Below are 53707 nucleotides of genomic sequence, written 5' to 3'. Positions count from 1 at the left end.
GCTCAATCATTTCTTTCTCCATGTTGTTGTTTGTTGTTTCTCTGCTTCCAGTGTTGGAGCATTAGTTTCCTCCAGCCTCTCTCTTTTGATTTTGCCAAAACCCAACACAGGGTCATTTCTTGATTTGCACTCTGAGTCAATTTCACTCTTTGTCAAAATGATCTCTGGTTTTCTTGGGTTGGTTGGACAGTTGCATGTTACTGACCTACCTCAGCACAACACACCCTGCCAGGTGAGGAGCTAAAGTGGATGGGAACCTGGGAGGCCGTGACTATGAGATGGTCGAGTTCAGGATCCTGGCACAAGGAAGAAAGGAAAGCAGCAGAATATGGACCCTGGACTTCAGAAAAGCAGACTTTGACTCCCTCAGGGAACTGATGGGCAAGATCCCCTGGGAGAATAACATGAGGGGGAAAGGAGTCCAGGAGAGCTGGCTGTATATTAAAGAATCCTTATTGAGGTTACAGGGACAAACCATCCTGATGTGTAGAAAGAATAGTAAATATGGCAGGCGACCAGCTTGGCTTAACAGTGAAATCCTTGCTGATCTTAAATACAAAAAAGAAGCTTACAAGAAGTGGAAGATTGGACAAATGACCAGGGATGAGTATAAAAATATTGCTCGGGCATGCAGGAGCGATTTCAGGAAGGCCAAATCACACCTGGAGTTGCAGCTAGCAAGAGATGTTAAGAGTAACAAGAAGGGTTTCTTCAGGTATGTTAGCAACAAGAAGAAAGTCAAGGAAAGTGTGGGCCCCTTACTGAATGAGGGAGGCAACCTAGTGACAGAGGATGTGGAAAAAGCTAATGTACTGAATGCTTTTTTTGCCTCTGTCTTCACGAACAAGGTCAGCTCCCAGACTACTGCACTGGGCAGCACAGCATGTGGAGGAGGTGACCAGCCCTCTGTGGAGAAAGAAGTGGTTCGGGACTATTTAGAAAAGCTGGATGTGCACAAGTCCATGGGGCCGGATGCATTGCATCCGAGAGTGCTAAAGGAGTTGGCAGATGTGATTGCAGAGCCATTGGCCATTATCTTTGAAAACTCATGGCGATCGGGGGAAGTCCCAGACGACTGGAAAAAGGCTAATGTAATGCCCATCTTTAAAAAAGGGAAGGAGGAGGATCCTGGAAACTACAGGCCAGTCAGCCGCACCTCAGTCCCTAGAAAAATCATGGAGCAGGTGCTCAAGGAATCAATTCTGAAGCACTTAGAGGAGAGAAAAGTGATCAGGAACAGTCAGCATGGATTCACCAAGGGCAAGTCATGCCTGACTAGTCTAATTGCCTTCTATGACGAGATAACTGGTTCTGTGGATGAAGGGAAAGCAGTGGACATGTTGTTTCTTGACTTTAGCAAAGCTTTTGACACTGTCTCCCACAGTATTCTTGCCAGCAAGTTAAAGAAGTATGGGCTGGATGAATGGACTATAAGGTGGATAGAAAGCTGGCTAGATTGTCAGGCTCAACGGGTAGTGATCAATGGCTCCATGTCTAGTTGGCAGCCGGTATCGTGGAGTGCCCCAAGGGTCGGTCCTGGGGCCGGTTTTGTTCAATATCTTCATAAATGATCTGGAGGATGGTGTGGATTGCACCCTCAGCAAATTTGCAGATAACACTAAACAGGGAGGAGAGGTAGATACGCTGGAGGGTAGGGATAGGATACAGAGGGACCTAGACAAATTGGAGGATTGGCCAAAAGAAATCTCATGAGGTTCAACAAGAACAAGTGCAGAGTCCTGCACTTAGGATGGAAGAATCCAATGCACCGCTACAGACTAGGGACCGAATGTCTCGGCAGCAGTTCTGCAGAAAAGGACCTAGGGGTTACAGTGGACGAGAAGCTGGATATGAGTCAACAGTGTGCCCTTGTTGCCAAGAAGACCAATGGCATTTTAGGATGTATAAGTAGGGGCACTGCCAGCAGATCAAGGGACGTGATCGTTCCCCTCTATTCGACACTGGTGAGGCCTCATCTGGAGTATTGTGTCCAGTTTTGGGCTCCACACTACAAGAAGGATGTGGAGAAATTGGAAAGAGTCCAGCGGAGGGCAACAAAAATGATTAGGGACTGGAACACATGAGTTATGAGGAGAGGCTGAGGGAACTGGGGATGTTTAGTCTACGGAAGAGAAGAATGAGGGGGGATTTAATAGCTGCTTTCAACTACCTGAAAGGGGGTTCCAAAGAGGATGGCTCTAGACTGTTCTCAGTGGTAGCAGATGACAGAACAAGGAGTAATGGTCTCAAGTTGCAGTGTGGGAGATTTAGGTTGGATATTAGGAAAAACTTTTTCACTAGGAGGGTGGTAAAACACTGGAATGCGTTACCTAGGGAGGTGGTAGAATCTCCTTCCTTAGAAATTTTTAAGGTCAGGCTTGACAAAGCCCTGGCTGGGATGATTTAATTGGGGATCGGTCCTACTTTGAGCAGGGGGTTGGACTAGATGACCTCCTGAGGTCCCTTCCAACCCTGATATTCTATGATTCTATGATTCTATGCAGTGCAACTAAACTCTTTTCAGAACCCCTTTATGCCATTCATGATAATTATTGATTTGCCTGTATTTTCCATATTGAGTTGGGTTGGCAGGGTATACTCCTTTGGGTGCCAAACCAATATTTCTAGGCCTCAGGGTTTATTTATTAATTATTAATATTATTAATTATTTGTTTTATTATAGTAGCATATAGGAGCCTCAGTCATGAAGTAGGTGCTTTACAAACACATAACATAAAGATGGTCCTGGTCCCAAATTGCGTACTTTCTAAGTAGAAACCCTTAATGACAGTACCGACTTGGTGCTCAATCACATCACACTCTTTTCCCCGCACTGCTCCCTTCAGTATGGACTTATACATGTGTTTATTTAGACTGTTAGCTCATTGGGCCAGGTACCTTACTATCTTCTTACTGTTGCTAAAGACCCTGGTACACTTTTAGCCTACTTGTATGAATAAAAAAAAGTGTGTGTGAATATTTTTGTGCCACTCCCAAGTGATGAGCAATATGAACTTTTAACCTTCTAAGCCACAGAAATCACAGTAAATGCAAAGATTCCTCCATCTTCTCAGTGTCAATAGATTCTGAAAAGTGAAAAACGTAGAATTTTTTTTATGTTCAAAAATGAAACCAGCATAGGGTATCAGATTTAAAGATATACACTTCTCAGTTCCCTGAAAAACAATGGCCTTGATTTTCCATTGCCTTTCAAGAAAAAGAGAGAGGCTGCAAGGATTGCCTGTGTATAGTTTGTTACCACCCCTGTTCAAGGAATTAGAATCTGTGTACTTTTTGTAAATAAATAAGTTTCACTGAGAAAATACCCTGACTCTGCTTCACCAATTCCTAATCCATTGGGAAACTGATCTCCAAGGCCTCAAAATCTGTTTCTACTCAACAATGGGGCACCATAAACAAGCGATTTCCATGAAGTTCAGGATGTTAACATTAATATGTTAAAAGAATTATGCTTATTTCAGTTTCTGAGGTGAGGGATATAACAACATGTGGCCTTCCATTTGTTCAAATTAAAAAAAAAGATTGAGCGAATAGTAATAATAATAAAAAAGGATGAAACATCTCTTTATAATGTCAGGGTAATGCAAGCACACAGTGGCAAAGCTCCCAATGAGTTTTATCTCATTTCAGTCATGCTGACACAGGTAATGATTTTAAACAGTTGTACCACTGCTGAACCCAACTCAATTATAGACCTCAAAGTCTCTTTAGATCTGCAGTCCTAAGTGAAAAGCAGAACTCCGAGTTCAGGAAATGTAATTTACTTGAACAGGGAGCTGCCGTAGCTTGACAATAATTATTGCTTATGACATTTGTGTCATTGGGATTAATGCAAACCAATGTTTGTTTGGTGTGAATCACTCTGGCTAGCTTATAACCACCACATGCAATCCATATATAAGTGTAATAATTCATACATAAAAATCTTTGTTAACTTGGAGCTAACGTTGCTCAAAATAAATTCCTGTCCGTGCAATTTTAACCTATTGATTAGTGGGTTTTATGTGTCCAATCCACACACCATCTAAGTCTGGCTGTTTAGCTCAAGCTGTAGAAACTTGTGCTTTTGGCTCTACAGTTCCTATTGAGTCCCTGGTGCATTGGCCAAAATGGCACGAGTTAAGGCAAAATTACACCCCAACACTCACTAACCTCAATTCACATTCCATAGTACCTAGACATCATAATATCCAAACCCACCTGCAAACTTCTCAGCTCCACAACAAACTCCTTTTCACTTCTAATATACATGCACATCCACAACCACACTACACACATCCAGGTCTGTAAAAATCACACTGAAAACACATCCCTATCTTTTCAACGCTGAAAAGTTTAATCATTTGAAGTTTAGTCACTCAGGGAGTCTGTGCTTAGCCTGGCCTGAGCTGGGGGCTGTGCTTCTGAGTTCTGAAGGGGCGGTTCGTTGTCAGGGAACAGTGTAAGGAGCATGGGAGAGCCTGTTGAAGGCAACTGACCCGAGGCTGCTTTAATTTAAACCTAGTGGCATTTATGCATCAGCACTCAATCTATGGTCCTTTCCCCTGGCCATGGTTCAACAGAGGCTGTGTCTACTCTACATGCCGAAAGAAGTGTGCAGTGCAGATGTAGGGTGGTCTAGAGCTGGGTATGTTGGCTCTCTGCCACCCTGTAATTTCCCCCCCATCTGGCTTGTTATACCTGCCTTCTGGCCCCATGGCCCTTCCAGAGTGGGGTAAAATGGCCAGAACAGGGCCAAGGATCTGGCTTAGTATAAGTACACACAATCAGAGTGAACCAGCAAATGTATAGTTCAACTACTTTCTCCAAGTATGGTCAAGTGCTTGACCTGGTGCCCCCTCAGCTGTTACTCTTTTTGTTGCCACATTGACCATCTCTTCCCTTTGAATTTCCTTAGAGTTGGGATGGCGTAAGCAGCATGTCTGGAGAGGCAAACACTGAGGGTTGTGCAAAGCACTTGGCCTCTCACATCAGAAAAAAAGGATCCATGCCTCCCCTTCATGAGATAGGTCTTCAATTCAGGGGAAAATCCCCTGTTCTTAATCCCTAACAGCTGTACATATGACATGAAGAATTAAGTCATGGGATGTTATTGTGAATAGAGTTGTGTGAAAAGTTCACAAATAAAAAGCCATCCAGCTAAATCAGAGGTGAGCAAACAACAGCCCGTGGGCCACATCCGGCCTGTGGGACCCTTCTGCCTGGCCCCTGAGCTGCTGGCCTGGGAGGCCCCTCCTGTGCTCCCGCAGCCTCAGCGTGCTGCCGGTGCAATGCTCTGGGCAGCCGGGCAGCACAGTTGCAGAGCTGCAGCCTGACCCAGTGCTCTGGGCGGCACGACTGTAGCGTCGCCAGCCACTGGTACTCCAGGCAGCACGGTAAGGGGGCAGGGAGAGGAGGGGTTGGATAGAGGGTAGGGGAGTTGAAGGGGGTGGTCAGGGGCAGGGGTGTGGATAAGGGTTGGGGCGGTCAGAGGGCAGGGAACAGGGGGTTGCATGGGGCAGGGGTCCCGGGGGGGGCAGTCAGGAAGGAGGAGGGGGGGTTGGATGGGGCAGCAGAGGGCAGACAGGGGTGGGGTGTCCGGGGGTGGTCAGGGGACAGGGAGCAGGGGTTGGTGGATGGTGTAGCAGTCCCAGGGGGAGTCCGTCAGGGGACAGGGAGGGTTGGATGGGGCAGGAGTCCCAGGGCAGCCGTCAGGGCAAGAAGCAGTAGGGTCGGATAGGAGGTGGGGGCCGGGCCACACCTGGCTGTTTGGGGAGACACAGCCTCCCCTAACTGGCCCTCCATACAATTTTGGAAACCCAGTGTGGCTCTCAGGCCAAAAAGTTAGCCCGCTCCTGAGCTAAATGCAACACGCTTTCAGTCTGTTTCGTTGCCAACTTGAAACACAGGCTACGTTTGTGGAATGTACCTTTCAAGCAAGCAGAGGCCTAGTTTCTAGTGAGTCTGGGAGTTGTTGACTCTCGGGTGTTTGAAGATGGGGAGCACCCCATATTATATGTGAGCATAACATTTCTAACCCAGGAACAAAATTATGTGGTGATTGAAAAGGAGTGCCTGGCAATAAAGTGGGCCATTGAGGCCCTGAAGTATTATTCACTTGGAGCACTCTTCACTCTCATCACCAACCAAGCCCCACTGCAGTGACTGCATGCCATGTGGGAGACTAATCCTGGGCTGATACAATGGTACCTAGCCCTGCAGCTAAATATGTTTACAGTTCACCACGAACCTGGAACCACCCATGGGAATGTGGACTTTTTTTCACAGGATGGGGCGGAGGGGAAGGGCTTTGGTATACGTGATGCCACTCTTGGGGTGGAGGTGTGCAACATAGCAATCTGCCCCTTTAATAGTCCAGTGGTGGGAACAGGGAGCAGCCAACCCAGTTCCAGAGAAGCCTAGCAGACAGGTAATGGGAATCAGCTGACAATGATAGCTGATCAGCACCTCACGGATTGGCTCAGAATCTCAGCTGGACAATATAAAAAAACTCAGCCCCACAAAGGGGTGGAGGGAAGATTCAGCTTGATTTGCTATTCTGGTAACCAGGGCTGTTATGCCTGCCCTTAGGTTGGAGACAGCCCTACCCGGTAACTAATGGAAGTCAGATGGCCCCAGTCTGAACTCCTAACCAGGCTGTTGTTTGTGTTGCTTTTTGCACTCTTTTCTTTCTTTGGTTGTGAAGACAATAAACACAGCCCTGAAGAAAGGGACAGAAACCTAACCTGGGCATCACTATCTGGCTATCTCTAGTTTTCCCCAATATCTAACCTAATCTCCCTTGCCGCAGATTAAGCCCATTACTTCTTGTCCTATCTTCAGTGGACATTGAGAATAGCTGGTCACCATCCTCTTTATAACAACCCTTAACATATTTGAAGACCATTATTGGGTCCCCAATCAAGGTATACCCACAGTTAAAATGCTATAGCAGTACAGCTGCGCCACTGTAGTGCTTCAGTGTAGACACTTTCTGTTTTTGCTGTAGTTAATCCACCTCCCCAAAAGGTGGTAGCTAGGTTGACAGAAAAGTTCTTATATTGATCTAGCTCTGTCTCCACCGGGGGTTAGGTCAGCATAGCTACATTTCTCAGTGGGGTGAATTTTTCACACCCCCGTGAGACCTATGCTGATGTAAGTTTTCAGTGTATACGAGCCCTCGGTGTTCTCTTCTCAAGACTAAATATGCCCAGTTTTTTTAACCTTGTCTCGTAGCTCAGGTTTTCTAAACTTTCTGTCACTCTCCTCTGGACTCTCTCAAATTTGTTCATATCTCTAATGAAGTGTGGTGCATCAGCTGAGGACCTCACCATTGCTGAGTACAGCAGGACAATTACCTCCTCTGTCTTACATACAACACTCCTGTTAACACATCACAAATGATGTTAGCCTTTTTTGCAACTACATGACACTATTGTCTCATGTTCAATTTGTGACCACTATAAATTCCAGATCCTTTTCAGACGTCATTTCCCATTTTGTAGTTCCCATTTTGTACTTGTTGTAGTACTTTGCACTTGGCTTTATTGAATTTCATCTGGTTGATTTCAATTCTCTGATTTGTCAAGGTTATTTTGAATTCTAATTCTGTCTTCCAAAGTGCTTACAACCCCTCCCAGCTTGGTGTCATCCGACAATTCTATAAACTCTCCTGTACTCCTTTATCTTTTAGATTTTCTTCCCATGGGACCTTACCTATCAGTTTTCTGAATTTGTTAAAGTCTGCTTTTTTGAAGTCCATTGTACTTATTCTTCTGCTCTCACTTCTTTCTTTCCCTAGAATCATGAAATTTCATGCAAATTGCCATCCACCTTCAGAGTCAGTCAATTCCTCCCAGCTGGTCAGAATAAAGTCTAAATGGCTGTGACTCTGGTTACTTCCTGCACTTTCTGAAACAAGATTGTCCCCAATACCTTTCAAGAATTTATTGGAAATTTTGTGTTTTGCTATATTACTTTTCCAACAGATGTATGGGGAATTAAAGTTCCCCATGATTACCAGGTCTTGTGTTTTGGATATTTCTGTTATTTGTTTTAGAAATGCCTCATCCACCTCCTCTTCCTGATTTGGTGGTGTATCATAGACCTCTACCATGACATTGCTCCTAATTTTTCTCATTTTATGTTTACCCAAAGACTTTCAACTGGTCTGCCTCTCACCTGCCTCTGGACTCTAGAAAAAGTGTATATATTCTTGATGCATAAGGAAACACCTCCCCCCTTTTCCCCCTTGCCTGTCCTTTGTGAACAAGCTATACCCCTCTATATCAATACTCCAGTCATGATATTTATTCCAAGCCTCTATGACACCAGTTATAGGTAATAATGTTGTTTATGTACTAATACATAATCCATACATTCAGTGAAAATAGAAATATTTCTCTACACTTTATCCTGATGTGAATTGTGATTAGTTTAAATTATTTAAATCACCCATTATTATTATTATTGCTGTATTATTACATTTACATTTCATTGCACACTGCCAGTCTCATAGCGTAATAGTTCTGTGTATGGCACTATAGTTGCCTGTTGTTTTGTTCTGCCCAAGCAGACATACGTCGGCGTGACTGGTGTTGCTCTAGCATGGCAAGTGGTTTTCGGTTTTCTCTCGGGATGTTTGCTCTGCCCTGGCCAGGAGGTTAGTGTCAGTGAGGCCCCGGGAGCAGCTGTGTGTGTGTGTGTGTATGTGGAGGGGCGATTGCTGGAGAGGAAGGGATGTGGTTTGCAGTGTCACAGCTTCACTTGGATTGAATGTTTAATTCCCAGGTGCTTTGTGGTGCAGGGAGGTGGCGCCAGGAGATGCCACCCATTAGCTCAGCGGTGCTCTGCAGCCATTCCTGCTGGAGGCTCCCCCTCTCTTCACCAAGATAGCTGCCGCAGACACACAGCGATCTGATATTTGCCCGATTTAGACCGGCAAGCCCTGTACGGGCCGGTCCCCTTCGCTGCCTTCTGGGAAACGTAGTTTTCATTTTGGCGGCTCCTCCTCCTAACTTATCAGCTCCCCTACGGTACAAAACTACCACGACCAGGGTGCGCCGCGCCACGCAGGTCCCGCCCGGCGCCTGGCCCCACGGGAGCTGCAGTCCTCCGGCCGAGCGGCCTGCCCAGACTGCGGAGGCTGCCGGAGGAAAACAGAACTCCACTTCCCAGGATGCACCCGCCCAGCCCTCACCCTGCCCGCCCGCCCGCCCGCCGCTGAGGGGCGGAGCGGGCGGGGCGGGACAGAAAGCCAGCAGGCGCGCGGCGCGCGATGGAGCGGGTCGGGGCCTGTTCCTGGGCGGGGCGAGGGGCTGTGTCGGCTGCCCTGGCGCCGCTGTGACCGGCCAGCCCGGGGCGGACTCTGCTGGCGCGGGCCCTCGGCTGTTCGTGCGGCGGCTGCCTGGGCCGCGGGCGGGCGGCTGCTCCGGGGCCGGGCCTGGCGGCTCCCATGGATGACAGCAAGGTGGGCCGGGCGCGGCTGACGCGGGGCGGTGTGAGCCTGGGGACCCCCCCCCCACCCCTTCTCCCGGCCCGCAGCCCGCCCCCTCCCGCCAGCCTGGGGCGGCCGCTGGGGCCCGGCAGCGGCCCCGCCTCGTGCTTCGGTGCGCGTGGCCGTTCAGTGGGTTTGGCCAAGCGTCGGTGTGACAGTGAAGTGCCCCCACCCTCCGCAACTAGGCCCTGAATCTGTGACGCCCCCCCCCCCCTTCGGGCCCGAGGAGGAACAAGGCGGGCGGGGTGACGCAGCATCACGCGGGGGGCTGCGGGTGGTGGGATGAAGCTGGTTTGTTGTTTTTACACTGGTCTCTAGCCATTTTCAGCCGGCATTTGTAGCCGTGAATATTGGGAAAAGGGGGCCGATCTCTCCTGCTTGGCGTGCTCACCCTCACTGTAGGTGTGAGGAAGGCCTCCCCCTTTCTCCACCGCTACCCACCATGCGCTGCACTGCACAATTCTTGCTTTCTAATCTACCTGTAAACGCTTTGGATATGGGCCACTAGTACCAGACCAGTGGCCTGATGGGGTATGGTTAATCCTGGGTTCCTGTGATGATCTGTCTTTTCAATGTAAACAATTCAATTATAATAAAGGCAAGGTACTGTAGTAGCAAATTAAAGAAGGTAGAGGTGTCAAAAAGTAGGGAGAATTGTTATTCCCTTCCCTTTCTGTGTGGTACGCTCATAAAAACATGATGATGACTCTGGAGAGTGAGATCTTTCAGTTACACACAGCAAATATCGCTAGGGTGACCAGATGCCCCGATTTTATGGAGACAGTCCTGGTGCTTGGAGCTTTTTCTTATATAGGCTCCTATTACTCTCCTGTCCTGATTTTTCACACTTGATGTCTGGTCACCCTAAATATCGCAGAAACAGTGGCACAAATTTGTCCTTCACTTGCTAGTGCCACTGTGCCTCAGACCTGAGTTAGAGAGCAATTGCTAGGATGAGAGACTAATTTAGTGTCTGTTCCCATTCAGACTTTAGTTTTTCATCTGAGATGGCCAGCAGAATATTGGTGTTTTGATTCGTTTGCGTGCTGGCTGTGATAGTTTTGAGCCATAGACACTTGTTCTCTAACTACTCTAACTTGCTGTTAGGCTACCAAAAAGTTTTGTCCGGCACTTGCTAAACTCTGACCTGGGTTGGGTTAAAGCCAGTAATGTAGAAATGAAAGGCACATATCCCATTATGAATTCTGGGACCATCCAGTTCTTTTCTTTTCTTATTACTACCTGTGCTAATCTGTCTTAATTGCATCAGAAAACAGCATAGCATCACTTCTTTTAAAAACACATATGTATATTATAAGATACAACTGTGATGTTCTGATCAGGACAGCCAGAACTGTAAGCCACTGTGTTACCAGGTGAGAGCTTTGCTGGGGATTAGACTGTGTGTTCACTGCCAGACCATTCTGTCTGCTTCACCACCAAACTCCTGCCAGTCTAAACCTTGACTTGCAGGTAACATACAGTGAACCCAAATTCTCCCAGAGCTGTATCTCTGGAGTGTCTAGTCCCTCTCACTGAACACACAAAAATTACTAAATTTGCTGCCCCCAGAGAGACAGAGCTAGCTGAAGAGTCACACGTTACTTTAATGCCCAGCATGAAGGTGGTTTTTAATAAAATAAGAATAAATTTATTAACAAAGAACAGAGATTGAAGTGATATTAAGCACAAGAAAGAGAGACAAGTATACAGTAGTTATAAACCAAACAAAACGCTTTCTCATTACTTAAATTTAATTGTAGCAGGTTACGATCTTTGCCTCAGCAATTTTCTTTCTTACATCAAGTCACCAATATCTCTAGCCATCTAGGCTGGGGGTCCAGGTTTCACAGATTCAGAGGTTGCTGTACCCAGTGTCCCCTGAGTGATGGATAACTAAAATGTCTTTTTGCTCCTCTTATAGTATCCAAAGACCATTGTGTCTGCCTCAAGATTCCTGGGTGCAAATTCTGGGCACCCTTGTACTTGCTAAGATGCTGCTTGTTGATTTGAATGCTTTGTTCACTTTGTATGTGAATGTGCTTTCGCTGTCCCCTCCTTGTAATGAAGCTGGTTACACAGATGAATCCACATTCCTTTGTCCAGGACAGATTGGATTTATGCACTGCCTCCAGCCTGCGTTTTAAGAACATATTTCCAGCACATACACATAATTGTTTGTTAGGGCTGTCGATTAATTGCAGTTAACACATGCGATTAACTAAGAAAATTAATCGCGATTACTAAAATTATTTGTGACTAATCGCAGTTTTAATTGCACTGTTAAACAATAGAATTCCAGTTGAAATTTATTAAATGTTTTTGGATATTTTTCTATGTTTTCAAATATATTGACTTCAATTACAACACAGAATACGAAGTGTATAGTGTTCGCTTTATATTATTATTTTTATTGCAAATATTTGCACTGTAAAAATGATAAACAAAAGAGGTAGTATTTTTCAATTCACTTCATACAAGTACTGTAGTGCAATCTCTTTATCATGAAAGTGCAACTTACAAATGTAGATTTTGTTGTTGTTGCATAACTGCACTCAAAAACAAAACAGTGTAAAACTTGATAGCCTACAAGTCCACTCAGTCCTACTTCTTTTTCAGCCAATCGCTAAGACAAACAAGTTTGTTTACATTTACGGGAGATAATGCTGCCCGCTTCTTGTTTACAGTGTCACCTGAAAATGTACATGGCACTTCTGAAGCCAGCATTGCAAGGTATTTACATGCCAGATATGCTAAACATTCGTATGCCCCCTTCATGCTTTGGCACCATTCCAGAAGACTTGCTTCCATGCAAATGACGCTCGTTTAAAAAAAAATGCGTTAATTAAATTCATGACTGAACTCCTTGGGTGACAATTGTATGCCTCCTGCTCTGTTTTACCTGCATTCCTCCATATATTTCATGTTACAGCAGTGTCAGATGATGACCCAGTGCATGTTGTTCCATTTTAAGAATACTTTCACAGCAGATCTGACAAAATGCAAAGAAGGTACCAATGTGAGATTTCTAAGGATAGATACAGCACTCAACCCAAGGTGTAAGAATCTGTAGTGCCTTCCAAAATCTGAGAGGGACGAGGTGTGGAGCATGCTTTCAGATGTCTTAAAAGATCAACACTCCAAAGCAGAAACTACAGAACCCGAACCACCAAAAAAGAAAGTCCATCTTCTGCTGGTGTCATCTGACTCAGATGATGAAATAGTTATCGAGCAGAATCCATCATCAGCATGGACTCATGTTCTCTGGAATGGTGATTGAAGCATGAAGAGACATATGAATTTTTGGTGCATCTGGCATGTAAATATTGTGCGATGTTGGCTACGACAGGTGACATTGTAAACAAGAAGCGGACAGCATTATCTCCTGCAAATATAAACAAACTTGATTGTCTGAGCGATTGGCTGAATAAGAAATAGGACTGAGTGGACTTGTAGGCTATCAAGTTTTACACTGTTTTGTTTTTGAATGTAGTTTTTTTTATACATAATTCTACATTTGTAAGTTCAACTTTCATGATAAAGAGGTTGCACTACAGTACTAGTAATGGGGGAATTGGAAAAATACTATTTCTTTTGGGTTTTTTTCAGTGCAAATATGTGTATATCAAAATATAAATATAAAGCGAGCACTGTAAATTTTGTATTGTTTGTAATAAAAATTACAAACATCAAAAAAAAATCAAAAATATTTAAATAAATGGTATTACTGTTTAACTGTGCGCTTAATCATGATTAATTTTTTTAATCACTTGACAATTATACATAACCAGTACATACATCAAGTGATGGTTTTCAGAACCAGTGTGTCACTGGTTTACATATGAATTCCTTACAATGTGCCTTTTAGACTCATATAACAACAGCACGTTAGGGGAAATGAGTGTGTCAGGCCTTGTGAGTTACAGTATGGTAGGCCCTGAGCCAGTGGGCATTCAGGGACTCTAAGTATGTCTACACTACGAAATTACTCCGATTTTACAGAATTCAATTTTTGGGAACAGATTGTATAAAGTCGAGTGCATGCGTCCACACTAAGCACATTAACTTGGTAGTGTGTGTCCACAGTACTGTGGCAAGCGTTGACATTCCAAGTGGTGCACTGTTGGTAGATATCCCACAGTTCCCGCAGTCCCTGCTGCCCACTGGAATTCTGGGCTGAGCTCCCAATGCCTGATGGGGCCAAAAATTTGTCACTGGTGGTTATGGGTAAATGTCATCAGTCAACCTTCCCTCCATGAAAGCAACGTCAGACAATCATTTCAAGCCCTTTTCCCTAGATTCCCCGAGCAGACGCCATAGCACGGCAAGCGTGGAGCCCTTTCAGCTCACCGCAGCAGTTATGATCATTGTGAACACCTCACACATTATGGTGCAGTTTATGCAGAACCAGAACCTGAAAAACCAGGCAAGGAGGCGATGGTAATGCAGTGACTCGAGTGCTGAGGACATGGACACAGATTTCTCTAAAACCGCAGTCCCCGGCAATTTGGAGATCATGGTGTTAATGGGGTAGGCTCATGCCATGGAATGCCAATTGTGGGCCTGGGAAACAACCACAGACTGGTGGGACCGCATACTGTTGCAGGTTTGGGATGGTTCCCAGTGGCTCCGAAATTTTCGCATGCGTAATGGCACTTTCACGGAACCTTGTGACTTGCTTTCCCCTGCCCTGAAGCGCAAGAATACCAAGATGAGAGCGGCCCTCACAGTTGAGAAGCAAGTGGTGATAGCCCTGTGGAAGCTTGCAACACCGGACAGCTACCGGTCAGTCAATAATCAATTTGGAGTGGGCAGATCTGCTGTGGGAGTTGCTGTGTTGCAAGTAGCCAATGCAATCATTGAGCTGCTGCTATCAAAGGTTGTGACTCTAGGAAATGTGCAGGTCATAGTAGATGGCTTTGCTGCAATGGGATTCCCTAACTGTGGTGGGGCTATAGATGGAACGCATATCCCTATCTTGGGACTGGACCCGTTACACCAATAAAATAAAAACCAGCAGGATCTTATTAAAGGCGATAAGACAAAATGTCACATTTATTGTGAATACAAAAAGAATCATAGTAGGCAGTCAGTTATAGCTGTAACATTTCATTCAGTTTCACATTCATTCACAGGTTAGTTCATACACACACAGGTTCTGCAGCTGCTGTATAGTTACCAGTCCTGAATGTAGCTTGAGTTTGTGGCTTGGGTTCGTAGCTTGTGGCGACTAACTGTCCAGGAAAGTGGGGCACAAGGAAGAGCTGGGTTTCTGTTGGGTATGCACTGATGCCTTTCCATGTTGGCAGCAGAATGTTACCCTTCAAAGTCTTCCATCTCACCCATCCTTTTTGTAGGCTTTTTGAATCCAGAGTCTATAGGTCTTGCTGTGTCACGCTGCCTCTGGGTCCAGTGTGATTGATCACCCGTCTATTGCAGACATGACTTTCAGCCTAGGACCTGGCTTTGATGTTTCTTCAATTGTACTTTTGTTCTTTTCTTTTGAGGGTGGACTCCTCTTACTTTGTCAGGGCTGTTGTCTGCATCTTCAGCCATTGGGTGTTTACGCTTTATTTCATCAGGACAGGCTGGGGCTGGAGGTTGATTCCATCATTCATACATACCTCATTCACACATCTAAACTAATAAGATTACAGCAGGGTTTTGCAAAAATGAAGGTTGCAGCAAGCTTTTACAACACGAAGTGGGCATTTTAAAATGGAGTTTGAGTTACAATATGGACAAGTGTAAGGAATAGCAAACAGTGAACAGAAGTTACAATAGAGAAGTATAATGACAAACAGTGAGCAGAAGTTACAATGTTGAAACAGTGTAAGTTTCAGCAATTTAAGCAGCAATTGGATTGAAAGTGAAACTCAATTAGCCAGTTATTTGTGTAACTGGTTTTATGAATGAATGTTGTTTCATTCATAAAACTTTGCTTATGAAGTTATATTAATAAAGTGAACAATTAAAAACAATTTCATTGATCAGTTCTACAGACCACCAGGGCAGCCAGTACATAAACCACAAGGGGTACTTTTCAATGGTGCTGCAAGCACTTGTGGATCACAAGGGACATTCACCAACATAAACATGGAATGGCCGGAAAAGGTGCATGGTGCTCGCGTCTTCAGGAACTCTGGTCTGTTTAAATGGCTTCAGGAAGGGATTTACTTCCCAGACCAGAAAATAACTGTTGTGGATGTTGAAATGCCTATAGTTATCCTTGGGGACCCAGCCTACCCCTTAATACCATGGCTCATGAAGCCGTACACAGGCACCCTGGATAGTAGTAAGGAGCTGTTCAACTGTAGGCTGAGCAAGTACAGAATGGTGGTAGAGTGTGCATTTGGACGTTTAAAGGGTCGCTGGTGTAGTTTACTGACTCGCTCAGACCTCAGCGAAACCAGTATTCCCATTGTTATTGCTGCTTGCTATGTGCTCTACAATCTCTGTGAGAGTAAGGGGGAGATGTTTATGGCGGGGTGGGAGGTTGAGGCAAATCGCCTGGCCACTGAATACGCGCAGCCAGACACCAGGGTGATTAGAAGAGCACAGCAGGAAGCGGTGCGCACCAGAGAAGCTTTGAAAACCAGTTTCATGACTGGCCAGGGTACCATGTGACACTTCTGTCTGTTTCTCCTTGATGAAAACCCACCCCCTTGATTGCCTCTAAATTCCCTGTAAGCCACCCACCCGCCCTCCCCCCTTCGATCACAGCTTACTTGCAAAGGAAATAAAGTCACTATCGTTTAAAAACCAGGTATTCTCTATTAACTGATTATATTAAAAAAAAAAAAAAAAGGGAGATACCCCACCCGGTCTACCTTGTGAGTTGTGGGAGGAGGTAGGAGGGAAGGAAAAGGCCACTTCAAAACGTGTTGAATGACAGCCTTCTGTTGCTTGGGCTGTCCACTGGGGTGGAGTGGTTGGGTGCCTGGAGCCGCCGCCTCCTCCCTCCCCACGTTCTTGGGCATCTGGGCGAGGAGGCTATGGAAATTGGGGAGGAGGGAGGGTGGTTAAACGGGCTGCAGCGGCAGTCTGTGATCCTGCTGCCGTTCCTGAACCTCCACCAGACGCCGGAGCATGTCCATTTGATCCCGCGGTAGCCCCAGCCTTGTATCCTGCTGCCTCTGATCTTCCTGCCGCCACCTCTCATCTCAGTTGTCCCTCCTGTCCTCACGTTCATTGGCCACTTTCCTGTACTGTGCTACTGTGTCCCTCCACACATTCTGCTGAGCTCTGTCAGTGCCGGATGACTGCATGAGGTCAAGAGAACATTTCATCGCATGTGTGGTTTTTTTTTTGTTTTTTTTTTGCCACCTTATCTGAGATAGCCTTTGGGACGGAGGAGGGAGGCTTGAAACATTTGCAGCTGCGGGAGGAAAAAAATGGAGTGAAGTATTTAAAAAGATACATTTTGACAGAACAATGGCTATACTCTTTCACGGTGAACAACACTATTCACATTACATAGCACATGTGGTTTTGGTACAAGGTCGCATTTTGCATCTTGTATTGAGTGCCTGCGTCTTTGATGTCAGAGATCACACACGGAGTGCCGGGCAACAGGATTCGGCTTGCAGGCGGCCATGGTAAGCCATAGTCTTTCGGCTTCTGCAACCTTCATAACAGCAGCCCCCTCCTTTCCTATACCAAGCAAAGCCCATTGAATTGGCCATTTAGTGCTGCGGTTTTCATATTAACGTGCAGCAGCAGAAACCAAACTAACCCCCTCCCCCCATCCAATTCTCTGGGATGATCACTTTTCCCTTCCTCCCACCGCCTGGCTGGTATCAGGGAAGATCCCTGCTAGCCAAACGCAAACAGCTCCGCGCCAGTGGCGCCCTCCTCCCCCCTCCCGCCCCCCACAGCTTGGCTAACTGCAAGGAGGATTTCTTTTCAGCCACAGGCAAACAGCCCAGCAGGAATGGCCACCTCTAACAGGTCCCCTTGATTAAATTCCCATATTTCAACCAGGTTACCGTGAACGATATCACTCTCCTGAGGATAACACAGAGAGATAAAGAATGGATGTTGCTTGAATGCCAGCAAACACCGGGACCATACGCTGCCAGGTTTTGTCATGCAATGATACCAGACTACTTGCTACTAGCATGGCTTGGTAAAGTGTCCTACCATGGAGGACGGAGAAGGGCTGCTCTCCCCAGAAACCTTCTGCAAAGGCTTTTAGAGTACCTCCAGGAGAGCTTCATGGAGATGTCCCTGGAGGATTTCTGCTCCATCCCCAGACACGTTAACAGTCTTTTTCAGTAGCTGTACTGGCCACGAATGCATCCCAAGTCCTCAGGGCAAATTAATAATTAAAAAATGCTTTTAAAACATGTATTATATTTAAAAAGGTACACTCACCAGAGGTCCCTTCTCCGGCTTGGTTGGGTTGGGAGGGTATTTCAGTCAGGGTGATAAAAAGATCCTGGCTGTTGGGGAGAACGGTGTGCTGTGTGCTCTCCTCAAGGTCGTCGTCGTCGTCCTCATCTTCCCCGTTGGCAAAATCCTCAGGCCTGGCGGGGAGTACCCCATCATCGGAGTCCACGGACAAGGGTGGGGTAGTGGTGGCGGCCGCCCCAGAATTGCATGCAGCTCAGCGTAGAAGTGGTATGTCTGGGGCTCTGTCCCAGAGGGTCCGTTTGATTCTTTGGTTTTCTGGTACGCTTGTCTGAGCTCCTGAAGTTTCACACGGCATTGTGTTGCGTCCCTGCTGTAGCCTCGGTCCCTCACGGCTTCGGAGATTTTTTGAAATGTTTTGGCATTTCGTCCTTTGGAATGTAGTTCTGATGGCATGGATTCGTCTCCCCATACAGCGATCAGATCCAGTACCTCCCGTTCGGTCCATGTTGTAGCTCATTTTCGATTCTGGGGCTGCATGGTCACCTGTACTGATGAGCTCGCCTGGCCAAACAGGAAATGAGATTCAAAAGTTCCTGGGGCTTTTCTTGTACACCTGGCCGGTGCATCCAAGTTCAGAGTGCTTCCAGAGTGGTCACAATGGTGCACTGTGGGATAGTATTGGCCACCGGGAGCTATCGAATTGCATCCACGGTAACCCTAATTCGAAACGGCGATGTCGATTTCAATGCTAATCCCCTCATCGAGGAGGAGTACAGAAATCGATTTTAAGAGCCCTTTGTCGAAAAAATGGCTTCGTTGTGTGGACGCGTGCAGGGTTAATTCGACTTAACGCTGCTAAATTCAACATACCCTCGTAGTGTAGACTTAGGGCCACAACTACAGCTAAGTTATTTTAGAAGTTGGTAAATATGTTGTTTCACTAAGGGTTTCATGTTAAGCTTTTAATATTATATACTATTTTGCCCTGTTAGACCTTGATTTTGCAAGCTACTCCGCATGGGTGCACTGTCATTGAAATCAGCAGGGTTCTGTGTGGGTGCAAGGGTCTGCCTGTGTGAAGCTGCTTATGGGATCAGGACTGTAGTTTAGAGGGCCATGAGGGTTTTGGTCCTTGACGCATTTAATGCAAAATGGTGTTGCTGGAATTATTTTTTTTTCCTGGAAAATCTTTTCTTCTGTCCTGCCACAGAATTAACTCACAAAGGCTTGAAGATCTTTGAGATTTGTGGTATATTTAAAATTTTGAGCTTTAAGTGTATTTTGTGAGGTGTCAAGATTGTCACATGATAAACAACATACACATTAATTTGGTTTCTTTGAAAGGGCTACTGGCCATATTCACTAAACAAACTGAATTTTAGTACCCCATAAATAAGAAGATCTTAGCTGAAGTTAAATGTATCCAGAATTTTCCTGGAAGGAATTTCTGCTTGTGGAGGAGGAAAGCAAATATATGGTGACTTCTCTACCACTCCTACCTTCAGATTAAAATACACTTTCCTGGTAATACTTTCTATGTAAACATTCCAGTACTTGCAGTGGGGATGTTTAACAATTCTAAATGGAAGGGGAAGTGCTATCCATAGGAGATTATCTCTAGGATCTAATCCTGGGAAGTGTCAAGCACCAACAATTTCGTCTGAAAGGGATAAAAATTGAATGGGAACAGAGACTGAACAAGTATTTTCAGACATTACTTGTATTACTGAATTTGCGCACCTGACTTAGGTTTTATTGTCAAAACGCTCTTAAAGGGCTTCGACGCCCTTAGCGACAACTCTTCACATTGCAGGTTAGTCAGAACCATTGGTGGCTAAATTCAGTGATTCCCATCTTGTGTTGGGGAGGGTTCTCACTGAATTGTACAGCTGGAGACTGCTGTGTCAATGTGGGACAGTCACTGTAATAGTACCTGATCATATTAGGTGTGCAGTTTGATGTGGTTCAAGGCCAGCATAGTTTGATCTCTGTAATCTGCTAAAAGTTCCACTGACTCATGTTTCCCTACTTGTTGCAGGGGCTGAAGTAGGTGATTTTAGAGGTTCGCTTCCAGCCTTATCTGTGGTATGAACAACTATGCCTGGAAAAGGAATTTCCTTATAAAAGCTGAGATGATAAAGTTGTATTAGCATGGGAGTAGGCATGTTATAGCTGCATCCACAGAGTTCAGTCATTCTGTTTGGTAAATTATGTTTTCAGTGCCCTGACTCTGTGTGTATTAGGGATGTAAAAGGTTAACTGGTAAGCATTAGGCTTACCATTAACCGACCGTAACCGTTAACCCTGGAGGGACGCTGGCCAGAGTAGCCCTAGCAGCACTATGTGCCAGCTGGCCAGAGGGATCCCAGCCCCGGCCGCGCCCTGCCAGCCAGCTCGAGGGATCCCAGCTGGCTAGCCAGGGGAACCCCAGCCCTGGCCTTGCTGCACCAGCCGGGTTGGCAGCACCCCAGCCTTGGCTGCGCTGTCCGTCTGGAGGGACCTCAGTTAACGGTTGACTGGTTAAACAATATAATTTTATATTGTTTAACTGGTTAACTTTCTTAACGGATATTTACATCCCGTGTGTATATATGTGTGTGTGTGTGTGTATATGTGTGTATATATATATATATATATATATAAAATAGAATGTATGTATATAGGCTCAAATTTGGGAGTTAAGCAAAAATACTCCCTAGTTTACAGTTGTGTTTATAAGTGATAAAAGATTAAAACCTAATACCTTAAGATGTCTATAAGGTGCCACAGGACTCTTTGCCACTTTTACAGATTCAGACTAATATGGCTACCCCTCTGATACTTAATACCTTAAGATGTATTTTATGCTTCATGTTTGACAACAAATATGATTTAAAATAGGAAACTCTGGAAGTAATCAAAGGGAGAGGCATAGTGGTCTAAATATCAAGTCTGGAAAATGTGTGCTCCATGGCATCTCCTGTTCAGCTGCAATTCAGTGTCCAGTGTATAATAATGGTATTCAATTACATTTTCTGGTGGGTGGATAAGGCAGTATCCAAATGTTGGTGGGCTAAAGGGCTGTTCAGGTGTTAGCTGTCCAGTGATCCTGCCACCGAAGAGGTTGCAACTTTTCAAAAGTGGTGTGCCAGATTGTATTTATTAAACTCAAAATATTCCATTGAAATCCTGTAAACAAATAGTTATACGAATACACTGTAATGCTTGTATAACAGCATGCTATTAGTATTAATTATATTAAAACTATGAAATTAAAATTAGAAGTTAAACTCATGAGAAAAGAATGGACATCTAATCTTTTTTTATTGCCTGAACTTTTGACATTAGATCTCGTCTCCCTCCCTCCCTCCCCCCACCCGAAAAGATTGTGCAGCATGCAATCAAGTTAACTAATGAAAGCATGTCAATTACTGATTGATTTTGCATAAGAGTCTAATTAAAAGTGTACCACTGTAAGTTGAAGTGTATCAATATATCCTAGCTCCAACATATTTAAATGCAAATGAAAAGTTTCTATATTTAAATACATGGCATGTCAGTAAATAGAGGGAAAGTAAACTGAAGTGTCTCTGTCAGGGTGGATTTGATTTAAATCATGATTTAAATCACTAGTCAGGAAGTCTTGATTTAATCATCGTAAAAAGTGCATTCTTGTTGGTTGTTATACCCTTAATACATATTCTTCATAACTCAGAGATAGATGATAGATTTTCATATATTTTCAAATAGATAGATAGAGAGAGATTTCATTTTTAGAAGGTACACACTATACATTTTCAAACAGTGATTTATTTTGAAAACTTTTCACACTAGTTTTACAGCTATATCAGAAAATGAATGGTGGTTAGGTTATTTCATTTACCAAAGATAATTAAAGCAGATATTTATGAAGTCATTGGAAGGTGAACTATCTCCAATTCAACAGGTTAATCATTAGTATTTGGAGGATTTTCTTGCCATGCTGTATTAGGAGGAGAACATCACCAGACAGACATTTAAATTGCTTTATTTAACTAAAACAACAATGTTAAGTATTCTGTTTTTTTCTTCAGCAGCAAATATATAATATTTTAACAAAACAAGCATATGTCCCTCGCTTCTCACATTTATCTCTAGACTTCTTCTCCTTGTCCAGATCTATTCCGTCCCCAATAATCTTCTATGCATTGAACGTTTTGAAACTTTGCACTTTTAGAGAGAGGCAAGGGATTGACTCTGTGTACACAAATTTGCAGAGGGACAACAGAGTCGAGGTCTGTTATTTCTCACCTCTCTATATTATTGATTTATTTTAAAACATTTTTGCTGTTAACAAGCATGTTACCTCTGGAGACACAAATCCACCGTTTGAGAAATGCAAAACGAATCATCTCCAATGGTATCCTCTAGACTGAGCAGATTAAGTAGATAGAAAGATTAACCTAAATAATCTATAAAACAGCCTGTGGCACCCCATAAGATTGGGTCCCTAATCCATGAACTGTTGGAACTCATTTACAAAACTTTTCTTAAACATTACATGCATATATTGTCTCATACTATAGAATTAGAATTTATAATCCCTATTCCATGATGAGATATCTTTGAGCTATAATGTATCTTGATTAAAACTGTCTTTAGATACGTTTTTTTCCTCAAAAAGAATTTTATCAAAAAAATTCAATTTAAATTAAAAAATCAGATGTGTTTTTTTAAATCATTGATTTTTATCCACTCTGGTCTCTGTCTAGTCCCTTTCAGTTTGCCTCCCATCCGCTGTGGCCCATAGCCTCACTTCTGTGGCTGCTGGAGTTCTACACCCCCCTCTCCCAGGCTGGAGAGTGGGGGGAAGGGGCCTGCAGCGAGGTCCCCCTTCCCCTTCCAGGCTGAGCGGGGGGAGGGGGGAAGCTACAGGGGGAAGCTACAGGGGTTCTTCACCCTCCTTTCCTGGCTGGGTGTGACAGGGAGTGGGAGCAGAGGAGGTATCCCTGCACACAGGAAGGGAGGCGGGGAAGAAGGAATGGAGGAGCCCTGAGCTGAGAGCTCTTTCTGCTCCCTCCTCCTCCTCCCTCCTCTCTCCCCTCCTGTGAACAGGGACTGCTCCTTCTCCCCCCCCCCCCCCCCCCCCATGAGAATAGGCTAGGCTCCTGACAGGAGGGGTAGAGAACTTTCTACTGCAGCTCTGGTTGGCTGCCGATTCCCAGGAGGCATGAAGGAAGAGCTGATGTCTGTTGCCTCCTGATGACCAAACAGAAGACCCTCATGGCTGGAGCTGGCCTGCAAGCTGCCAATTGAACAGTGGTATATAGTTTTTACTGGTGGAACCTTAAAAACCAAATTTTGTTAACTTTGCATAGACATTAGTTCCTGTGATGCTTCTATTTAATTAGGATTTGTTCCAGTATTCAAGTGTAGTACTGCTTGATTGCTGCCCTATACCCCAGAGTTGGCTGTGTTTCTGTATGTAAATCCTGTAGGCCCCAATCCTGCAAAAGGGACCATAGGCGTGGACCTGTGCAGAGTCCCATTAATTTTTGTGACCTTACTTGTTTTTAATCCGGGTACCACACTGCATAAAATAATTGATGACAAAGCTGAGTTCAGTGGGAGTCTGTACAGGAAGAAGGGTCTTAGTAGGTGCTTACTTATATAGTCCCCATCACTGTAGAATCTATGTACCTTCTAAGTATTTACAAACAGGAATTACAATAATATTTGCCTCTCTCTTCTGAGGCTATAGGTGAAATAGCTTGATTAATTTGTAGGATGTTTTTCTTTATGCTTGGGTATGAACAGATGTGAGGAATTTGAGGAAAAGCAAAATTAGTGAAATTAATTTTGTGCTTGTCTCTAAGTGGTGAGGCCTGCAGTCATCCATAGCTCTAGTGTAAGTGGGTTACATAGTCTAGTTCAAGCTCCTGTGAAAATTTGGTCTTGGTCACTCATAAGACTCCCTCTAACAATTTCTCTGTTGCTGTGATACCTAGCTGTTGTGGTAGGCTGTGGTCACTGAGGGAGAGGTGCTCTCCCAGGCAGATAAGGCCAATCCTATGCAGTATTTAAGAGGAATCTGTTATGTGACATTCAAATTGGACTCTTGTTCATTCAGCAGTCAGTGTGTGTAGTGAAGCACTGGGATGTGTTTTCATAGAGACCTGTGTTGTTAAAGATGATCTGCTCTGTGTTTCCTACCAGTTGAAGATTTTTCAGGATATGTAGCTTAAGGTTTGGGGCCATAGTAAATAGTAAAGTGCCTTTTGCTATTTGGGTGAATGGACCCTATAGCAACATTAAAATCTTCTTGATATTTGCTTTGAGATTAAAACCTAAATGTAAAGTAGCTTTGACTTGTGGGTTTAAAAAATGCCTGAGCTTGTTTAGAATAGATAAGCAATTAAATCAGTATGTACTCTATGTGTAGTGTAACATGTTGATGTCAGGTCACAGTTCCTTAGTGGACAGAAGGAGGCTGCTGACTTTTGAGCAATAGGAAGCACTCAGAGTAATGCTAGACAGTTTAGATCAGGGGTGGACAAAATATGGCCCATGGGCTGGATCTGGCCCATCAAACATTTCTGTCCATCCTCCTCTGCCCCCTTGTGATCTCCTAGTCCGGGCCGCTAAAAGTCTCGTGGTACAGTAAGGTGCTTAGGCAGCCAGTCTGCCTGCCGTGGCGGCACGCTGGTCCTGGAAGCGGCCAGCTGCTGCTGGCATGTATCTGCGCGCCCCTGGCATGTGGGAGGAGGTGGTGGCTCCGTGTGCTGCCCCTGTCCCCAGCACCATCCTCACAGCTCCCATTGGCCAGAAACCGGGGGGTGGTGCTTGCAGGCCTGCTGGCACGGGCAGTGTATGGAGACCCGCTGCCTCCCTTACCCCAAGGGGCACGCAGAGATGTGCCGACAGCAGCCAGCTGAAGCCTCTTCCAGAAGCGGTGTGGGGCTATGGCAGGCAGGCAGCCTGCTTGAGCCCTGCTGCGCTGCCAGCCAGGAGCTGCCTGTGGTAAGCGCATCCCGGCCAGAGTCTGCACCTCATATCCCCTCCTGCATCCCAACCCCCTGCCCCAGCCCAGAGTCCCCTCCTGCACCCATCTTCTTCCCTCCGAGACCTGGAGCCCCCTCCTGTACCCCAAACTCCCTCCCAGAGCCCATACCCCTCACCCTCTCCTGCACCCCAACACTCTGCACCAGCCCAGAGCTCCCTCCTGCACTCAAACTCCCTCCCAGACTCCGCACCCCCTCCATTAATATAATAGAAATGTGCAGCTAGTGACAACTTACCAAAATTTGTGGAGTGGCCCCCCCTGTGAAAATTATTGCCCACCCCTGGTTTAGAAAGTGGTACTGAAATTGAACCTACTGCATTTCCTGATGGGCAGTACAGAACACTAAAGCTTTGTCTATACTATGCAGCTTTTAGCGACACGGCTGTGCCGCTACAGCCATGCCACTGAAAGGTGCGCAGTGTTGCCGATGTTTGTTGGCAGGAGAGAGCTCTCCCATTGACAAATAAAATTTCCACCCTAAAAGAATGGCGGTAGCTTTGTCGGCAGGAGAGGCTCTTGCCAACAAAGCACTGTTCACACCAGCGCTTTTTCTCAGCAAAACTTTTGTCTTTGGGGGGGGGGGGGTGTGTGTGGTTTTTTTTTTAACACCTATGAATGATGACAGTTTTGTCGTTCACTTGCCAGTGTATTTATTTAGCATGTGCATAGTTGTCTAGCCAAGCAATAGCATCTACAGTGGCATGATGCATGCAGTTCTTCTAGGCCACCGCTGATTCGACAGTGTCAGTGTAGACAAAGCGTAACACTGCAGTGTTTGGCCCAGGTCTTTAATTTTTTAAATATCCTTTGTATTTATTTTAATATAAATCCTTTATTTTTTTTAATAATAGGTGTCTCTGAAAGCATGCTGGGTAGAATTGTGGGTTCTGTGTAAATGTGTACTATAAAGGTTTTTCCAAATAAAAATGCTTAAACTTTGTAGGGAATCATTGGTACTAAGTATTATGCAATTTAAGATTCAATAAAAGAATGTTTGCTAACTGAACGCTTTTATTTTTGAATAGCTATCAGTCTTAGTCTGGATAGCTTTCTTTTTGTGATTTGGGAAACTGGGCCTGCCAGTGAAGACAGGAATCCAAGGACTGATGGCTCAGGTCCAAGAATTAGATGGAAGTCAGTTAATCAATGTGAAATATGAAATGTACCATAATATCAGAATCTCCTGCATTGTGTGCAGTTGGGTTATATTGTATTAATGTAAGTGATATACTGCAACTTGGTGGGTATCATCATTTTTATTTTAGGGCTTGTGGCTTATTGCATTTTTGTTTACCATTGCAGAGAGAGAGCTTGTGAACATGGATAGAATTTTTTTCCTGCCATCACAAGTGTAGTGTGTTTAGCCTTTATAGATATAGATATAGATATTAAAATATAATCTGTAGATGAATAATCAGTGCCTTGCTATATGTTAATGCTGTTAATGTGGCACAGTGTGGCAAGGATCATGAAACCAAAGTTGTGTTCTCCCCAATACATTGTCACACAGAAGGCTAAATTATGCCTTTTTAGATAGATCTGCAAAAGGGAGGATAAGGAGGTGCGTCTCACCTTCACTCGCATTCCTTATGGTAGTGCCCATTTAAAGCATGATGAAGGCCCCTAGTGAACCGATAGAAAAGTTTTAACACATGCTCCTACACTAAATGCTGCTGCTGATTTGGGGGTGGGGAGCTATAACGTCATTGCCATGCCCTCACCCCGCCCTTGTCTTCCTCCTAACATACATACCCAGGGTGATGAACACTGCTTACCTTGCTGTGTGCCTCCACAAGCACCGTTATAGTCCAGAGTCCTTAGACAAATTGTGCGAGTGATGGCCTGGAGGAGAAAGTGTACAGGGTCTTCTCGTACATCTGTGCAAGGGCAGCTATAATTTAGCCCATGTGTTTTAGGGACATTTGTCATTTGCAGATAGAACTGCACTGGATCCATATAATTCTCACTAATATCCTTACCTAAGGTATTTAAGTGAATTCTTTATGTATCATGACTGAAGTTTTGCTTAACATATATATGTCTATGGCATCCATCTAAGCCCTAACTTTTAACAGATACAAGTGGGCCAGTGTAGATGACTGAGGTTAGGGAAAGACTAATTACCTGGGAAACTGCAAACCTATACCCAGAATTGCCAACTTCAAGAGATCAAAAAGTATGAGTCGGACCCCTAAAATCATGATATTGGCCCTAAAATCATGACATTTTAATAAAAGATTATATATATATTTAGATCTCTTGATATTTGAACTCTCCCTGTCCATTCCCAGGGTGTGTACATGTGACAGTGTTGCCCACTCACCCACATGTGCTGGATAAGGTGATTTTGGCCCCTGCTGCACACTCCCACATCTGCCCATCTCTTGCCCAGCAATTAATCCTGTCTCCCAGTCTCCCTTCAGTTCTCTCCCCACCCAACCTACCTCAGTTCAGCCCCCCTTCAATTCAGTCTCACCCCAGCAGTTCAACATCCCTACTCTATCAATCCTCACCGCCCTCAGTTCACCCTCCCAGCACTCAACCCATCTGCTCAGAACCCACCATCAATACAGTCCTCTACCCCAACAGCCCCCACTGTTGCCACCAGTCTCACTCTCTCAACCTCCCTCATTTAGCCCCCCTGCTGCCACCAGTCTCACCTCTGCTCCTTAGCGTTCTGCATCCTCCCAAGGCCTGGTGGGGCTGCACTGGGGTCCCCTCTCCCACTTCCCGGGCTGGCAGGATTTCTAAGTGAAATTAAGCCTCACATTTAGAACTCTCAAATGTCAGGAGTTTTCCCCCCCAGTTGATTCAGTTGCTTATTTGAAGTTTCCCTGCTGGAGTGTAGCCACCTGTTAGCTGGATAGCTTTGTTTCTCTGATATGTAAATGAATTCTCATTGTCTTTCAAAGTACTTTTTAATTAAAAGCCAGGTGGAGAAGCTGCATTCCTTTTTTTAGGGTGGAGTAACTCTTGTTTGACTAGAAACACATTAGAATGTGCCTCAGTCTCAAAAAAAATCCTGACATTGAGAGTTTTATTGTGAGATCATGAGTGAGGCTTAATGTTACTCAGAATTAATTGATTGCGAGAGTTGGCATGTCTGTATACCTCCAGCCATTATACTTTGTAAGAGCAAGTACCTGAATCACCATATAAGCTACAACATTCTGCTTGTATGTATGCAATTTCTAATTTTCATGTAGACTCTGGTATTTGTGTGACACTCTGCCCCCATTCTAGAGAATATAATTTCTGTGTATGCAGAGATCTTGAACGTACAAGAAACCTTTTTGTTAGTTTAACCTCAAGTGCTGCTGGCTGAAATGGTGTTTGCACAGTTCAGTAACTAATAATTTCTTTTCAAGTGAATTGGGAGCTGCTGAGAGATGTTGATGGCTGTGGGGAGTGCAATCCTGTATTAATCCATAGAGCTGGTTGTGAGAATCAGGGTCCAGACACCCTGTGTTGTGGATATGGGGTGTGAACCGTATAGAATAAGCAGTTGAGTATACAATTTTACTCCTGCGAGAATTCTGCGCCACTGCACATGTGCAGAATTAATGTCCCTTGCAGATTTAGTTGCTTCCCCGCAGAAATAAGACTTTCTGACAGGGAAGCAAAGGGAAGTTGCAAGAGCAGTTATGCACCACTCCCTAGCTGCGCAGGTGCATCATTTCAGACCCCCAGAGCAGCCGGCGGAGAGGTAAATCACTGCAGGGCTGGGGGACACTCCAGCTAGTGGCTCCTACCCTGAGCCAGGATCAGCTGCTAGTCCTGGTTGGGCTGGAGGTAGGAGAGGACGTGACTTCCTTTTCCCTTGCAAGGAGTGGCTGGGGCTGTGTCAGACCCACCTCCCAGAAACCTCCCCCAGATGCAGGAAGCTCGTCCTCCTCCCCTGCTTCCTGCCCCCATCGCTCCTCAGCTATGGGGGGAGGTGTCGCTGTACGAGGAGCCGCTCCCGCATCCACCTAACCCCATGCATCTGGACGTCCCATACTCAGGCACCCCTGACAAGCCTCACCCCATACACCCACAACCCCCCTGCCCTCCATACCCGAACCGCACCCCACTGAACCTCAACCCCTGCATCTGGAGCCCCCTGCACCCATACCGCCCTGCTTCCAGACCCCCACCCCTGCACCCAGACCACCCCCCCACTGAGCTCCCTGCACTGAAGTCCCCACCCTGATGAGCCCCCACATCCAGACCCCCAACTAGCTGCACCCAGACCCCCACCCCACCAAGCCCCACTCTCCCAGACCCCCCTGCTGAGTCCCCCACACCACTCCACTGAGCCCAAACCACCTTCACCTGGAAGCCCCTGCAGAGTCCCATGGCCCCAGAACCTGGGAAACACCCGCCCCCTCCCAAAACGAGCCTCTGTGCATCCAGATCCCCCCCATACCTAGACCCCACGCTGAGTGGCCTGCACAGATTGTTCCATGCAGAATCGTTTCACCTCACACCTGGATCCCTCAATACTTGGATCCTGTCTGGTTGAGCCTGCCTGCCCCACACCTGGTGCAGAGTTGCAGGGCCCGAGGCTGCTTCTGGGGCAGGCCCAGGCCTTGTGCTGAGTCCTTGTCCAGGAGGTGTGGGGTGGGAGTGCTGCAGGGTGATCTCCCACCTTCATGCAGCCAGTGGCCTGTGCTCCCCACTGCCTTGCATTTATTTATTGACAAAACTTGAAGCATTTTAAAATATTGTGTGCAGAATTTTTAATTTTTTGGTGCAGAATGCCCTCGGAGTAATACAATGTTGTTGTGCTATAAAAATGTAAAATAAGGTCTTTTATGAACGTTTGTAGTGTTCTGAACTTGATGATCATTATGAGATATGTTTTACAGACTGGTTATGAATTTAGGTATTTGTGTATATATAAAATTGTGCTCATAATTTGTGGTGTAGCATTCAGCTCCACCTCACAGTGGGATGGTGAGCAGCCAGGCAGGGAGGGGCCGCCTCCCCAATCAGAGGAGAGTAGCTTTGACTATCTAGGATTGTACAATCCAGGAAAGGACAAATTATGGGCCATTAAAGTTAATGGGAAAACATTGAAACAATTTGAAACAGAAAAGAAAACCCCAGTCTTGGAAAACTAAGAATGGGAGGAGTTTTCCCCCACTTTGAATATCTATAGTGAACAAAACTGCAAACCTTTAAAAATGGAAGGGGTTTGAACTGAACAGCCTCCAGAAACTGAGGGACTGTCACTTGACAGGTGCTGTCCATGAAACACTGGGAAACTGTTCAGAGGCAATAGGTAACTTGTGTTAGAAAAAGGAGTTGATATAATTTGAAAGTGTAAAGCCTGAGGTTGTATCTTTGTTTATTTTCTGTGTAACTTGTGTATGTTTGCTTTTCCTATTTTATCTTTGAATCTGTGACCTTTTTTCTATTAAATAAACCTTTTGTTTATTTTTACCCCAAGCAGGTCTGTGGTGTGCAAACTGTGGAATGTATGTGCCAACGCAAAACTAGTGTTGGGGGGTTGGTTTTATGTCTTCAGGGGTGATGAGCCAGAGGGGAAAAGTCCAAGTGCCTGGTAGTTAAGAACTTGGGGTGGTCAGATTTGAGGAGACTCAGGACTGGAAGGGTTGTTGGTGTCAACCTGGAAGGAGTAATTAGTCTGATGGAATCCAGGGTGAGACCTTTATGCTTGTGGGGTGGCTATTGATGTCAGGGCTCTGAGTCATTGCAGCATAGCATTAAGGCACCCAAGATTACAGAGCAGGTGGCAACAGAACCTCTAACTAGTTTGAGAGATTCCCAAAACATCACCCTGGTCCAGTATATGCTGATGCAGCAGCAGTGCGAGCTTTCCCACATTACCCTATCAATGTGCTTCAGCCCTTAGTTTCCCCACCAGTGCTCATATTCTGCATGTCCTGTTGATCTGTCTTTCCAGTGAGGAATCTGATTCTGTACATGGCTCCCTCTGGAATCTAGCATAGCTGCTTTGGGTTTCTGCCAGGTCTCTTCCCATTGGTCTTTTGCCCTTTTTCCTCCTCTCAGAAAGCTGATTGCTGTCTTTATATCCCTCCCAAGCCAAGTAGCTATGCCCTGAACTCAAATACCTCTCATGAGCAAGAGTGATATGAAGATCTCAATATGGTATTAGAAAGGGGAGAAGACATTTTTCCTTGGTTGCTGAAATCTGCAAAAAAAAAAAAAAATTAACTGAAACATAAACTCTTTTGAATTTCTGACAAACTGATAAGGTGGGTGAGGTAATATCTTTTATTGGGCCAACTTCTGTTGGTGAGAGAGTTACAGAGCTGCTTCTTCAGCTCTGTGCAAGCTCGGAAGCTTGTCTATCACCAACAGAAGTTAATCCAAAAGAAGATATTACCTCACCCACCTTATGTCTGTCTACTACCCTGTAACTAACACGGCTACAACAAATAATGTCATTATTATGATTACTAATGGTGATCTTTCTCTTTTGGCTCTTGATCACACGACTGTTTAAAAAGACAGTTGCTGAATGCTAATAACTCCTGATACTATATTAACTCAGAGCAAATAGGGAGTTCGGGAGTTTTTTTTTTTTTTTCTGTCATCCATGTCTGGATTCAGCTTGCAGTACTGTCTTATGTCATTCTCTGCTGTCATATCAACATAGCAACCAACTAAGCAAACATAACTGGAAGTAAAGGAAGAGACAGTAATACAAAGGATTTAACCAAGATTTTTTTCTAGCCATGTTGCTCAAATTTACAGTAAAGAACAAAAAGTCCCGTGTTCCCAAAAAAAAATACCTGTTGTGGTAGCAGGACTGTATTAAATCACCTGGTTATGTGCAAAGTGGAGCAGAATCATGTGAGAACCTGTGGTTGAAACCTTGAGACTCTTCCTGGGCTGTGTGGAGATTAGAATATTATGGAATTGTTGATATCCATCTCAAATCAGAGGGGAGGATGCTTCAAATTTAAATTACCACAATTGTGGCGGCTAACTCATAGGAGAGTAGTGACCTTAAAGACAGAGCCTGCTGCCCTCCCATCTGTGGATAGAGCCCTATGTACAGGGCAACTTAAGTGATCAGAGAACTTGGAAGGGAGGGCAAATAGTGTACCAAAATATAAAAAGTGTTGTGTAGCATGAGTAGAGGTCTGTCAAGGTGAAAGGATAATCTAACTGCTTCATAAACTGTGTATGTACAGTGTCACAGAAATTTAATGTAGCCACTCCTGGGAAATATGGCAGCAGCCAACTAAGCACATTGCACAACAGTGTAAGAGGTAAGCTTTTGCTTAAGAACACAAAGGCAAATCTCTCTTCTGGTTCCATAGAGTCTTATGTGTTTTAAACCTGATGCTTAGATCATTAAGATGTGATCTCTGGGATAATGTAATATCCAGAAACTCTGGAATCTCCTTTGGGAATATTAATGTTCCAGTCCCATGATCGTGTTTTGGATGATAGGTAAAAAAAGACCATGTACTCTGAGTGCCTGGGGCCCTTCTTATTTATTTATTTTAATATAATATATAACTCCTGTCGCTCTTCAAACATATAAAGCATTATACAAGTAAGCCATATTGGAATAAGCAACCAAGCCTTAGTTATTGCAGTGAAGCAAAACATTTAGTTTGCATGGAAACCAGCCAATTATTATAACTGTGTCTGACAAGGTGCTAAGAAAACTTTTTTTTGCTTTGGGTTAAATTTACCACAGGTATAGCCTAGTGAGATCAATGGAGGAATGTGAGAATGAATTTTGTTCCATTGGCATTTTTTATTTGAATTTAAAATAGGAAATCTTAAATAACATGCTTTGGAGTCTTCTGTCATGGGAAGGGTGCAGGGAACTTAACAGTTAAAATAACATTCTGCAGCTCAAACTTGACAAAGGATTTGAATTTTCTTCTGATCTTATGACTTCATCATATTTGTTTCAAAATCAATAGAAGTTCATGAAGTACGCTGTGTTTCCCTGTTTGCCCAGGGCAGGCAGCCACTTCTGAATAAATTAGAAAAGGCAATATATGAGGGGATAGGATTAGGCTGCCAAGTGATTGCTGAATCATTTCACTACATAAAGAATGAGTTCTGTTGTCCAATCCACTTTTTATTCTAGAAAGAGTTCACTTAGTGATAAATTGTTTTTACTGTGTGATGCTACAAAACAAACTTGCTTTGATAATCACAGATATCACTTGTTCTACAATGTTTGTGTTATGCAATAAAAACCTGCTGTAACACTTGAACATTTGAACACTTGCCTATAAGAAAAATACAGTGCGTGCATAAATTGCTACATCTGAATTGCAAGGTAAAGGTGCAGTACTAACTGGTGTATTCATCACAGGTTTTTAAAATCTGGGAAAATCAAACCAGGGATCCATGAAGGTATTGGGTGTAGAGGAAAGTCCCAGTGCTCTGCTCATCAAACTGAAGGATTCTAATCACCCTACAGTGAGAGTTTCTTTTTGGTTGGTAGCGTGGGCTGCATGCCTAGCAAAACATTTGCAAGGCAGCTCCATGTAATAGCACCGGTATTGGGTTTGAAAGAAATCTAGGTGCCGCGTTCTGCATTAGAAGCAAAATATGTCGGGAGGGGAATTGAGGAGTAAATGGTAGAAAAATTATTCCTTTCTACACACTGCTGTATTTGAAATGTAGTACATTTTAAAGTAGATTCTCCTAATTCAGTAATGGTAGCTGGGTACTTCACATGGAGTATACATTCAATTCCTGTGGAGGTAGCAGTATTGGGACAGGAGAGGGAGTGGAATGGAATAGAAATTGGGAATGGAAACGTAACCAAATTACCAGTTAACTAAAATCTGTCATAGATTCCTTTGGAAATGAATCAGGACTAAGAGGATGCGCGTGGGATGGACTGGGGTTAGAATAGACTCCCTGGAACTGTGGTTTCAAATCCCATCAGGGTCAACTTGGCCCTTCATTCTTCTGTTGCACATAAATAGAACGTGTCACATAATTTGCTGTGGGGGTGTGTGTGTGTGTGTGTGCTTTCAGGTATGAAACTTTAACATCTGAGGTGTTCTGCCTGTTTTGCAAGAACATCACTTGGCCCTCTTCGAAAGAATAGAGCTTTGTTCTGGTATCCATGGCCAACATTTACTACTTCTCACTGTTGCATAGCTAATCTGTGTCATCGAGGTGGCTGCACTTTGGTGGTACCGCATTATTACTATTTTTTATTTATTGCCATAACACTTTATTTCCCAACTCCCCATAATAGATATTGTACAAACACATAACAAAAAGACAATGCCTGCTCTATGAGCGTAAGTGTATATATTTTGAGATGGAAGATGCTACAGTATACAGTTGTAAAATAGGAATATGCTGTAGCTCTATACAATTATTTCAAGTTGCTATATGTAATGTTATAGCTATAGTGAGGCAATGGTTTTTTGGTTTAAATCATAACACTATTGTCTTTTTGATGAAGATCTATAGAATATATATATATATGGTTAGATGGACTCGTAAAAGCCTAAGGGAGGGAGAGAGAGAGGAGTCAAGATTATAGAGAAACTGCAACATGAAATATTTCTTAATTTATTAACTTTTACAATATTGCTGTTCTGTGTATCAATAAAGCATTTAAGATCTGCTTTGGAAAATCGTGAAAGCTTACCAACACAGACAATCTACTTTACCTTCCTGTCTCTATGAAGATGATACTTTTGTCATCTATCGAAAAAACAAAAATCTGTCATGAGCGAGTGAAACTTTGCAGAGCTGACCTTAAGAAGCAAAGGTCTGTGTATATAGATTGAGACTCCTTTTGTAAAATGTATTTTGGAAACAAGAAGTGGCTCTATCTCATATTGATGAATAGATTTTTTTTTTTTTTTTTTTTTTAAGACTTATGTCTGCATGAAACCCTACAAAGCTCAGCTGCAGCCATGATTTGTATCTGATTTGGAAATCAACCTTGTAATTTTATTAAAACAATAGTTTTAGGATTATTATATAATCATAAACTCCTATTTAAGATGCTAAACTCCATTCTGACTTTGGGGCTCTGTAATATTCCTAGTGGACAGGATTCCTCACTGCATGTCATGGTTCATAATGGCAGTTGATACAGGCCCTCATACTTGGCTGGTGAGTTGATTGATCTTTTTGTGCTTCTGCAAAATAGTTCTCCAGGTCATATAGCGCACAGTACAGCTGCCTGAGCAGTGCTTCACATTAAGAAGTCCTTGTTACTGCTGCTGCTGTTTAACTACTTTCATCAGCCCCCGAAAATAAAAAGTAAACTCTTCTTCCTCTGTTATCCAGTATCAACTAAAATAGTGACTACACTTGAGGCATCAGAGAATTTGATAGAATATTGCTGTTTTGATTTTCATACACCACTTTTATTCCTTCATGGTAAATTTACCAGCAGTAGGCTCCCCTCTTGCTATGCAAATCCAGCACAACAGGAGGAAGTTCATGCTTATTCCCCCCAAGCTGAATGGAAGTTTAATTTACTGTCACCTTATAGGTGGTCGGAGGCAAAGTAAAGAAACCAGGCAAACGAGGTCGTAAACCAGCCAAAATAGATTTGAAGGCAAAACTTGAGAGAAGTCGTCAGAGTGCAAGAGAATGCAGAGCGAGAAAGAAGCTGAGATACCAGTATCTGGAAGAGCTGGTATCAAGCAGAGAGAGAGCAATCTGTGCACTTAGAGAAGAGCTGGAAATGGTAAGGAATTTTCTTCTAACCTAAACCTGGGTTTGGGCTAGATCCTGCTCTCATTGAAGTCATTGAGAGTTTTGTTATTGACTTAAATGAGAGCATGATTAGGTCATGAAATGTAAAAATCACAAGAACAAATATGTTAAGTGCTTGCTTGGTTTACATGTTGAATATGATCCTGGTATAAGAAGCAGTTTACAAGATTAGTCATATTTGTACTAGATATAGGTAAGCAAGGTGACTGCTGTGCATAAATTTTGTCATCTTAAAGTCTTATTTCTTATATCTCGGAAAGTGTCTGATTTCAAGGGCTGGGAAGGGGCATAGTGAAATATTGATATGTAGAGTCATCTGTAGTTTGTAGACATGTTCAGCCAGCCTTTGCTTTTGTGCATGTGGCTGACTCTCCATGCACAAAATTGTATTTGCATGTGTAGATTGTGTACTTGGTTGCTCAGCTGTCTAGTTCTCATTGTGTGCACGAAATGGGTGTATGCACACTTTTGCAGGCACAGTTAGTTGGTGGCCAAAAGTGAGCTTGAAACATGGAGGCTTTGGTTGGAAATTTAGTCTTTAGTAGGCTGTGTTCTGAGTTACCCAAAATAATCAACTTTGTTTAAGAATCAGTGGATAGTCCAACAACAATCCTTTACTTTCTCTTCTTTGATTGGTAGCTTTTATTCATAGTTTAATCAGCAGAGGTTAGGTTGGTAACCTCTACTTTCCCATCCCTCTGTCCCTGAGAACCAAAAAAAGTTTGTATGTTTTGTAGCCTGTTCATGAGGAAGTTTTAATCAGTTATGATGTGGCTGAAAGGAAGGGAAGCTTCCCATAATTCTGGCGTGCAGAGTACCAGAAAAGAACTCCTGAGTATCCACCAGCATTAGATTCATATGAAATCGTTGCTTTAAAAGGTGGTGAGCTGGAAGAGTATTCTGGCTATTGACATGCCAGCAAAAGCTTACAGTGTTCCTTGCAGTTTAATTACTGTATTGTAGTATGTAGCACTGCCACCAGTAGTAGTTTTATTAACTGAAGCAAGATTTGCTCAGGCCAGTTGTGTAATCATGAACACGTGCTTGACTCATCAGCAATCATGTAAAAGGCTCCAGCCTAGTACATTCTAACCTTAAATGAAGACACCGGAAGGTAAAGATTACAGCTCTGTTTTGTCTGCTAATGTGATCTTGCCAGTTTACTAGTACTTAACGTGTTTGCATATTTCAGTACAAACAGTGGTGCATGGCAATGGACCAAGGGAAAATCCCCTCTGAAATAAAAGCCCTGCTAACTGGGGAGGAGCAAAGCAAAGCACAGCAGAACTCAACCAAACTTGCCAAGACTGGGAAGACAGAAACACACAGTAACAATCCCTGTGAGTATCATGCTTGTGATAACAAAATAGGAACTGAGTCTTTCTTCGTGTAGGAGTGCCATGGTGGTAGGCAGAAGCATAAGGATGTGTTCTCATACACAAATGATCAATTGTAGCATTGAGACAAAGGGTTTAGTGGGATGTATAAAGACTTTGCGATATTTACGTAAACAAGTACAACACATGCAGTTGTAGTAGCTTCAAAGATGGGTGATAATTTTCAAGAGAAATTGATACGTTTCAGAGCAGATGATGTTTTTCCCCTATGATGAAATTTTAAACATTTGACCTGTTCTGTAGAATGCAAGCAAGAGAAGGGAAACAGCAACTTTTAACAAATTATATCTTAGCAAAAGTTAAATGGAATTTCATGGGCCAAAGAAAAGGCACTTCATAAGCGTGAAGGAATTTCCCCTGCTGAATATCCAAGGCCTGCTGCAAACAATGGAGTTGTGAGAACTTCCTAAAGAAAAGGTAGTAAGAATTCTTTCTAATGAAGCATTTTAGGCTGTCTAAATAAAGGGGCTGTTAGCAGCAGCCCCTATAATACTGTGCAGGTGCATGCATATGTGCACACTTTTTGTATACTCAGCTTATAAAGACAAGTATTTTTCTTTCATTCAGAACTTTCACCACCCCCGTTTGCTGCAGTTTTTTCTCTCCCTTCCCATAACTGAACCATGTCTACACTCCTACCCCCACCAGTGGGCCAACTGCCTCCCAATCCCACTTGCCATGTACTGCCTCCTTTATATGCCACCAACTGGTCCTGCGCCTCTATATTCTGGTTTCTATGCCAGTTTCTCCCCAGTCTTAGCTTCCAGTTCAGCTTGCCTCTTCCGTGCCAATTCCTTGTTCAAAGGTAATGCCAGGAACCAGTAGCAAGGAACCTCCCCAATGGCTATACTGGGACCCTTGGGCTGCATATTGGCAGCAGTTTGCCAGACCTTTGGCTCTGGGGAATGAAGGTGGTAGAGCTGCACAGTCCTCCCCAACCAACCTTCCAGTGTGAGGAAACATTTGAGGAACAGGAGGCTAGGGTGGTTAAGGAGGCTGCTCTTCAAACTCCCATTTCATTCTTGTCTCCAGACAAGGTAGTCATGCCTCTGCAACCGTCTATGGCTGACAGTTTTCTCCAGTTCCAGGACCTTGTGAAGAAGGTGGCTGACTCCCTTCTTATAGCTCAAGAATAGATCTAGGACTCGCAGCACAAGCAGCTGGACATTCTACAACAGGCAACATCCACCTGGGTTATGCTACCCATTAATGAAGCACTCCTGGATCCAGCAAAGACTGTGTGGCAAACTTCTGCCGCCATCCTACCAACTTGTAAATGGGCGGATAAGAAATAGTCTGTTCTTCCCAGTGGCTCAGATTTGTGTTTTCCCACCTAATTCCCTGGTGGTGGGTGGTGTAAATGAGTGGGGAAAACAGCATTACTCCAGGTCTGCCGCTTATGACAAAGACCAAAAGAGGTGAGACCTTTTTGGCAGAAAGTTCTACTTATCTGTGACCCTCTAATTTTGGATCACAAACAATCAGGTGATCATGGCCAAGTACAACTTCATGGACTGTAATAAATTTGCTGCTTTCATTGAACATCTTCCGCAGGAGCATAGAGAACATTTTCAGGCCATCATTGCAGAAGGTCAGTTGTTAGCCAGAACCTCTCTTCAAGAGTCCGTTGATGCCGCGGACACTGCTGCCAGATCCATCTCCACAGCGGTTATTATGCTCATGGTGTCATAGCTCCAGCTCTCTGGGTTCCTGAAGGAGGTTCAAAACAGTGCTGAGGACCTCTTGTTTGATGGTTGGAAGCTCTTCTTGGAGATCATGGATGAATCCCTGCATACACTAAAGGACTCCAGGGCCACATTAAGATTTTTGGATATATATACACTGCTGCGAACAAAAGCAGATTTAGTACATCCCAAACTGCCGAAAGATTGTCATACCCAGTTCTCAGGATTTCGCAGTACCACTGAACTTGCTAGGAAAAGACAAAAATTCCAGAGAGAGAGAGAGCTACTTCCTCTCCTTCAGTGAGTACCCAGTCATCATTGAAACAGCAATTTTGATGGGTCAGTCGAAAGTTTGATTTCTCCCTCACCTCTAGTTCACGAGGGGCAACCACTTACCCACTTCCCCACCTTTGTAGACCACCTTTCCCATTTCCATCTAGCTTGGTGGCATATTACAACAGAGAAGTGGGTCTGAGGTCATAACATCAGACTGTATCATTTATTTTGTCCCTCCCCCCAACTAGTCCATGTCCTTCAGGCACCCGTCTCACAAGACTATACTGAGACAAGAAGTGCACTATCTTCTTCTAAATTTAGGAGCAATAAAGCCAGTCCATCCCCTCACATGGGGAAAGGGTTTTACTCCAAGTATTTCTTCTTGCCATAGAAAGACATAGGGTGGAGCTGGATCTTGGATCTGAGACCACTGAACAAATTTGTAAAGTCTCAGAAGTTTAGGATAGTGACTCTGGCAGCTATAATTCCTTATCTAGAGGCTGGAGATTGGTTTTTGGCCCTCGACCTACAGGTCACTTATTTCCATATAGTGATACGCTCCCTGCGCCCCACAGGAAATACCAGCGTTTTACCATGGGCCAGGATAATTTTTGATACTGAGTACTTCCCTATTCTCAAAGATTCTAGCCACAGTAACTGCTTACCTTTGGTGAGAAACTATTTTAGTCTTCCTATATTTGAACAATTGGCTACTCAGGGGCTGACCTTATGAAGCAGTACTGACTTGTACCCAGATGGCCCTTTCTCTCTTCCAGGAGTTGGGTCTGCAGCTAAATATATATATATATTTTATATATAGATATAAAAAAAATCCATATTAGAACCTGTACAGAGAATACAATTCAGAGGGGAGTACTTGGATTTGTCGGCAGCCAGGGCTTACCTTACCACAGACAGGCTCATAACTGTGTCTGATCTGGATGGTTGGAACAATTCAAGGAAGCCCCTGTACAATAAGGAACTGTTTACAGCTCCTAGATCATATGGCTGATTGCACCTTTGTGACTGAGCATGCAAGATTATGCCTTTGCTGCTTCTAGGGCTGGCTCAGGAGGACCTATTCATCAACCTGACACAGCCTGGTCAAACAGGTCATGGTTCCCCTCCAGTTGAAGAATTCCTTAGATTGGCTCAAAAATCAACTCAGTGTTTGATTTGATTTGTGGAGACATCCCTTTCGTTGCCCTGATCCAACAATAATTGTGAACGGATGCATCACTATTGGGGAGCATACCTGAATGGCCTGAGGAAACCAGTTTCCATGTCAGCCTGTTGGAATTCAGAGCAGTCAGGAATGCCTGCCTTCGGTTCCTACCCCTTATCGGGGCAGATCAATCAGGATCATGACAATGTGGCTTACATGTTTTTTATCAGCAAACAGGGAGGAACAAGATTCCCCACCCTGTACACCAATGCTATAAATTTATGGAAATGGTATATAGCCCATCAGATTCAGATATCAACCGTTTACTCTCCTGGAGTCCAGAATTTCACAGCCCGTGTGCTCAGAGGAGCTTCTCCCAGGACTATAAATGGGAGTTGAACTTCCATGCATTCTCTCCAATACTGCTAATATTAAGAGCGATGAACAAGATCAGACAGGACAAGGCCAGGCTTATTTTTATAGTACTGACATGGCTGAGACAAGCTTAGTATCCTCACCTGCTTCACTTGTTGTCCATCTGGTGTTCAAGCTTCCAACCACCCCTCCTCTCCTCTCCCAGTATGCAGGTCATGTGCTTCACCCCAACCTAGGAGTCCTCCGCCTCTGAGCATGACTTCCACGTGGCTTATAGGATTGGAGTCCACCTGCTCAACAGACGTACAACAAGTATTACTAAACAACAGAATGGAATCAACTCTACTAACTTATCTTCAGAAATGGAAAAGATCCAACCAGCGATGTCACCATCGCTGACTTGTGCCTACATCCACCTCGCTTACAGCCATGCTGGATTACCTGCTGGATCTAAAGAAATCAGGGTGATCAATTATCTCGATTTAAGGTTCACCTGGCCGCAGTATCGACATTTCATCCTTCACTAGGAGGACTTTCCATATTTGCTCACCTTGTGCCCTCAACATTTTAGGGAGCTTCTACCTCCGGGTTAAGGATCCCACTCCAACTTGGGTTCTCAACCTGGTACTCAAATATCTCATAAGACCTCCGTTTCAGTCTATGGCAACCTGATCCTTACTTCATTTATCTGTGAAGAAGGTCTTTTCTAGTAGCTATCAAGTTGGCCTGTAGGGTTGGTGAAATTGGGGCCTTGATGGCAGCCCCTCCCCCCGCCCATTTGCGGTATCTTTCACTGTTGTACCTAAAGTGCTGTTGGATTTTCATCTTACTGAGTCCATTCATCTACTGGTGTTTTTCCCAAAACCACGTAAGTCTCAGCTGGAGACCTGCTTTCATACCTGAGATGTTAGATGGGCGTTAGCCTTCTATCTAGGTAGGAACTAGCTGTTTTGGAAATCACCTAGACTGTTTGTCTCCATTGCAGAGAGATCCAGGAGATTCTCAGTCTCTGCCCAGAGACTTTCAAGATGGATCTCTGGGTGTGTGGTAACTTGCTATGACACAGTGGGTGCTCTGCCCACCCTGGGGATAATAGCACACTCTATGGGATCAGAAGCAACATCCACAGCTTTATTCAAAATCATTCCAATGTCTGAGATATGTAGAGCTGCTACCTGGGCCTTAGGGCATGCTTTTTCTAAATATTATGCCTTGATCCATGCTGCCAGATGGGATGTGGTGCTTGGTAATGTGGTACTGTCTTCAGACCTGGACTCCATTCTGAAGCTCCCTCCTCCCTGTGGGGATACTCCTTGGGAGTCACCTGAAGTGAAGAATCCACGGAGACACTACTTGAAGAGGAGAAGAGGTGACTCACCCTGTACACTAATTGTAGCTCTTCAAGATGTGTCCCTATGGGTGTTCCACTGCCTGCCCTTCTCTGATTTGGACTGTTCTTTGACATTTAGATAGAGAAGGAACTGCTGAGGGTGGCTTGCCTGTGCAGCCCTATGTATCCTCGTTGTGCAGTGTGAGGTTGTATAGATAGCTGAATGGACACTGCTAAGGGAAAATCTGTGATCAAGAGGTGCACCCATAGGAACATACATCTTGAAGAACTAGTTACTGTGCAGGGTGAGGAACCTCTTCTTGATTTCTGAGTATAGCTTACATTTATCTAGTGTCTTTCATGCCACAGGATCTCAATGTTTCACAAATTTAAACTGTGTGGTACTTGAGTTCACGTTTAAATGCCAGTGGCCTCAGTGGGATATAAGCATGAGCTTAAAGTTAAGCACATACTTTAAATTCGTTGTTGAATCAGTGCTGTAGAAACTACACAGAGCAATTACTCTATTCATTAGAGGAATAATGAATAAAGAGCTGGATTCCAGATGAATTCAGAGCTGGATATGTGATAAGTGGACAAACCTTTGGTTGTACATCTCATCAAAAATACTATACCTCCTTCCTTGCTCCCTCCCTCCATTCTTTACTGTTTCATTATGATAGCTTTTTATGAAGGTTTCTTGTACAATACGTTTGTTTTATGGGGGAGGGGGAAACAGAGCTGGAATTTTCACCCCCACCTTAAATTTCCCATCATGGTGAGCAATGGCTTCCCCATTTGCTGCCCTTCACATCATTAATGGGTGTGGCTTTCTGGATTAGCCAGCCATTGAACTTCTAGAAACCTGTCTAAAATGCCAGTCCACAGTCAGTCTGGCACATATAGTGTATTTGTGTTCTCATACCACCATTTTTGGGTGGGATAAAATGGTTATAGAATTAGATAAGGGAAATATGTTACAGCCTATGTCACGACCATGATCTGTAATAGAGTTGTCTATGCTGCAAACCAAAAAAAGTGTAGGCACACAGGTTCTGCTGTCTGTATCAGACAGCTGTATGCTGGTATGACTAGACAGTTAGTAAAGATGGGTCCAAACAGCAGTCTATTTGGTATCCTCCTGGCTTGCCCCAGACACTCTAGTTCAGAGGTGGGCAAACTACAGCCTGTGGGCCACATCCGGCCCACGGGACCCTCCTGCCCAGCCCCTGGCCCTGGAGGCTTGCCCCAGGCTGCTCCCCTGCTACTCCCCCTCCCCCGCAGGCTCAGCTCACTGCACCACTGGTGCAATGCTCTGGGCGGCACGGCAGGGCTGCAAGCTCCTGGGGCAGCGCAGCTGCAGAGCCCGGTCTGACCCGGTGCTCTGTGCTGCGCGGTAAGGGGGCAAGGAGGGTTGGATAGAGGGCAGGGGAGTTTGGGGTGGTGGTCAGGGGGTGGGGCAGTGGATAGGGGTCGGAGCAGTCAGAGGATGGGGAACAGGGGCGTTGAATGGGGGAAGAGGTTCCGGGGGGCAGTCCAGAAGGAGTGGGGGTTGGATGGGGCAGCGGGCGGCAGTCAGGGGCAGTGGTTCCGGGGGCAGTCAGGGGACAGGGAGAAGAGGTGGTTGGATGGGGCAGGGGTCCCAGGGGGGCAGTAAGGAAGGAAAGGGTGGTTGGATGGAGCAGCGGGACGGGGGGGGCACTCAGGGGCAGGGGTTCTAGGGGTGGTCAGGGGACAGAGAGTAGGGGTGGTTGGATGGGGCAGGGATCCCGGGAAGGACGGGGGGGCTGTCAGGGGGTGAGAAGCAGGGGGAGGGCTGATGGGGGGGGGGCCTGCGGGCCACACCCCCCTCCCCTAACCGGCCCTCCATACAATTTTCTAAACCCGATTCGGCCCTCAGGCCAAAAAGTTTGCCCGCCCCTGCTCTAGTTCAATAATAAGTAATTGAACTTGATTCAGGAATCACTGGATGAAATTCTATGGCCTGTGTTATGCAGGAAGTCAAACTAGATTAACAGATTTTAAGGTGAGAAACATTTATAATCTTCATGAGCTCTTCATTTTGGGGTTCATTAAATTCATCTGCTCCACTTGGAAACTGGTGTTTTAAAACTAATCTTATTCTTGCACACATGGTACCTTGTACCTGTGGATCTTGTCTAGACACAAAACAGCTCCCAGAACTGCTTCCCAACAAAGAAGAAATCTGGTCCTTCAAGTTGGGATGCCATCCAGTACACTAGATAATAAACTGACTCTCCTCCATAATTCCTGTCAGTGAAAGAGGTGTTTGACCCTCCCTCCCTGCTCCTCTTCCCTTTCTACCATTGTAGGTAATGTCATGCGGGCAGCTGGCTATCTCATGGAGAGATTGAAGAAGAAGGGGAGAACATCTCATATCCCCACCTATCATAAAAGAAATCTAAAAGTCAGTTAGGACATTAGGCCTGTTGCGGGGAGTGTGGGAATGGGGATAGAAATTATCCAAAGACTTCCAAAAACCTTGTTAGGTGAACCCTAGCACTACTTGGGTTTGTTACAAAACCCAGCACTTAATTTCCGTGCACTACTGTTCTACCATGTTTTGTATGTGCATGAAGTAGACAGGAAGGACCTGATTCACTGTTATATAGCAATAGTATGCTAATGAACTCAAGTGATTCTAATGGAATTACATGGGTATACAGTTGGAGTAAAGCAGTGTGAATCAGGTCCAAGGAATTCTTAGATAACCGTAAGAAAATAACCACTGTAAATCTTTCCCTTTTTCATCCCAGGTATTTATTTAATGTATGAAATCATGAAAAATGTGAGGGGATGGGTTTTGTATATCTGTCACTTCACAGAGAACATTTTGCCTAATTATATATTTTTAAGACCCATCAGTCATGGTTTGCTTTCATAATTGGATAATAAACATTCACCAAGGAATCTGGATTTCATAAAGTGCTTTTTAAAAGAACTTTATAACCTACACGTAGTTATTAAAATGTATTAGATTTCAAAAGGCTTTTCTTTTTCTTAACAGCTGAAACCATGAATATGTGTAGAAGAGTCCTTGTGATTGATTGATTTTTCTTTTTCAGGGTGAAAGTTGTTCAGCTGATATGGAAGTCAGCGGTGAATCCAATCCTGCTTGGCATCCCATGAAAGAATGGAAATAATTTTGCTTCAGAGTTCTGTTTGCTATCTGTTCTGTGTGATCTTTTTAATTGTTACACCACAAAATCAGTGTTAATATCATAATAAAGAGTTGGACAGTAGCCCACAAATGTATAGAAATTCAGAGGTAAGGCTGAAATTCGACTTTAATCAATGCATGATTAAGTATTGTAGCATATGTGACATGTAAGATCATCTGATATCGATACCCCTTCTCTAGGGAGGGGGAAGACAAAATTTTAGCCTTAACACTAAATTTCCCTCTTGTTAATACTATGTAATGTTCTCTTGGTGTTTGCTTTTTGTAGAATTGAATTTGTTTATTACTTTTTATGGTGGTTACTTGAGGGGAGGGTGCTTTTTAATTTGCAGGAAGATATGAGTCCTCACACTCCTGATATTGTATCAGTAGACCAAGATCAAGTTAAATTTGTTTTTGTCGTATGCATGTGTGGCATACATTGGAACAGCTTCCTTTAACCATTCTTGCAGAAGTTGTTAATATGTATTCGTGATACTGTCATTTGCATTGCTGTTCTCTATCTTGCCTCGTTTAAATTGAAATATTAAGAGCTTTGTTTCTTTACTCATGAATTGCAGCAACACCTCATTTTTAAAAAAAGAAACGCTGGTTTTCAGTTACTTTTGAAGTCACTGAACTTACAGTAGGTCTGATCCCTAGTCAATGGAAGCTTTTCCTGTGTAGAATGAAGGAGTAGACCCACTTGGTCTTATCTTCCCCTTTAACTCAAGACTGACTTTAATTAATTACACTGACACAGTTAAAGATGGCTTCAAGCCATAGTTCTTGCATACATAGGCTTGGCAGAATTTGATTATTTTTTAAAATAATATTGATGTTTATTTGTAAGCATTTTTTTCCTAGTTTAGTGATTTTTTTTACAGGTGCACAAAATTACGGATTTTTAGCATGTTTTTGATTTAAATATTGACAATTGCAGGAAATTATGGGGGTGGGTCAGAAAATGGGGGCGGGGAGAAGACAATTAAGAGTAGACAGAGATTCAAAAAGTTAAAGCTTTATAGCCATTAAAACAAATTGACAACATCATATGTTGAAATAATACAAAATAAATATCCTTATATCAAACCCTGATAAGAAAATGCTGCTTGAGAACTTACTTGGCTTATCTGTAAATTTCAGTTATCAATGGAAATATTTTTTTCATATGTTTGTGTATGGTAAAATTGACATTTATGGACATTGACCAATAAAAATCAAATCCTTCCAAGCTTATGTATATGCCATGTTGTCTTTGAGTGGGCGATATAACAAAGTGAGGGTGGAAAATGCTGACCAACCGTTAGCAACAGTGGAGCTAACTGGCGCTCTGACGATAAAGTAAGATTCCATTCTGGGACAGGAGGCTATAAGTGGATTGCAAAGTGTATGTTTCAATGAACCAGCATGTTTGAAGTAAATGCGAAGATCTTCTTGCTATGGATGATGGTTTCTCCGTTCAGTCCTCCTTCCCTGGAAGCTGGCAAATAATTTAATTTTAAAAATACATGGTGCTGGCCACAGCAATGCTACACATTCTGTGGTGGGGTTTACCATTGGTGTCCTATAGCTTTGCCATCTAGTTTGATGGGAAAAGCTATGGAATGTTCCTAATACCTGCTGTGAGAATGCTTCTCTCTGACCTTTTTCTCCACATATAAATCCTCCTGTGTATGTCTATGTTGCTGGATTGGTTTTCATTTTGTTCTTTTTTTTGTTTGTTAGGCAGTACTTGGAAATGCCCCATGTGCCTTATCTCTGCCCCCCCACCAAGAGCCCTTCTGTAACACTTCTTCCCCAGCTATGACACTCCTTGCCCCTTTGACTGAGTAGGCCTGATCTTAGCTTCCATCAGAAGTTGTCATGTCTCTCTGAATGTCAGTTCTCTGGTGTTACTTGAAAACACTTGGCTTACTGACTACGCTTTGAGGAAGATATAACACCACTAGCCTATAACAACAATGTACAGCAGTTAAAAGCATTATTAGTGTTTGAAATTTGCTGGGCACACTTTAAACATTTCTGTCTCTTGCAAATTTGTGGGTCTTTTTTTAGCATTCAGGGATTTGGTTTGTGTTCCTTAAACTCCTGTGTTGCCCACTTCAAGCTTTGTCAGTAGTGAAAAGTGTTACTAAGGCCTTGTCTACACTGACACTTTACAGCGCTACAACTTTCTCGCTCATGGGGTGTGAAAAAACACACCCCTGAGCGCAGCAGTTTTCAGCACTGTAACATGCTAGTGTAGACAGTGCCCCAGACTGGTTGCTACACCCCTCACAGAGGTGGGTGTTTGTTTTTTTAGAGCACTGGGAGAGCTCTCTCCCAGTGCTCTGCCGTGACTACACTAGTGACGCTTAGCAGTGCTAGTGAAGATGTGCCCTAAGACAGAAGCCCAAATTTTGCTCTGATTTATATCTGTAAAACTCCTGTTGAAACCAAAGGAAAATGCACTTGTGTGAGAAGAGTATTTGGTCCAAAGGGCCTAATTCACCTGCCTCATCAGCAATAATATAAACAATACTTAGCTCTTACATAGTGCTTTACATCCATACGTCTCAAAACACTTTACAAAGGAGGGCAGTATCAACCCATTTTACAGAGAGTAAAGTGCAAGTGAGGCACAGTTGGGAAAGTAACTTACCCAGTGTTACCCAGCAGGCTGGTGGAAGATCCAGGAATAGAACTCAGGTCTCCTGAGTGTGTCTGTGTAGATAAGCCTTAAGTATAACATGTTTTATATACATATATACTCCAGTCCTGGAGCAGTGATGGTCACAAACAGCATGAAGAACGATCCCCTTTTTCAGGAATTTCAGCCAAAACCATGGCCCAGTTTCCAGGGAGCAACTCTGCTTCAAATATTGACTTCAAGTAGAGCCAAAGGCAGAGAGAGAGAGAATGCTCAGGCTGCTCACACAGCTCCCTCTAGCCAGAACCTTGCATAACAAAACTAATATCACAGACATCTTCCCAAAACTGAACATTTACTCGCACACTGGAAGATGATCTTGTAAGATTCTGTGTAACAGCACCACCTGGTGATAACTGCCACAAGGTTATATTCCAGGGGAGGGTCCAGTGCTCTATCCACTAGGCTACACTGTGCCTCAGTGTAAACCAAGAGTAACTTCATCCCAGTAAACAAAATTACAATATTAATTTGGTTTGAAATCAGAATAATTTCCAGATACTTTAAAACAGAAAAGGGTGGAAAAGGGTGGTACACATCTGGGACAAGCTAATATTCCTAAAATGAGTATTTTTTTCCTCAAATTGTGAGGTTTTGGAGTTGTTTGTGCTTTCCAAAATACATCTCTGCACTGTAATATCTTTATCACTTCCTTCATTTCACACAGGTTGTTCTTTGGGTCTGATCTGTCATCTCTTGAAATAAAATAGTAATTAGCCTTTTAATAGTAGTGAATAAACTGAAGGTTTTTGGACTTCCATCCTTGTGTGTTTGTTTAAAGTATGCCAATTAATGTTGTCATTGATTAAAACCAACACAATCATTCTCTTAGCCACTACAGGAGTGGTATTGTAATGGATCTGAAGTTTCCTACCCACCTGGACAAATAACAAAGAGCTGAGTGGCAGCAGGAGGAGGAGATAAGTGGTTTGTCTAATCCCTCTGACGTTCACTCCTCTTACTGAATGAGCACAGTGACAGTTTTGTAAACATACTAATGAAAAAAGTTTGTATGCAGAATGATGAATGGTGAATTCATCCCAGTTTTTCTCTGCATCACGCTGGTTGCATGAAATAAGTTGTACAAACCAAAAGGTAAAGAACTAATTAACACCTTTGCCGTTGTCAGAGAGGCAGAACCTTGCTGTCACAAACTGCAATCTGAAACACCATCACTAACTAGTATATAGAAAATATACATTGTAAGACCGGATTTTCTTCCCCCACCCACCCTCATATTATGTGGTGTATACTTTACTTCAAATATCTTTGTCTCTTTTATTATAAAGGGGTTCTGCTAGGCTGCAAATTTACACAGGATTATTCCCTCTTGAATTTCCATAGCCCCTGAAAGCATGGAGGGTGCTCCTGCCCTATGGCATCTTTTCTTCGACACATGCTATCTTTCCCTGGGACTCCATGGATGACCCCTTCTGAGGCTCCTCACTGAAATGCTGGGGATCAAGCCTGTTGCACTCAGTCAGTTATGGAGATCCAGTAGGCATGGGTGATGTGTGAACCTGCTGTTTGGGGAGGCTAGCCCCTGACCCCGCTCCTTCTGCATGAGGCCCCTCCCATTCCACATCTCTTTCCTGCCAAAGCCCCAAGCCCCCCCACCGTGACCAGAGGAGCCCTGGCCTGATGGCTGGCCTGAGCACCAGCTGCCCCAAGTCCCGGCCCTCCAGCCCCAGCCACCTCAGCCTGCCCTCTCTAAGCCCTGCCAGCTTTGAGGGAGAGGCTGAGGGAGGGTGGGAAGAGGAGTAGTGTGGGTGGGGCCATGGAGGAAGAGTGGGGGGCTTCGGGCCTACTATACCCGCTATCCATGCCAATAGGTAGTCAATACAACCCCAAGATCCATCGATTCCTTTTATGGCTGCTACCTTTCAACCACAGGAGGACCCTGCCAAGAACAGCATGGCTCAGGCAGAAATTAGGCTGCCAGAGAAGGTGACAGGCTGGAGTACAGGCTAGGGACCATATTTCTGTCTGAAAGAACCTGTTTAGAAGTCTGGTTCCCTGCAAGCTCTGCATCTCCCCACCTCCACTCTTCCTTTTCTCTCCTTCCACCTCCCCCCTTAAAAAGCTTAAGATGTTACTGCAACGTTAACCTCAGTTTTCAGCCTCTCTGCCTGCCTGCTCCTCCCCCACTATCACCCTGCCCATCCAGAGAGATTCTTTTTGGGAGAGAGTGATCTAGCCTCCTATTTTAAAAAAAATAATCATAAAAATATCCTTACCTGTGTTAATCAACACTTCAGACTGTAAAACTCACTCTGGTAGTTTTAGTCATCTAATCTATGTGCAGAAAAAAATTAAAATTCTAATTTACTGTTCACTTGTTAGTTTCCTTTTTAATTTTTTTCTATTAGCTTGAACAATGAAAACATCCTTGTTAGTTTCATGCTTTTTCTATTCAATTTCATTTCATGTTCTCATTCGCTGACACAATGCTGCGTAGTTTGCATTGTTGGCATTGAATTTTAAGGAGTTTAAACTGTTACCATCTGAATTTTAAAAAATTCCATTAAACCCTTTTTTTGGCCTCAGACTTTGTAAAAGATTTGTTACAAAATCTATGTTTTGGATCCAGTTTGACCAAATCAAATCAAAGATGTATAGATAATGGAAGACAACCGTACTCATGACTGAGTATAAATATTCATCTTCTGTGAATGTGAAATTAACAGGTGAGTTGCATTAGAGCTTCTGCTATTTTAAAATAGGAAACCACCGTGGATTTTTCCTTCAATTTACAGAAATATAATGCTGGTATATGGGGTGATTCCCCCTCCCCCCATAGAGCATTGTATATTTATTATAAAATAAAATGCTGAGCAAAAGGAAAGATCTTTTTATTTCTTAAAATTGCACTTTAAAGACATACCTTAAATATCTTTACAGAAGAAGATGTTTCTTAAAATAGTAATAGTTAATACCCAGTATTTGCATTGGGTCAGTGTTTGGATTCTCATGTACACTTCTAACCAATTCACCTTAGAACCCTTACATTCATGCTGTAGCTAGTTGCATTTTTTAGTTGAACTGGGATATAAATATAGAAGGTTTTGGCTTAATTGTTCCAATCTCTTTCATTCATATCATACACAGTTCTTTTCCCCAGATACTTTGACCCATTCTCAGCTGGTGTATATTGGTATGCTGATTTACATCAGCTAAGGATTTGGCCCTACATAGTGTATAAGCTAAAATCGCAAGTGTGACTCGTGTCCATAAAATCTCCTTAAAGGGGCTTTGATGCTGCAAAATGTGAGGGCTTGTATGTGCATACGTGTTTGCAGAATTGGGACCCTGCTTACGTTTGGAGGGCTATCCTGCAAGATAGTGAGGGCCCTCTGTGACTGCCTGCGACTGGTTGATAGCATTTCCCAACATAAATGATGTCGTCATTCTTTTGATGACTACATGTTACTTTAAACTGACTTTCCATTTTTTTATTGTTTCTTTCCTTATTGCCCCTTTCCATACGGAATGTTATGCCCCCTGTGTTTAATTTAAGATATCCATGAAAAATATAGAGTGCTTTCTGTTTGTCATGGGGAACTGGAGGAAATCCAGTGAAGGTGCCATGGTAACAGAGTTACCCATTCTGGAAATTATATAAAATCAGACCTGGGGGATGAGATAGATGGGAGGCTTCATAATAGGATAGAGAAGCTTTCACCTTTAAGTCAGTGCTTTAGGAAGATGAACTGTTATGTCCTAATAGGTGTGTTTTGATCTTTTGTGACCTTGCTTTGTTTACATCACTGCTGCTGTGTTTGCCAGCTGGGAGGTCACTCAGCTTTCTTACCCAGCCATTTGAAGCCCAATGGAACAGTGGGGGATCATTGGTATAGTAGAACCTCAGAGTTACAAACACCTCAGGAACGGAGGCTGTTTGTAACTCTGAAATGTTTGTAGCTTTGAACAAAACATTATGGTTGTCCATTCAAAAGTTTACAACTGAACATTGACTGAATATAGCTTTGACACTTTACTGCAGAAGAAAAATGCTGCTTTTAGTCTGTTAATTTAAATGAAACAAGCAGAGAAAGTTTCCTTATCTTGTTAATTTTTTAAAAACTCTTTAGTTTGTTAGTAGTTTACATTTAAGAGCGTACAGGGCTGTACAGTATTTGCCTTTTTAAAATTTATTTTAATTTTTTATTTTTATTTTTGGTCTCTGCTGCCTGATTGTGTACTTCTGGTTCCAAATGAGGTGTGTGGTTGACTGGTCAGTTTGTAACTCTGGTGTTCATTACTCTGAGCTTTTACTGTATGTCATACCACAAAAGCCAGTGCACAAAGTATATCTTTTAAGCCATTGCAACTCAGCCAAATCAAAATGGATTCTCACTGGATCAGTGAAAGGGATATCTGATCAAGAAACTATATTCCTTGCTGTCTTTCAAGGTTCTCACAAAAGAAAACCTTCTAATTCCCCCAACATATTTTAATTAAATACTGCTAGATTAATTGAATCAATTTTTAACATTGGAAAGATAAAACTTGTGCGTCTTCCTCTGAGTAAAAAACATCCATTATCTTGAAAAGGAAAAACCTCACTTATAAAAAAATGTTCAGATCATAAACAGGAAATGAACCACTAGACAATCATTTACTACCAATTGATGTTATTCATTTATCTTGTTGGAGCAGGGTTTATCAGCATTAAATGAAATGCAGCTGAAGGTTTGTCCTGTGCTGCATTCAGCAACTTCAGCTAAAACCATTGCTAACCACCATTGTGAGTGACACCTTTATTTTACACTGTAGACAAAACCTCACCTCTCAACCTACCAACAGAGGTGGATTAAGGTTTCCTGGGGTCCTGGGCCACCCCTTCTGCCTGTGGCCCCACTCCTGTTCCTCCCTTTCCACCTGTGGCCCAGCCCATAGCCCCACCCCATTCTGCCCCTTCCCCCGTGGCCCCTCCCCTCCCCCCACATAATAATTCCAATAATAATTCCACTCCCCCCCACACTGCAGCCCACAATTCATTTGCTCTTTTCTGCCCCCTCTGTCTCCAAGACCAGAGAAGCTCTGTCCCCCGCCACAGTCCGAGGGCCACAGCAGGAAGTGAGAGCTCCTCCACCCCTGAGGCCACAGCAGGGAATAAGAGCTCCTCCAGTCCTAGGGCTGCGGTGGGGTCTGGGTGCTGGGAATTTCCCCACTGCCCTGCACTTCTGTGGGGGACCAGGGTTGGGGCGCTCGGGCTTCTTCAGCCTCGCCCACCCTGCACTTCTGCTGGGGATGGGTGGGGGCACGGGGGCTTTACCTACCTGCCTTGTTTCACTCGGCACTTCTGTCAGGGTCGGGACACTGAGGCTTCTCCCACCCCGCCTTGTCCAGCACTTCTTCCAGGTCCCGGGTCAGGATGCTGGGGCTACCCCTATCCATCCCATGGCTTCTGCCAGGGCTCCGGGCTTCCGCTGTTCTGCTGTGGATTTCTGCTGGGGCCCCCCCAGTTGGCCAGGGCCCCCTGGGCATGGGCCCTGTTGGCCCATTGGATAATCTGCCACTGCCTACCAAGGCCCAAATGTGGGGCAGAACATGTGACAAGGACCAAATAGGAAGGCCACAAAGAAATGAATCATGCAGGACACTTTCAAATGCTGTGGGAACTATTCCTTTGGTGTAAATGAGTCTTCTGTCACCTCAGCTACATGATTATTTGTGATTTAAACAATTTTCAACAATAAAAGTGAGGAGACATCAAATTTGTGTGGAATTGGAGGTAACGTTAGGACTTCACAAGTGATAATAAGTCTCTTGCAGTGTGCTCACTACACTTGAGAGTTATGGAAACTGTGATAGTCTGCTTTATTTCAAAAATGTACATCCTCTCAGGTACTTGAATTTATCATAGGACCATAGAAAGGGAAGGGACCTTGAGAGGTCATCTAGTCCAGCCCCCTGCGCTGAAGTAGAACCAAGTATACCTAGAGCAGTGGTTCTCAATCTTTTTGGGCTCAGGACCCATTTGTAAATGTTTATGGCCTGTCGCAACCCAGTAAATAATCTGGGGGT

At 43.9% G+C, this 53707-nt stretch overlaps 1 protein-coding gene across 1 annotated transcript; it reads left to right on the top strand.

The window, feature by feature from the left end:
* Positions 1-9270: 9270 nt before the first annotated feature.
* Positions 9271-48437, top strand: CREBL2 (cAMP responsive element binding protein like 2). Its single transcript, XM_084642178.1, has 4 exons — positions 9271-9469; positions 35350-35547; positions 36769-36916; positions 44891-48437. Exons 1-4 carry the CDS (start codon positions 9455-9457, stop codon positions 44893-44895), a joined length of 366 nt encoding a protein of 121 aa, XP_084498304.1. The 5' UTR covers positions 9271-9454; the 3' UTR covers positions 44896-48437.
* Positions 48438-53707: the final 5270 nt, after the last annotated feature.

Source organism: Lepidochelys olivacea, assembly GCF_965140295.1.
Source record: "Lepidochelys olivacea isolate rLepOli2 genome assembly, chromosome: 1".
Taxonomy (NCBI): Eukaryota; Metazoa; Chordata; order Testudines; family Cheloniidae; genus Lepidochelys; species Lepidochelys olivacea.
The sequence above is the reverse complement of the archived record's forward strand: the minus strand, read 5'-3'. Positions and strand labels throughout refer to the sequence as shown.

Excerpts from the sequence above, each read along its gene's own strand:
- CREBL2 (XM_084642178.1), top strand. Across the intron at positions 35,548-36,768 it reads TTAGAGAAGAGCTGGAAATG|TACAAACAGTGGTGCATGGC; the intron begins GTAAGGAATTTT and ends TGCATATTTCAG.